Source organism: Chiloscyllium plagiosum, unplaced genomic scaffold (genome assembly GCF_037043375.1).
Source record: "Chiloscyllium plagiosum isolate Xiang-an unplaced genomic scaffold, Cpla_swu_hap1 HiC_scaffold_39, whole genome shotgun sequence".
Lineage (NCBI taxonomy): Eukaryota > Metazoa > Chordata > Chondrichthyes > Orectolobiformes > Hemiscylliidae > Chiloscyllium > Chiloscyllium plagiosum.
This window is the reverse complement of record NW_028270177.1, coordinates 68,747,354-68,816,360: the sequence shown is the minus strand read 5'-3', so window position 1 is coordinate 68,816,360 and position 69,007 is coordinate 68,747,354.

Below are 69,007 nucleotides of genomic sequence, written 5' to 3'. Positions count from 1 at the left end.
CCCCCCCTCTCTCTCAACCCTCCTCTCTCACCCTAGCACTCTCACCTCCCTCATCCTCCTCTCTCTCTCTCACCCGCGCTCTCTCGCCCTCTCAAACCCCCTCTCTCTCTCAACCCCTCTCTCACCCTCTCTCTCTCACCCCCCTCATCCTCCTCCCTCTCTCTCTCACCCGCTCTCTCTTGCTCTCTCAAACCCCTTCTGTCTCACCCTCTCTCTCTCACCCCCTCATCCTCCTCCCTCTCTCACCAGCTCTCTCTCGTTCTCTCAAAGCTCCTCTCTCTCTCAACCCCTCTCTCTCACCCTCTCTCTCTCACTCCCCTCATCCTCCCCTCTCTCTCTCACCCGTGCTCTCTCGCTCTCTCAAACCCCCTCTCTCTCAACCCCTCTCTCTCACCCTCTCTCTCTGTCACCCCCCTCATCCGCCTCTCTCTCTCTCACCCGCTCTCTCTCGCTCTCTCAAACCCCTCTCTCTCTAAACCCCTCTCTCTCACCCTTTCTCTCTCAACCCCCTCATCCTCCTCTCTCTCTCACCCGCTCTCTCTCGCTCTCTCAACCCCCTCTCTCCCTATACCCCCTCTCTCTCACCCTCTCTCTCTCACCCCCTCATCCTCCTCTCTCTCTCTCACCCTCTCACTCTCAATCCCCTCATCCTCTTCTCTCTCTCACCGGCGCTCTCTCGCTCTCTCAAACCCCCCTCTCTCTAAAACCCCTCTCTCACCCTCTCTCTCTCACCCCCCTCATCCTCCTCCCTCTCTCTCACCAGCTCTCTCTTGCTCTCTCAAACCCCTTCTGTCTCACCCTCTCTCTCACCCCCCTCATCCTCGTCTCTCTCTCAGGCTCTCTCTCTCTCAATCCCCCCCTCTCTCTCAACCCCTCTCTCTCACCCTCTCTCTCACCCCCCTCATCCTCCTCCCTCTCTCACCCGCTCTCTCTTGCTCTCTCAAACCCCTTCTCTCTCTAAACCCCCTCTCTCTCACCCTCTCTCTCTCACCCCCCTCATCCTCCTCTCTCTCTCTCACCCGCGCTCTCTCGCCCTCTCAAACCCCCTCTCTCTCTCAACCCCTCTCTCACCCTCTCTCTCTCACCCCCCTCATCCTCCTCCCTCTCTCTCTCACCCGCTCTCTCTTGCTCTCTCAAACCCCTTCTGTCTCACCCTCTCTCTCTCACCCCCTCATCCTCCTCCCTCTCTCACCAGCTCTCTCTCGTTCTCTCAAAGCTCCTCTCTCTCTCAACCCCTCTCTCTCACCCTCTCTCTCTCACTCCCCTCATCCTCCCCTCTCTCTCTCACCCGTGCTCTTTCGCTCTCTCAAACCCCCTCTCTCTCAACCCCTCTCTCTCACCCTCTCTCTCTGTCACCCCCCTCATCCGCCTCTCTCTCTCACCCGCTCTCTCTCGCTCTCTCAACCCCCTCTCTCCCTATACCCCCTCTCTCTCACCCTCTCTCTCTCACCCCCTCATCCTCCTCTCTCTCTCTCACCCTCTCACTCTCACCCCCCTCATCCTCTTCTCTCTCTCACCGGCGCTCTCTCGCTCTCTCAAACCCCCCTCTCTCTAAAACCCCTCTCTCACCCTCTCTCTCTCACCCCCCTCATCCTCCTCCCTCTCTCTCACCAGCTCTCTCTTGCTCTCTCAAACCCCTTCTGTCTCACCCTCTCTCTCACCCCCCTCATCCTCCTCTCTCTCTCAGGCTCTCTCTCTCTCAATCCCCCTCTCTCTCTCAACCCCTCTCTCTCACCCTCTCTCTCTCACCCCCCTAATCCTCCTCCCTCTCTCACCCGCTCTCTCTTGCTCTCTCAAACCCCTTCTCTCTCTGAACCCCCTCTCTCTCACCCTCTCTCTCTCACCCCCTCATCCTCCTCTCTCTCTCTCACCCGCGCTCTCTCGCTCTCTCAAACGCCCTCTCCCTCTCAATCCCTCTCTCTCACCCTCTCTCCTCATCCTCCTCTCTCTCTCACCTGCTCTCTCTCGCTGTCTAAAACCCCCGCTCTCACTAAAACCCCTCTCTCTCACCCTCTCTCTCTCACCGCTCTCATCCTCCTCTCTCTCTCTCACCCGCGCTCTCTCAAAACACTTCTCTCTCTCAACCACTCTCTCTCACCCTCTCTCTCATTCACCCCCTCATCCTCCTCCTTCTCTCTCACCCGCTCTCTCTCGCTCTCTTCAACCCCCTCTCTCTCTCAACCCCTCTCTCTCACCCTCTCTCTCTCACCCCCCTCATCCTCCTCTCTCTCTCACCCGCTCTCTCTCGCTCTCTCAAACCCCCTCTCTCTCTCAACCCTCTCTCTCACCCTCTCTCTCTCTCACCCCCCTCATCCTCCTCTCTCTCTCACCCGCTCTCTCTCGCTCTCTCAAACCCCCTCTCTCTCTCAACCCTCTCTCTCACCCTCTCTCTCTCACCCCACTCATCCTCCTCTCTCTCTCTCACCCGCTCTCTCAAACCCCCTCTTTCTCAAACCCCCTCTCTCTCAACCCCTCTCTCTCACCCTCTCTCCCTCTCACTTCCCTCATCCTCCTCTCTCTCTCTCTCTCACCCGCTCTCTCGCTCTGTCAAAACCCCTCTCTCTCTAAAACCCCTCTCTGTCAACTTCTCTCTCTCACCCCCTCATCCTCCTCTCTCTCTCACCCGCTCTCTCGCTCTCTCAAACGTCCCTCTCTCTAAAACACCTCTCTCTCACCCTCTCTCTCTCAACCCCTCATCCTCCTCTCTCTCTCTCACCCGCTCTCTCTCGCTTTCTCTAACCCCCTCTCTCTCTAAACCCCCTCTCTCTCACCCCCCTCATCCTCCTCACTCTCTCTCACCCGCTCTCTCTCGTTCTGTCAAACCCCATCTCTCTCTCTCAACCCCTCTCTCACCCTCTCTCTCTCACCCCCCTCATCCTCCTCCCTCTCTCTCTCACTCGCTCTCTCTTGCTCTCTCAAACCCCCTCTCTCTCACCCTCTCTCTCTCACCCCCTCATCCTCCTCTCTCTCTCTCACCCGCGCTCTCTCGCCCTCTCAAACCCCCTCTCTCTCTCAACCCCTCTCTCACCCTCTCTCTCTCACCCCCCTCATCCTCCTCCCTCTCTCTCTCACCCGCTCTCTCTTGCTCTCTCAAACCCCTTCTGTCTCACCCTCTCTCTCTCACCCCCTCATCCTCCTCCCTCTCTCACCAGCTCTCTCTCGTTCTCTCAAAGCTCCTCTCTCTCTCAACCCCTCTCTCTCACCCTCTCTCTCTCACTCCCCTCATCCTCCTCACTCTCTCTCACCCGCTCTCTCTCGTTCTGTCAAACCCCATCTCTCTCTCTCAACCCCTCTCTCACCCTCTCTCTCTCACCCCCCTCATCCTCCTCCCTCTCTCTCTCACCCGCTCTCTCTTGCTCTCTCAAACCCCTTCTGTCTCACCCTCTCTCTCTCACCCCCTCATCCTCCTCCCTCTCTCACCAGCTCTCTCTCGTTCTCTCAAACCCCCTCTCTCTCTCAACCCTCTCTCTCACCCTCTCTCTCTCACCCCACTCATCCTCCTCTCTCTCTCTCACCCGCTCTCTCAAACCCCCTCTTTCTCAAACCCCCTCTCTCTCAACCCCTCTCTCTCACCCTCTCTCCCTCTCACTTCCCTCATCCTCCTCTCTCTCTCTCTCTCACCCGCTCTCTCGCTCTGTCAAAACCCCTCTCTCTCTAAAACCCCTCTCTGTCAACTTCTCTCTCTCACCCCCTCATCCTCCTCTCTCTCTCACCCGCTCTCTCGCTCTCTCAAACGTCCCTCTCTCTAAAACACCTCTCTCTCACCCTCTCTCTCTCAACCCCTCATCCTCCTCTCTCTCTCACCCGCTCTCTCTCGCTTTCTCAAACCCCCTCTCTCTCTAAACCCCCTCTCTCTCACCCCCCTCATCCTCCTCACTCTCTCTCACCCGCTCTCTCTCGTTCTGTCAAACCCCATCTCTCTCTCTCAACCCCTCTCTCACCCTCTCTCTCTAACCCCCCTCATCCTCCTCCCTCTCTCTCTCACCCGCTCTCTCTTGCTCTCTCAAACCCCCTCTCTCTCACCCTCTCTCTCTCACCCCCCTCATCCTCCTCTCTCTCTCTCACCCGCGCTCTCTCGCCCTCTCAAACCCCCTCTCTCTCTCAACCCCTCTCTCACCCTCTCTCTCTCACCCCCCTCATCCTCCTCCCTCTCTCTCTCACCCGCTCTCTCTTGCTCTCTCAAACCCCTTCTGTCTCACCCTCTCTCTCTCACCCCCTCATCCTCCTCCCTCTCTCACCAGCTCACTCTCGTTCCCTCAAAGCTCCTCTCTCTCTCAACCCCTCTCTCTCACCCTCTCTCTCTCACTCCCCTCATCCTCCTCACTCTCTCTCACCCGCTCTCTCTCGTTCTGTCAAACCCCATCTCTCTCTCTCAACCCCTCTCTCACCCTCTCTCTCTCACCCCCCTCATCCTCCTCCCTCTCTCTCTCACCCGCTCTCTCTTGCTCTCTCAAACCCCTTCTGTCTCACCCTCTCTCTCTCACCCCCTCATCCTCCTCCCTCTCTCACCAGCTCTCTCTCGTTCTCTCAAAGCTCCTCTCTCTCTCAACCCCTCTCTCTCACCCTCTCTCTCTCACTCCCCTCATCCTCCCCTCTCTCTCTCACCCGTGCTCTCTCGCTCTCTCAAACCCCCCTCTCTCTAAAACCCCTCTCTCACCCTCTCTCTCTCACCCCCCTCATCCTCCTCCCTCTCTCTCACCAGCTCTCTCTTGCTCTCTCAAACCCCTTCTGTCTCACCCTCTCTCTCACCCCCCTCATCCTCCTCTCTCTCTCAGGCTCTCTCTCTCTCAAACCCCCTCTCTCTCTCAACCCTCTCTCTCACCCTCTCTCTCTCACCCCCCTCATCCTCCTCTCTCTCTCACCCGCTCTCTCTCGCTCTCTCAAACCCCCTCTCTCTCTCAACCCTCTCTGTCACCCTCTCTCTCTCACCCCACTCATCCTCCTCTCTCTCTCTCACCCGCTCTCTCAAACCCCCTCTTTCTCAAACCCCCTCTCTCTCAACCCCTCTCTCTCACCCTCTCTCCCTCTCACTTCCCTCATCCTCCTCTCTCTCTCTCTCACCCGCTCTCTCGCTCTGTCAAAACCCCTCTCTCTCTAAAACCCCTCTCTGTCAACTTCTCTCTCTCACCCCCTCATCCTCCTCTCTCTCTCACCCGCTCTCTCGCTCTCTCAAACGTCCCTCTCTCTAAAACACCTCTCTCTCACCCTCTCTCTCTCAACCCCTCATCCTCCTCTCTCTCTCTCACCCGCTCTCTCTCGCTTTCTCAAACCCCCTCTCTCTCTAAACCCCCTCTCTCTCACCCCCCTCATCCTCCTCACTCTCTCTCACCCGCTCTCTCTCGTTCTGTCAAACCCCATCTCTCTCTCTCAACCCCTCTCTCACCCTCTCTCTCTCACCCCCCTCATCCTCCTCCCTCTCTCTCTCACCCGCTCTCTCTTGCTCTCTCAAACCCCTTCTGTCTCACCCTCTCTCTCTCACCCCCTCATCCTCCTCCCTCTCTCACCAGCTCTCTCTCGTTCTCTCAAAGCTCCTCTCTCTCTCAACCCCTCTCTCTCACCCTCTCTCTCTCACTCCCCTCATCCTCCCCTCTCTCTCTCACCCGTGCTCTCTCGCTCTCTCAAACCCCCTCTCTCTCAACCCCTCTCTCTCACCCTCTCTCTCTGTCACCCCCCTCATCCGCCTCTCTCTCTCTCACCCGCTCTCTCTCGCTCTCTCAAACCCCTCTCTCTCTAAACCCCTCTCTCTCACCCTTTCTCTCTCAACCCCCTCATCCTCCTCTCTCTCTCACCCGCTCTCTCTCGCTCTCTCAACCCCCTCTCTCCCTATACCCCCTCTCTCTCACCCTCTCTCTCTCACCCCCTCATCCTCCTCTCTCTCTCTCACCCTCTCACTCTCACCCCCCTCATCCTCTTCTCTCTCTCACCGGCGCTCTCTCGCTCTCTCAAACCCCCCTCTCTCTAAAACCCCTCTCTCACCCTCTCTCTCTCACCCCCCTCATCCTCCTCCCTCTCTCTCACCAGCTCTCTCTTGCTCTCTCAAACCCCTTCTGTCTCACCCTCTCTCTCACCCCCCTCATCCTCCTCTCTCTCTCAGGCTCTCTCTCTCTCAATCCCCCTCTCTCTCTCAACACCTCTCTCTCACCCTCTCTCTCTCACCCCCCTCATCCTCCTCCCTCTCTCACCCGCTCTCTCTTGCTCTCTCAAACCCCTTCTCTCTCTAAACCCCCTCTCTCTCACCCTCTCTCTCTCACCCCCTCATCCTCCTCTCTCTCTCTCTCACCCGCGCTCTCTCGCTCTCTCAAACGCCCTCTCCCTCTCAATCCCTCTCTCTCACCCTCTCTCCTCATCCTCCTCTCTCTCTCACCTGCTCTCTCTCGCTGTCTCAAACCCCCGCTCTTACTAAAACCCCTCTCTCTCACCCTCTCTCTCTCACCGCTCTCATCCTCCTCTCGCTCTCTCACCCGCGCTCTCTCAAAACACTTCTCTCTCTCAACCACTCTCTCTCACCCTCTCTCTCATTCACCCCCTCATCCTCCTCCTTCTCTCTCACCCGCTCTCTCTCGCTCTCTTAAACCCCCTCTCTCTCTCAACCCCTCTCTCTCACCCTCTCTCTCTCACCCCCCTCATCCTCCTCTCTCTCTCACCCGCTCTCTCTCGCTCTCTCAAACCCCCTCTCTCTCTCAACCCTCTCTCTCACCCTCTCTCTCTCACCCCCCTCATCCTCCTCTCTCTCTCACCCGCTCTCTCTCGCTCTCTCAAACCCCCTCTCTCTCTCAACCCTCTCTCTCACCCTCTCTCTCTCACCCCACTCATCCTCCTCTCTCTCTCTCACCCGCTCTCTCAAACCCCCTCTTTCTCAAACCCCCTCTCTCTCAACCCCTCTCTCTCACCCTCTCTCCCTCTCACTTCCCTCATCCTCCTCTCTCTCTCTCTCTCACCCGCTCTCTCGCTCTGTCAAAACCCCTCTCTCTCTAAAACCCCTCTCTGTCAACTTCTCTCTCTCACCCCCTCATCCTCCTCTCTCTCTCACCCGCTCTCTCGCTCTCTCAAACGTCCCTCTCTCTAAAACACCTCTCTCTCACCCTCTCTCTCTCAACCCCTCATCCTCCTCTCTCTCTCTCACCCGCTCTCTCTCGCTTTCTCAAACCCCCTCTCTCTCTAAACCCCCTCTCTCTCACCCCCCTCATCCTCCTCACTCTCTCTCACCCGCTCTCTCTCGTTCTGTCAAACCCCATCTCTCTCTCTCAACCCCTCTCTCTCACCCTCTCACTCTCACCTCCCTCATCCTCCTCTCTCTCTCTCACCCACTCTCTCTCGCTCTCTCAAACCCCCACTCTCTCTCAACCCTCCTCTCTCACCCTCTCACTCTCACCTCCCTCATCCTCCTCTCTCTCTCTCTCACCCGCGCTCTCTCGCCCTCTCAAACCCCCTCTCTCTCTCAACCCCTCTCTCACCCTCTCTCTCTCACACCCCTCATCCTCCTCCCTCTCTCTCACCAGCTCTCTCTTGCTCTCTCAAACCCCTTCTGTCTCACCCTCTCTCTCTCACCCCCCTCATCCTCCTCTCTCTCTCAGGCTCTCTCTCTCTCAATCCCCCTCTCTCTCTCAACCCCTCTCTCTCACCCTCTCTCTCACCCCCCTCATCCTCCTCCCTCTCTTACCCGCTCTCTCTTGCTCTCTCAAACCCCTTCTCTCTCTAAACCCCCTCTCTCTCACCCTCTCTCTCTCATCCCCCTCATCCTCCTCTCACTCTCTCACCCGCTCTCTCTCGCTCTCTCAAACCCCATTTCTCTCAACCCCTCTCTCACCCTCGCTCTGTCACCCCCTCATCCTCCTCTCTCTCTCACCCGCTCTCTCTCGCTCTCTCACACCCTCCTTATCCTCAATCCCTCTCTCTCACCCTCTCTCTCTCACCCCCCTCATCCTCCTCCCTCTCTCTCACCCGCTCTCACAAACCCCTCTCTCTCTAAAACTCCTCTCTCTCACCCTCTCTCTCTCACCCTCTCATTCTCCTCTTTCTCTCTCTCTCTCACCTGCTCTCTCTCACTCTCTCTCACCCTTCTCTCTCTCAACCCTTCTCTCTCACCCTCTCTCTCTCACCACCCTCATCCTCCTCTCTCCCTCACCCGCTCTCTCACTCTCTCAAACCGCCCCTCTCTTTGTCAGCCCCTCGCTTTCTCACCCCCGCTCTCTCAACCCCTTTCTCTCTTACCTCCTCACCCGTGCTCTTTCTCACCCCTCCTTCTCTCAAATCTCCTCTCTCATACCCTTCTCTCTTACTCACCTCTCTTGCACCCCTCCCGCTCTCTCACACACTTCTCTCTCTCTCTCACCCCATCTCACCCCTCCCACCCTCTCTCTCTCTCAACCCCCCTCTCTCATTCCCCATCTCTCACCAACCTCTCTCTCACCCTCCCCTCTCTCTCTCGCCCACCTCTCTCTCTCAGCCCCCCTCACCCTCTCTCACACACCTCTCTCTCTCCCACCCCCCTCACACCCCGTCTATCTTCCCCCCCATCTCCCTCAACCCCCTCCAAACCCCTTTCCCACCCCCATCCCCCATACACCCCCTCACCCACCTACCCTTCTCACCCCCCTCTCTCATCCCCCTCTTACACCCCCTCTCTCTCTCAAACCCCTCTCTGTCACCCCTCTCTTTCTCTCACCACTCTAACTCTCTTACCTTCTCTCCTCCCCTCTCCCCTCTCTCTCCCCGTCTCTCACTACTCTCTCTCACCCTCTCTCTCACCTCTCTCTCTCTCTCACACACTCCTCTCTCTCACGTCCTCCCTCTCTCATCCCATCCCTCTCTCACACCCTTCCACTCTCACACCCTCCCTCTCTCCCCACTTTCTCTCCCCTCTCTCACACCCCTCTCTCTCACACCCCTCTCTATCACCCTCCCTCTCTCATCCCGTCCCTCTTTCCCCCTCCCACTCACATCCCTCCTCTCTCACACTCTCCCTATCTCACCCCTCTCTCTCACCCCATCTCTCTCTCAGCCCATCTCTCTCTCAGCCCTTCCCTCTCTCAGCCCCTCTCTCTCTCAGCCCCTCCCGCTCTCACCCACCCTCTCTTGCACCCCCTGTCTCCCTCAGCCGTTCTCTCTCACTGCCCCCCTCTCTCTCACCCCCTCTCTCATTCCACTCTCTCTCCCCCTTTCTATTACACCCTCTCTCTCACACCCTACTAACTCTCTCACCCTTTCACCCCCCTCTTCACCACCTCTCCCCCTCTCTCTCCCCCTCTCTCACCCCTCTCTCTCTCACGCCCTCTCTCTTATCCACTCTCTTTCTCACGGCCTCTCTCTCTCACCACTCACTCTCTCTCTCGCCCCTCTCTCTCACTGCCTTTCTCTCAACACCCTCTCTCAGCATCTCTCTCTCACAGCCCCTTTCTCTCTCACCTTGTTATCTCTCTCCCCCTCGCTCTATCTTATCCCCTCTCTCTCCACCCTGCTCTGTCACTCTCACCCCTTTCTCTCTGTCACCCCTCACCCTCTCTCCCCTTTATACCCTCTCTCACTCCCTCTCTCGCTCACCCCTTCACTCTATCTCCCCCGCCCACACCCCCTGTCTCTTACTCACCTCTCTGTGTCTCTCTCTCACACACCCCTCTCTCTCGCACCCCTCTCTCTCGCACCCCGTCTCTCTCCCGCCCTCTCTCTCGCTCTATTGCCTTCTGTCTCTTGCTCCCTTTTTCTCTCTCTCATTCCCCTTCCCTCCCGTGCTCTATCTCACACCCCCGCTCTCTCTCTCTCTGTATACCCCCTCTCTCGCGCCCTCTTTCTCTCATTCACTCCATTTCTCTCTCTCTTTTGACCCCTTTCTTCCTCCCTCATCCTTGCTCTCATTCTGTCAATCTCTAGCGCCCACTCTCTCACCCCATCTCCCTCACACCACTCTAACTCTCTCATCCATTCACTCGTTCTCTCTCTGTCTCTGTCTCTCTCTCTCTCTCTCTCAACCCATCATTCACTGTCTATCTCACCCCCTCTCTCACCCCTTTCGCTCTCTGTCTCACATCCCATCTCTCTCTCAACCCTCTTTCGCTCGCTGCCCCCCTTTCTCTCTCACCCCTTCCCTATCTCTCCCCTTTCTCTCAATCCCTCTCTCTCACCCCCTCTCTTTCCCACTCTCTCTCCCACGTCCTCTCTCTCACCCCCTCCCATACATTCACTCTTTCTCTGACCCCCTCTCTTTCTCTCCCCTCTCTCTCATTCTCAGCCCCCTCTCTCTCCCCTCTCTCTTTCTCCACTCTCTCCCTTTCTCAGCCCTCTCTCCCTTTCTCACCCCACTCTCTCTCACCCCTTTCTCTCTCACACCCTCTCTCTCAACCCCTCTCTCACACCCTCTCTCTCTCTCATCCCCTCATCCTCCTCTCTCTCTCTCACCCGCTCTCTCTCGCTCTCTCAAACCCCGCCCTCTCTAAATCCCCTCTCTCACCCCTTGCTCTCTCTCTCTCTTACCCTTCTCTCTCTCACATCCCACTCTCTCACCCCTTCTCTCTCACCCCCTCACCTGCTCTCACTCCTCTTTCTTTCCCAAACTCTCTCTCTCTTACATCCTCACCCATACTCTCTCTCACACCCCCTCTCTCTCTTACCCCTCTTTCTCTTTCACCGCCTCCCTCTCTCCAACCCCCTCCCTCTCTCCCACCCTCTCTCTGTCTCTTTCTCATACCCTCTCTCTCCTTCTCACTCCCTCTCTCTCTCACCCCATCTCACTCTCACTCCATTTCTCTCAAACCCTCTCTCTCTCATGCCCTTTCTCCCAGCCCCTCTCTGTCTCACCTCCAGTCTTTCTCTGACCCACTGTCACTCCCCCTTTGTCTCTCCCCCTTTCTCTCTCACCCCCTCACATCGCCCTCTCTCACTCACCCCACTCCCTCACTCACCTCCCTCTCTCTCTCCCACTCCTCTCTCTCTCTCCCTCTCTCTCTAACCCCCTCTCTCATCCTCTCTCCCTCTCTCAACCCCTCTCTCTACCCCTTCTCTCTCACACTCCCCCATTCTCTCTCACCCCCTTCTCTCCCTCAACCCTCTCTCTCAACCCTTCTCTCTCTACCCACTCCCCCTCTCTCTCACCCTTCTCTCCCCCTCTCTCACCCCACTCTGTCTTACCACCCCCTCTCTCAACCCAGCTCACTCTCTCATCCCCTCAATCTCTCCAACCCTTACTCTCTCATCCCTCTCTCAACCCCTCTATCTCACCCCTCTCGCTCACCCCCTCTCTCTCGCCCATTCTCTCTCACACCCTCTCCTTCTCACTCCACTCTCTTTCTTATCCCCTCCCCACTTTCTTTCTCTCAATCACCCCTTCTCTCTCACACCCCTTACCCCCACCCCCTCTCTCTCACCCCCCTCTCTCACCCGCGCTCTCTTTCTCACTCACTCTCTCTTTCTCATTTACACTCTCTCTCTCTCTTTTACTCACACTCTCTCTTTCTCAACCCCTCTCTCACCCTCGCTCTCAAACCCTCTCTCTCTCTTCCCCCTCTTTCTCCCCTTCTCTCTCCCACTCTCTGCCCATTTTTTTCCTCCCCTCTCCCCCCTCTCTCCCCCTCTCTCTCTCCCCTCTCTCTCTCCACTCTCTCTCGAGCCGCTCGCTAGCCTCCCAATCTCTCCCCCCTCTCTCCCCCTGTCTCTCACATCCCCTCTCTCTCACTCCCATCTCACTCTCTCACCCCACTCTCACTCTCTCACCCCACACTCTCTCTCACCCCACATTTCACTCCTTCCCACCCCTTCTCTTTCACACCCCTTCTCTCTCACACCCCTCTCTCTCACCCCCTCTCTCACAACACCTTTTCTCACCCCCTCTCTTCCCTTCTCTCTCATCCCCTCTCTTCCTCTCCTCCACTCCTTCCCCCTCACTCCCCTCCCCATCTCTCTCCCCCTCTCTCTCCTCTTCTCTCTGACCCTTCTCTCCCCCTCTCTCTGCCCCCTCTCTCACCCCCTCTCCTCCGCTCTCTCCTCCTCACAACCCCCTCTCCCATCTCTCTCCCCCCTCTCTCCCCTTCTCTCTCACACATCTCTCCCCCTCCCTCTCCCCCTCTCTCTCCTCCTCTCTCCCCTCCTCTCTCGCCTCTCTCCCTCTCCGCCCTCTCTCTCTCTCGCATCCTCTCTCTCTCACTCTTCCAATCGCCTTCTTCCCCTTGCTCTCTCTCACCCTCTTCTCACACTCTCTCTTCTCCCTGGCTATTTCCCTCTCTCTTGCCTCCCTCTCTCTCTCATCTCACGGTCTCTCTCGCTCGCTCGCTCTCGCTCCCTCTCTCTCAGCCCACCCTACTTCTCTCACTCTTGCTCTATCGTTCTCTCTGTCTGTTGCTCTCTCTCTCCGTCTCTCTCTCTCTCAGTCCTCCCCCTCACCTCTTCTCTCTCGCAACCCATCTTTCTCAAACCCTCTCTCTCCCCCCTCTCTCTCTCAACCTCTCTCTCCCCCTCTCTCTCTCAACTCCTCTCTCTCTCAACCACTCTCTCACTCATCTCTCTCACCCCCCTCTCTCACTCCCCTCTCTCTCTCACTCCCTTCTCTCTCTCACCCCATCTCTCTCTCAACCCCTCATTCTCATATCCTCTCTCTCTCACCCCTCCTCCCTCTCGCACCTCCTCACCCCTCTCCCTCTCTCACACCCTTTCTCTCTTACGCCGAGCTCTCTCTCTCACCACCCACCCTCTCTCTCTCAACCCCTCTCTCTCACCCCTCGCTCTCTTACTCCTCTCTCTCACACACTCCCTCTCTCTCACTCCCCCCTCTCTCATTCCCATCTCACTCTCTCACCCCTCTCTCTCACCACAATCTTTCTCTCTCTGTCCCACCCCTCTGTATCTCATACCTTCTCTCTCATCTCCCTCTCACCCCACCCCTCTCTCTCACCCCTTCTCTCTGACCCCCCTCTCACCCCTACCCCCTCTCTCTCACCCCCTCTCTCTCACCCGCGCGCTCTTTTTCACTCACTCTCTCTCTTTCTCACCCCCTCTCTCTCACCCCTTCTCTCTCAACTTCTCTCTCCCCCGCCCCCTCTCTCTCTCTTCCCTCTCTCCCCCTCTCTCTCCCCTCTCTTGCCCCCCACTCTCTACCCCCTCTCTCTCACTCCCATCTCACTCTCTCACCCCACTCTCACTCTCTCCCCCACTCTCTCTCTCTTAGCCCACGTCTCACTCTCTCCCCCCACGTCTCTCTCTCTCTCACTCACATCTCACTCTCTCACCCCACTCTCACTCTCTCCCCCATGTCTCTCTTTCGCCCACCCTCTCTATCTCCTACCCTTTCTCTCTCACACCCCTTCTCTCTCTCACAGCCCTGTTTCTCACCCCTTCTCTCTCAATTCCTCTCTCTCACCCCCTCTCTCTCAACACCTCTCTCACCCCCCTCTCTTCTCCTCTCTCTCACCCCCTCTCTCCCCCTTCTCCTGTCTGTCACTCTCACTCTCTGTCTCCCTCTCTCTCAGTCCACCTTATCTCTCTCACCTCTTCTCTCTCACTCTTGCTCTATCGTTCTCTCTGTTCTGTTGCTCTCTCTCTCTCCGTCTCTCTCTCAGTCCTCCTCCTCACCTCCTCCCTCTCTCAACCCATCTTTCTCAACCCCTCTCTCTCCCCTCTCTCTCTAACCCTCTCTCTCTCACCCTCTCTTCCCCCGTCTCTCTCTCAACCCCCTCTCTGTCAACCCCTCTCTCTCACTCTCTCTCTCCCCCTCTCTCTCAACCGCGCTCTCTCACCCCCTTTCTCCCATTCCCCTTTCTCTCACGACCCTTCGTTCTCTCACCACCTTCTCTCTCTCTCACCCCCCTCTCTCACCCCCTCCCTCTCTCCCACCCTCTCTTTATCTCTTTCTCATCCCCTCTCTCTCCTCTCACTCCTTCACTCTCACCCTCTCTCTCTCTTCCCCTCTCTCTCTCACCCTCTCTCTCTCACTCCCATCTCTCTCTTTCTCAACCCCACTCTCTCTCATTCCCCATCTCTCACCAACCTCTCTCTCACACCCACTCTCTCTCTCACCCACCTCTCTTTCTCAACCCCCCTCACTCCCTCTCACCCAGCTCTCTCTCATACACCTCTCTCTCCCCCACCCTCCTCACACCCCCTCTATTTCCCTCCCACCTCCCTCACCCACCACCCCCATCCCCCCCACACTCCCTCACCTACCTACCCCTCTCACCCCCCTCTCTCACCCCCCTTACACCTCCTCTCTCTCTCAAGCCCCTCTCTCTGTCACCCCTCTCTTTCTCTCACCACTCTAACTCTCTTACCTTCCCTCCCTCGCTCTCTAACCCTCTCTCCCCCTCTCTCACTCCTCTCTCCCCCTCTCTCACACTCCTCTTTCTCCCACCCTCCCTCTCTCATCCCGTCCCTCTCTCACCCCCTTCCACTCTCACACCCTCCCTCTCTCCCCCTGTTTCTCCCCTCTCTCTCACCCCTCTATCTCTCACACCCCTCTCTATCACCCTCCCTCTCTCATCCCTCCTCTCTTACACACTCCCCATCTCACCCATCTCTCTCAGCCCATCTCTCTCTCAGCCCCTCTCACTCTCAACCCTCCTACTCTCACCCACCCTCTCTTGCACCCCATGTCTCTCTCAGCCCCTCTCTCTCACTGCACCCCTCTCTTACCCCCTCTCTTATTCCACTCTCTCTCACCCCTCGCAACCCCTCTCTCTCACCCCCAGTCGTTTTCTCAGCCCCTTCTCTCTCTCAACCCCTCTCTATCTCAACCTCGCTCTCTCACTCCTCTCTCACACCCCTCACCAACCCCTCTCTCAACACCCCCTCACTCTCTCATCCACTCACTCTCTCACCCCCTCACTCACCCCTCTCTCTCTTCCCCCCTCTCTCTCACTCCCCTCTCTTTCTCTCTCAACCCGTCTCTCTCACCACTCTCTGTCACATGCTCTCTCTCACCCCTTTCTTTCTCTGTCAAGCCCTCTCTCTGACCCCTCTCTCTCACCCCTCTCTGTCTCACACCCTCCTCTCTCACCGCCCCCTCTCTCACCACCCCCTCTCTCAACACCCTTCAATCTCCTATCCCCTCACTCTCTCACCCCCTCAGTCTCTCACCCCCCTCTCTCTCAATCCCTCTCTCTCACACCTCTCTCTCGCCCCCTCTCACCCCGTCCCTCTCTCACCCCCTCTCACACTCTTTCTTTCTTACCCCGCGCTCTCACTGTAACCTCTCCCCCTCTCGCTCAACCCCTCTCTCTCTCACTCACTCTCTCAATCACACCCTCTCCTTCTCACTCCACTCTCTCTCTCTTACCACCTCTCCACTTTCTCTCTCTCAATCGCCACTTGTCTCTCTCATCCTCTCTCTCACCCCTCTTTCTCATTCCCTGTGTCTCTCCCCCCCACCAACCCCTCTCTCAACCCTCCTCACTCTCTCATCCCCTTTCACTCTTATCCTGCGCTCTCTCTAACCCCTCCCCCTCTCACCCCTCTCGCTCACTCACTCTCTCTTCCCCTCTCTCTCTCACCCCTCTCTCTCTCGCACCACTCTCTTTCTCTCTCAACCCCTCTCTCTCACCACTCTCTCTCACACTCTCTCTCTCACCACTCTCTCTCTCACCCCTCGCTTTCTCTATCAACCCCTCTCTCACCCCCCTCTCTCACCACTCCCTCTCTCTCTCACACCCATCTCCCTCTCACACCCCTCTCTCTCCATCACCCCTCTCTCTCCCAGCCCAATCTCTTTCACATCCGCCCCTCTCTCTCACACACACTCTCACACACCCTCCCTCTCTCACCACCTCCCTCTCTCCCACCATATCTCTGCCTCTTTCTCATCCCCTCTCTCTCCTTCTCACTGCCTTTCTCTCACCCCCTCTCTCTCACCCCCTCTCTCTCACCCCCTCTCTCTCTCACCCCCCTCTCTCCCATCCACTCTCTGTCACTCACTCCCACCTCTCCCTCTCACCGCCCTCTCACCCAGCTCTCTCTCTCTCACCCCCTATCTCTCACCCCCTCTCTCTCACCCCCTCTCTCTCTCACCCCCCTCTCTCCCATCCACTCTCTGTCACTCACTCCCACCTCTCCCTCTCACCGCCCTCTCACCCAGCTCTCTCTCTCTCACCCCCTCTCTCTCACTCCCTCTCTCTCACCCCCTCTCTCTCTCACCCACCCTCTCTCTCACCCCCTCTCTCTCACCCCCTCTCTCTCACCCCCTCTCTCTCACCCCTCGCTCTCTCACCCCTCGCTCTCTCACCCCTCTCTCTCTCACCCCTCTCTCTTACCCACACTCTCTCTTACACCTTCTCCTTCTCACTCCACTCTCTCTCTTACCTCCTTCCCACTTTCTCTCTCTCAATCACCCCTTGTCTCTCACCCCCTCTCTTGCACACCTCTCTCTCACTCCCTGTGTCTCTCACCACCCCTCTCTCACTATCCCCTCTCTCAACCCCCTCACTCTTTCACCCCTCTCTCTCTCACCACAGTCTCTCTCTGTCCCATCAACTCTCTCTCTCACCCCTTCTCGCTCAACCTATTCTCACCCACCCCCTCTATCTCACCCCTCGCTCTCTCACCTGGTCTCTCTTTCTCACTCACTCTTTCTCTTTCTAACTTACACTCTCTCTCTTTTTCACTCACTCTCTTTCTCTTTCTCACACCCTCTCTCTCACGCCCTCTCTCTCAACTCCTCTCTCTCTCCCTCAACTCCTCTCTCTCCTTCTCTCTCTCACTTCTCTCTACACCCTCTCTTGCCCCCCACACTCTACCCCCCTCTCTGCCCCTGTCTCTCACACCCCCTCTCTCTCACTCCCATCTCACTCTCTCACCCCACACTGACTCTCTCACCCCACACTCACTCTCTCACCCCACTCTCTCTCTCTAAGCCCGCGTCTCTCTCTCTCTCACCCCTTATTTCCCCTATCTCTCTCAACCCCTCTCTCTCAACCCGTCTCTTTCAACCCCTTCTCTCAACCGCGCTCTCTCAACTTCTCTGTCTCTCAACCCCTCTCTCTCTCCCCTCTCTCTCCCCCTCTCTCTTGCCCCACCCTCTACCCCCTCTTTCCCGCGTCTCTCACATCCCCTCTCTCTCACTCCCATCTCACTCTCTCACCCCACTCTCACTCTCTCCCCCCATGTCTCTCTCTCTCCCGCCCCCTCTGTCTCCCACCCTTTCTCTCTCACACCCGTTCTCTCTCTCACACCCCTGTTTCTCACCTCCCCTCTCAATTCCTCTCTTTCACCCCCTCTCTCTCAACACCTCACTCTCTCACCCTCTCTCTCCCCCTCTCTCCCCCCTCTCCTCCACTATCTCCCCCTCTATCCGCCCATCTCTCTGCCCCCTCTCTCTCCCCTCTCCCCTCTCCCTACCCCTCCCCCGCCCCCTCTCTCTCCTCCTGTCTCCTCTCCTCTTTCGCCCCTCTCTCTCACACCCCTCTCTTACGTCTCTCTCTCTCACACTTCAGCTCGCTCTCTTCCCCTTGCGGTCTCTCTCACTCTCTCATCCTCTTCTCACACTATCTCTCCCTCCCTGCCTCTCTCCCTCTCTCTTGCCTCCCTCTCTTATCTCACGGTCTCTCTCATTCGCTCTCTCTTGCTCGTGCTCTCTCTCTGTCGCTCATGCTCTCTCTGTCTGGCACTCTCACTCTCTCTCTACCTCTCTCTCAGTCCACCCTACCTCCCTCACCTCTTCTCTCTCACTCTTGCTTTATCTCTCTCTCTCTGTCTGTTGCTCTCTCTCTCCATCTCTCTCTCAGTATCCCCCCTCACCTCCTCTCTCTCAACCCATCTTTCTCAACCCCTCACTCCCCCCTCTCTCTCACCCCACTTCTCTCTCACCCCCTTCTCTCTCTCAACCCCACTCTCTTTCAATCCCGCTCTTTCTCACCCCTTTCTCACCCCACCATCACTACCACCTCGCTCAAATCCCCTCACTCTCTGATCCCCTCACTCTCCCACCCCCTCACTCACCCCTCTCTCCTTTCCACTCTCTCTCTCAACCCTGTCTTTCTGTGTCAACCCCTCGCTCTCACCCCTCTCCCATTCCCTCTCTCACTCACCCCCCTTTCTCTTCACCCCCCTCAACCCCCTCAATCACTTATCCCCTCACTCTCTCACCCCATCAGTCTCTCACCCCCTCTCTCTCAACCATCTCTCTTTCTCACATCCATCTCTCTCTCACACCCCCTCTCTCTCCCCTCTCTCTCCGTCACCCCTCTCTCTCCCACCCCAATCTCTTTTACATTCCCCCCTCTCTCTCACACACTCTCACACACCCTTTCTCTCGCACCCCCTCTCTCTCTCGCCCCCTCTCTCCCACACCTTCTCTGTCACTCACTTAAACCTCTCCCTCTCACCGCCCTCTCACCCCTCTCTCTCACACCCCCCTCTGTCTCAACCCTCTCTTTCTCCCACCTTCCTCTCTCTCAACCCCTCTCTCTCTCTCAAACACTCTCTCTCACACCCTCTCTCTCACCCCTCTCTCTCACCCCCTCTCTCAACACCCCCTCTCTCAACACCCCTCAAACTCTCATCTCCTCATTCTCTAACCCCCTCAGTCTCTCACCCCCCTCTCTCTCAACCCCTCTCTCACACATCCATCTCTCTCTCACCACCCTCTCTCTACCCTCTCTCCCTGTCACCCCTTTCTCTCCCACCCCAATCTCTTTCACATCCCCATCTCTCTGCCTCTTTCTCCTCCTCTCTCTCTCCTTCTCGCTCCCTCTCTCTCACCCCCATTCTCTCTCACCACTCTCTCTCCCACTCCCTCTGTGTCACTCACTCCCACCTCTCCCTCTCACTGCCCTCTCACCCCATTCTCTCTCTCTTACACACTCCCCACTTTCTCACTCTCAAACACCCCTTGTCTCTCACCCCTCTCTCTCACACCTCTCTCTCACTCCCTGTGTCTCTCACCACCCCTCTCTCACCACCCCCTCTCTCAAGCCCCCTCACTCTCTCATCCCCTCTCTCTCACCCCTCTCTCTGTCACCCCCTCTCACCCCTCCTCTATCTCTCACCCCCTCACCCCTCTCCCTTTCTCTCTTACCCTGCGCTCTCTCTCTCTCTAACCCCTCCCCCTCTCACCCCTCTCGGTCACCCCCTCTCTCTAACCCTCTCTCTCACCCCTCTCTTTCTCTCTCAACCCCTCTCTCTCTCACCACTTTCTCTCACACCCCCTCTCTCTCACCCCTCTCTCTCTCACACCTCTCTTTCTCTGTCAACCCCTCTCTCTCACCGGTCTCTCTCTCTCACTCCCTCTCTCGCTCACTGCCCCCCTCTCACCACACCCTCTCTCAACAACCCTCACTCTCTCACCCCCTCTCTCTCAACCCCTCTCTCTCACATCCATCTCTCTCTCACCCCTCTTTCTCTCCTCTCTCTCCGTTATCCTTTTCTCTCCCACCCCAATCTCTTTCACATCCCCCCCCTCTCACACACACTCTCACACACACTCGCTCTCACTCCCCGCCCTCTCTCTCGCCATCTCTCTGCCTTTTTCTCATCCCCTCTCTCTCTTTCTCACTCCCTCTCTCTCACCCCCTCTCTCTCTTAATGCCTCTCTCTCCCACCCCCTCTCTGTCACTCACTCCCAAATCCTCCTCTCACCCAGCTCTCTCTCTCTCTCACCCCCTCTCTCTCCCACCCCCCTCTCTCACCCCTCGCTCTCTCACCCCTCTCTCTCACCCCTCTCTAACTCTCACCCTCTCCTTCTAACTCCACTCTCTCTCTTACCCCTTCCCCACTTTCTCTCTCAATCACCCCTTTTCTCTCACCCCCCTCTCTCTCCCACCTCCCTCTCTCACACCCCCTCTCACTCCCATCTCACTCTCTCACCCCTCTCTCTCTCACCACAATCTCTATCTGTCCCATCGCCTCTGTCTCTCACCCCTTCTCTCTCAACCCCTTCTCACCCCACCCCCTCTCTTCACCCCTCGCACTCTCACCCCCTCTCTCTTTCTCACTTACACTCTCTCTCTTTTACACTCACTCTCTCTTTCTCACCCCTCTCTCTCAACTCCTCTCTCTCCCCCGTCTCTCTCCCCTCTCACTACCCCCTCTCTTGGCCCCCACTCTCTACACCCTCTCTCCCCTGTCTCTCACACCCCCTCTCTCTCACTCCCATCTCACTCTCTCACCCCACTCACTCCCTCACCCCACGCTCTCTCTCTCACCCCACTCTCTCTCTCTCTTAGCCCACGTCTCTCTCTTTCTCACCCCTTATTTCCCCCATCTCTCTCAACCCCTCTCTCACCCCCTCTCTCTCTCAACCCCCTCTCTCAACCGCGCTCTCTTACCCCTCTCTCTCACTCCCCTCTCTCTCACTCCACTCTGTCTCTCACTCCCCTTCTCTCTCTCACCCCCTTCTCTCTCTCAACCCCTCTCTATCTCAACCCCGCTCTCTCACTCCTCTCTCTCTGACCATCCTCTCGCCCAGCTCTCTCTCTCAACCCCCTCTCTCTCGCACACCCCTCTCTCTCACCCCCCTCTCTCTCATTCCCCTCTCTCTCACTCCACTCTGTCTCTCGCTCCCCTTCTCTCTCTCTCTTATCCCCTTCTCTCTCTCAACCCCTCTCTATCTCAACCCCGCGCTCTCTCTTACCGTCTCCCCACTTTCTCTCTCACCCCTCGCTCTCTCACCCCTCGCTCTCTCACCCCCTCTCTCTTTCACACTCACGCTCTCTCTTTCTCACTTACACTCTCTCTTTTTCACTCACTGTCTCTCTTTCTCACCCCCTCTCTCTCTCACGCCCTCTCTCTCAACTTCTCTCTCTCTCCCCCCTCTCTCCCTTCTCTCTACTCCCTGTCTTGCCCCTACTCTCTACCCCCTCTCTCCCCTGTCTCTCACACCCCTCTCTCTCACTCCCATCTCACTCTCTCACCCCACTCTCTTTCTCTTAGCCCACGTCTCTCTCTCACTCACCCCTTTTCCCCCATCTCTTTCAACCCCTGTCTCTCACCCCCTCTCTCTTTCAACTCCCTCTCTCAACCTCTCTCTCTCAACACCTCTCTCTCACCCCCCTTTCTCTCCCACCCCCTCTCTCTCCCACCCCCCTTCTCTCTCACCCCCCCTCTCTCTCACCCCCTCTCTCTCCCCCTCGCTCTCTCACCCGTCTCTCTCACCCACTCTCTCTCTCACACCCTCTCCTTCTCACTCCACTCTCTCTCCTACCCCCTCCCCACTTTCTCTCTCTCAATCACTCCTTGTCTCTCACCCCCTCTCTCTCCCACCTCCCTCTCTCTCAACCCTCTCTCTCTCTCACCCCTCTCTCTCAACCCCCCCTCTCAACCCCCCTCTCTCTCAACCCTTCTCCCTAACCCCTCGCTCTCTCACCCCTCTCTCTCACATTCCCTCGCTCTCTCTCACCATCCCCTCTCTCAAACCCCCTCACTCTCTCATCCCCTCACTCTCTCACGTCCTCACTCTCTCACCCCCTCCCTCTCACACCCCTCTCTCTCACACCCTCTCTCTCCCACCCCCCTCTCTCTCACCACCGCCTCTCTCAACCCCCCTCACTCTCTCATCCCCTCACTCTCTCACACACTCAATCTCTCACGCCCTCTCTCTTTCTAAAACCCTTTCTCTCGCCCCACTCTCTCTCTCATCCCCTCTCTCTCACCCCTCTCTCTCACTCCCTCTCACACCCTTTCTCTCTTATCACGCGCTCTCTCTAACCCCTCACCTTCTCACCCCTCTCGCTCATCCCTCTCTCTCACCCACTCTCTCAATCACACCCTCTCCTTCTCACTCCACTCTCTCTCTTACCCCCCCACACATTCTCTCCCTCAATCACCCCCTCACTCTCACCCCCTCACCCCCTCTCTCTCACCCCGTCTCTCTCACCCGCTCTCTTTCTCACTCACGCTCTCTTTCTCACTTACACTCTCTCTTTTTCACTCACTCTCTCCTTCTCACCCCTCTCGCTCTCACCCCCACTCTCTTTCAACTCCTTTCTCTCCCCCTCTCTCTCCCCTCTCTCTCCCCTCTCTCCCCCTCTCTTGCCCCCTACTCTCTACCCCCTCTCCCCCTGTCTCTCACACCCCCTCTCTCACTCCCATCTCACTCTTTCTCACCCCTCGCTCTCTCTCCCCTCTCTCTCACCCACTCTCTCACACACCCTCTCCTTCTCACGCCATTCTCTCTCTTACCCACTCCCGACTTTCTCTCTCTCAAACACCCCTTGTCTCTCACCCCTCTCTCTCACACCTCTCTCTCACTCCCTGCGTCTCTCACCACCCCTCTCTCACCATCCCCTCTCTCAACCCCCCTCACTCTTTCATCCCCTCTCTCTCACCCCTCTCTCTGTCACCCCCTCTCACCCTCCTCCCTCTCTCACCCCCTCACCCCTTTCCCTTTCTCTCTTACCCCGCGCTCTCTCTCGAACCCCTCTCCCTCTCACCCCTCTTGCTCACCCCCTCTCTCTCTTCCTCTCTCTCTCTCACCCCTCTCTTTCTCTCTCACCCTCTCTCTCTCACCACTCTCTCTCACACACTCTCTTTCTCTGTCAACCTCTCTCTCTCACCACTCTCTCACTCTCTCTCTCTCTAAACGCTCCCATCTCACCACCCCCTCTCTCAACACCCCTCAATCTCTCATCCCCTCACTCTCTCACACCCTCAGTCTCTCACCCCCGTCTCTCTCAACCCCTTTCTCTCTCACATCCACCTCTCTCTCACCCCCCTCTCTCTTCAAACCCTCTCTCACCCCCCTCAATCTCTCATCCCCTTACTCTCTCACCTCATCAGTCTCTCACGCATCCCTCTCTCTCACACCCTCTCTCTCACCCCCCTCTCTCACCACCCCTCAATCTCTCATCCCCTCACTCTCTCACACCCTCAGTCTCTCACCCCCCTCTCTCTCAACCCCTCTCTCTCTCTCACATCAACCTCTCTCTCTCACCCCCTCTCTCTTCAAGCGCAGCAGGTCAGGCAGCATCTAGGGAACAGGAGAATCGACGTTTCGGGCATTGGGTTGAGAGTGAGGGGTTGAGAGAGAGGTGTTGAGAGGGAGAGGAGGTGGGGTGTGTAAGAGAGAGGGGATGGGGGTTGTAAGACAGAGGGTTGAGAGAGAGGGAGGTGGGAGAGAGAGAGGGAGGTGGGAGAGAGAGAGGTGTGAGAGAGAGAGAGGGGTGAGAGAGCGGGAGCGAGAAGGAGAGAGGGGGATGAGAACGAGGCAGAAAGATGGTGGGAGAGAGGAAGGGGTGAGAGAGCAAGGGTGTGTGAGAGTGTGTGCAAGAGAGGGGGATGTGAATGAGATTGGGGTGGGAGAGAGAGGGGTGACGGAGAGAGAGGGGTGAGAGAGAGGGGAGTGAGAGAGAGATGGATGTGAGAGAGAGAGGGAAACGTCGATTCTCCTGTTCCCTAGATGCTGCCTGACCTGCTGCGCTTCTCCAGCAACACATTTCCATCTCTGATCTCCAGCATCTGCAGACCTCATTTTCCTCTCTCTCTTCAACCCCTCTCTCACCCCACTCAATCTCTCATCCTCTCACTCTCTCACACCCTCAGTCTCTCACCCCCCTCTCTCTCAACCCCCCTCTCTCTCACATCCACCTCTCTCTCACCCCCCTCTCTCACCACCCCTCAAACATCTCCCTCTCTCCCCCTTCTCCCCCTCTCTCTGTCACCCCTTTCTCTCCCACCCCAATCTCTTTCACATCCCCCCTCTCTCACACACACTCTCAAACACTCTCCCTCTCTCCCACCATCTCTCTGCCTCTTTCTCTCCCCTTTCTCTCCTTCTTGCTTCCTCTCTCTCACCCCCTCTCTCTCACCCCCTCTCTCTCACACCCTCTCTCTCCCATCCCCTCTCTGTCACTCACTCCCACCTCTCGCTCAGCACCCTCTCACCCAGCTCTCTCTCTCTCACCCCTCTCTCTCTCCCACACCCCCTCTCTTCCTCCCTCTCACTCTTTCACCCTCTCTCTCTCATACCCCACCCCTCTCTCTCATCCCCCTCAGTCTCAGCCCCCACCCCTCTCACTCTCAACCCCCCTCTCTCTCTCACCCCCTCTCTCTGAACCCCCTCTTTCTCACTCCCTGTGTCTCTCACCACCCCTCTCTCACCACCCCACTCTCATCCCCTCTCTCTCACCCCTCTCTCTGTCACCCCTTCTCATCCTTCCTCCCTCTCTCACCCCCTGACCCCTCTCCCTTTCTCTCTTACCCCGCGCTCTCTCTCTCTAACCCCTTCCCCTCTCACCCCTCTCGGTCACCCCCTCTCTCTCTTACCCTCTCTCTCTCACCCCTCTCTTTCTTTCTCAACCCCTCTCTCTCACACACACTCTCTCTCACTCCTCTCTCTCTGAACTCGCTTTCTCTGTCAACCCCTCTCTCTCACTCCCTCTCTCGCTCACCGTCCCCCTCTCACCGCCCCCTCTCTCACAACCCCCTCTCTCAACACCCCTCAGTCTCTCACCCCTCTCTCTCTCAACCCCCCTCTCTCTCTCACATCCATCTCTCTCTCACTCCCCTCTCTCTCACCCCTCTCTCTCCGTCACCCCTCTCTCTCCCACCCCAATCTCATTCACATCCCCCTCTCTTGCACACACTCTCACACACCCTTGCTCTTTCACCCCTTCCTCTATCCCACCATCTCTCTGCCTCTTTCTCATCCCCTCTCTCTCCTTCTCGCTCCCTCTCTCTCACCCCTCTCTCTCTCTCACCTCTCTCTCCCACCTCCCTCTCTCTCCCACCTCCCTCTCTCTCAACCCTCTGTCTTACAACCCCCACCCCCTCTCTCTTACACACCCCACCTCCTCTCCCTCTCAACCCCTCTCTCTCAACCCCTCACTCTCAACCCTTGCTCTCACCCCTCTCCCACACTCCCTCTCTCTCACTCCCTCTCTCTCTCACCACCCCCTCTCTCAAAACCCCTCACTCTCTCATCCCCTCACTCTCTCACCCCCTCTCTCTCACCCCCATCTCTCTCTCACCCCCTCTCTCTCTCACATCTCTCTCACTTCCTCTCTCTTTCACCCCCTTGTCTCTCACCACCCCCTCTCTCAACCCCCTTCACTCTCTCATCCCCTCACTCTCTCACACCCCCAATCTCTCATGCCCTCTCTCTTTCTCAAACCCTCTCTCTCTCACCCCCCTCTCTCTCTCATTCCCTCTCTCGCCCCTCTTTCTCACCCACTCTCTCTTACCCCGCGCTCTCTCTAACCCCTCCCCCACTCTCTAAACCCTCTCTCTCACCCACTCTCTCAATCACACCCTCTCCTTCTCACTCCACTCTCTCACTTACCCCCTCCCCACTTTCTCTCTCTCAATCACCCATTGTCTCTCACCCCCTCTCTCACCCCTCTCTCTCACTCCTTGTGTCTCTCACCCCACTCTCACCACCCCCTCTCTCAACCCCCCTCACTCTCTCATCCCCTCTCTCTCACCTCTCTCTCTTTCACCCCCTCTCACCTCTCCTCCCTCTCTCACCCCCTCACCCCCTCCCTCTCTCACACCCTTTCTCTCTTACCCCGCCCTCTCTCTCTCTAATCCCTCCCCCTCTCACCCCTCTCGCTCACCCCCTATCTCACCCACTCTCTCTCACCCCTCGCTCTCTCACCCCTCTCTCTCACCCACTCTCTCTCTCTCACCCTCTCCTTCTCACTCCACTCTCTCTTACCCCCCACTTTTTCTCTCTCAATCAACCCTTCTCTCTCAACCCCTTCTCACCCCCAGCCCCCTCTCTCTCCACCTCTTTCTGCCCCCTTTCTCTCCCCTCTCTCTCCCCCTCTATTTCCCTCTGTCTCTCACACCCCCTCTTTCTCCATCCCATCTCACCCTCTCACCCCACTTTCTCGCTCTCACCCCACGTCTCTCTCTCTCACAACTTCCTATTCCTTACACCCCTTCTCTCTCACACTCCTTCTCTCTCTCACACCCCTTCTCTCTCACACCTCTTCTCACTCTCACACCCCTTCTCTCTCACTCCATCTCTCTCTTACCACCCCTTTCTCAACCCCCCTCACTCTCTCATCCCCTCACTCTCTCACACCCTCAATCTCTCACGCCCTCTCTCTTTCTCAACCCCTCTCTCTCACCCCTCTCTCTCTCTCATCCCCTCTCTCACCCCTCTCTCTTACTCCCTCTCACATCCTTTCTCTCTTACCCCACGCGCTCTCTCTAACCCCTCCCCCTCTCACCCCTCTCGCTCACCACTCTCTCTCACCCACTCTCTCAATCACACTCTCTCCTTCTAACTCCACTCTCTCTTACCCTCTCCCCACTTTCTATCTCTCAATCAGCCCTTGTCTCTCAACCTCTCACTCTCGCACCCTCTCTTTCACCAACTCTTTCTTTCTCACTCAAGCTCTCTCTTTCCCACTTATACACTCTCTTTTTCACTCACTCTCGCTCTTTCTCATCCCCTCTATCTCACCCCCTCTCTCTCACCCCCTGGTCTCTCACCCTCTCTCTCTCTCCCCCCTCTCTCTTCCCTCTCTCTCCCCTTCTCTCTACCCCCTCTCTTGCCTGCCACTCTCTACCCTTTCTCTCCCCCTGTCTCTCACAACCCCTCTCTCTCACTCCCATCTCACTCTCTCACCCCACTCTCTCTCTCTTAGCCCACGTCACTCTCTCTTTCCCACCCCCTCTGCCTCACACACCTTCTCTCTCACATCCCTTCTCTCTCACACCCCTTCTCTCTCACACCCCTTCTCTCTCACACCCGTTTCTCACCCCCCTCTCTCACTTCCTCTCTCTCATCCCCTCTCTCTCATCACCTCTCTCTCTCAGCCCCCTCTCTCCCCCTCTCTCTCCACCCCTCTCTCTCCCCCTCTCTCTCCCCCACTCTCTTTCCCCCCTCTCTCTCCCCCCTCCCCCTCTCTCTCCTCCTCTCTCTCTCCTCCTCTCTCTCACCCCCCTCTCTCAACCACTCTCTCTCACACCCTCTTTCTCACTCCACTCTCTCTCTTACGCCCTCCCCACTTTCTCTCTCTCAATCACCCTTTGTCTCTCACACCCTCTCTTTCACACCACCTCTCACTCCCTCTGTGTCTAACCGCCCCCTCTCACCACCCCCACTCTCAACCCCCCTCACGCTCTCATCCCCTTTCGCTTATCCCTCTCTCTGTCTCCCCTCTCACCCCTCCTCCCTCTCACCCCCTCACCCCCTCCCTCTCTCACCCACTTTGTCTCTTACCCCGCGCTCTCTCTCTAACCCCTCCCCCTCACCCCTCTCGCTCACCCCCTCTCTCTCACCCACTCTCTCTCTCATACCCTCTCCTTCTCACTCCACTCTCTCTCTTACCCCCCACTTTTTCTCTCTCAATCAACCCTTCTCTCTAAACCGCTTCTCACCCCCACCCCCCTCTCTCTCCACCTCACTCTGCCCCCCCTCTCTCCCCTCCATCTCCCTCTGTCTCTCCCACCCCCACTCTCTCCATCCCATCTCACTCTCTCACCCCACTCTCTGTTCCCCTCTCTCTCTGTACCCCCTCTCTCTGTACCCTCTCTCTCTGTCCCCCCTCTCTCTGTTCCCCCTCTCTCTGTCCCCCTCTCTCTGTCCCGCCTCTCTCTGCCCCCCCTCTGTCGCCTTCTCTCTGCCCCCACTCGGTCACCATCTGTCTGTCCCCTCTCCCTCTGTCACCTCTCGCTCTGTCCCTTCCTTTGTCCCCCCTCCCTCTCTCCCCCTCTCTCTCTGTCCGGCCCTGACTGTCCCCTCTCTTTGTCGCCCTCTCTCTGCCTCCTCTCTGTCCCCTCTCTCTCTCTCAGTCCCCCCTCTTTCTGCCCCCTCTCTCTGTTGCCCCTCACTCTGTCCCACCTCTCTCTGGCCCCCTCTCTCTGTTCCCCCCTCAGTCCCCCCGTCCCTCCCTCTGTCCCCTCTCTCTTGTCACCCTCTCTCTCTGGGCCCCCTCTCTCAGTCCCCCTCTCTCTGTTCCCCCCTCTGTTCCCCCCCACGGTGTCCCCCCCTCTGTCCGCTCTCTCTGTCCCCCTCTCTCTGTCACCCTCTCTCTGTCCCACTCTCTCAGTCCCCCTCTCTCTGTTCCCCCCTCTGTTCCCCTCCTCTGTGTCCCCCCTCTGTTCCCCTCTCTCTGTCCCCCTCTCTCTCTGTCCCCCTCTCTCTCTGTCCCTCTCTCTCTCTGCCCCTCTCTCTGCCCCACTCTGTACCCTCCATCTGTCCCGCTCCCTCTGTCCCCCTCCCTCTGTCCCCCTTCCTCTGTTCTCCCTCTCTCTGTACCCCCTCTCTGTCCCCCCTCTCTGTCCCCTTCTCTCTGCCCCCCCCCCCCACTCTGGTCCCCACCCCCCCCCCCCCCCCCGTCCTCGCTCTCTCTGTCCCCTCTCTCTCTGTCCCTCTCTCTCTATCAGTCTCTCTCTCTGCCCCCCCTCTCTGCCCCCTTGCTCTGTTCCCCACTCTCTGTCCCCCCATCTCTATCACCCTCTCTCTGCCCCTCTCTCTCCCCCACTCTGTACCCTCCATCTGTCTCCCTCCCTCTGTCCCCCTCCCTCTGTCCCCCTCCCTCTGTCCCCCTCCCTCTGTTCTCCCTCTCTCTGTCCCCCTCTCTCTGCCCCCACTCTGGTCCCCCCTGTCCCCTCTCTCTGTCCCCTCTCTCTCTGTCCCCCTCTCTCTCTATCCCTCTCTCTCTCTGCCCCCCTCTCTCTGCCCCCTCGCTCTCTTCCCTCTCTCTCTGCTCCCACTTTCTTTGTCTCCCTCATTCTGACCCCCTCTCTCTGCCCCACCCCTGAAACCCTCTCTCTCTGTCCCTCTCTCTCACTGCCCCCTCTCTCTGCCCCCTCGCTTTGTTCCCCGCTCTCTGTCCCCCCATCTCTATCGCCCTCTCTCTACCCCCTCTCTGTCACTGTCTCTCTGCCCCCTCTCTCAGTCCACCCTCTCTCTGTCCCAAACCTCTGTCCTCCCCCTCTCTGTAGCCCTCTCTCTGCCCCCTGTCAGTCACCATCTCTCTGTTCCCGCCCCCGTCCACCACTCTCTGTCACCCGCTCTCTGCCCCCTCTCCGTCACAATCTCTCTGTACTCACTCGGTCTTTCCCCCTCCCTCTGTCCCCCTCTCTCTGTCCCCCTCTCTCTGTCCCCCTCTCTCTGTCCCCCTCACTCTGTCCCCCTCTCTCTGACCCCCTCTCTCTGTCCCCCTCCGTCTGTCCCCCTCTCTCTGTCCCTCCCTCTCTGTCCCCCCCTCGCTCTGTAGCCCCTCTCTCTGTTAACCCTCTCTCTGTCTCCCACTCTCTCTGTTCCCCCCTCTCTCTGACCCCCTCTCTCTCTGTCCCCCTTTCTCTGTCCCCCTCTCTCTGCCGCCATATCTGTCACCGTCTCTCTGTCGCGCTCTCTCTGTCCACCTCTCTCTCTGTTCCCATCTCTCTCTGTCCCCCCCTCTCTGTCCTCCCTCTCTGTCCCATCTCTCTGTCCCCCCCTCTCTGTCCCCCCCTCTCTGTCCCCCCTCTCTGTCCCGCCCTCTCTCTGTCCCCCTCTCTCTGTCTGCCCTCTCTGTCCCCGGGCACTCTGTCCCCCTCTCTCTGTCCCCCCTCCCTCTGTCCCCCTCTTTCTGTTCCCCCTCTCTCTGTCGACCTCTTTCTGACCCCCTCTCTCTCTGTCCCCCTCTCGCTGTCCCCCTTCTCTCTGTCCCCCTCTCTCTGCCCCCTCTCTCTGTCCCCCTCTCTGTCCCCTCTCTCTGTCCACCTCTCCCTGTCAACCCCTCTCTCTGTAGCCCCTCTATCTGCCCCCCTCTCTCTGTCCCTCTCTCTCTGTCCACCCCTCTCTCTGTCCCCCCCTCTCTGCCCCCCTCTGTCCCCCTCTCTCTCTGTCCCCCCTCTCTGTCCCACTCTCTCTGCCCCCTCTCTGTCACCGTCTCTCTGTCCCCGCTCAGTCTGTCCCCTTCTCTCTGTCCCCGCGTCCCGCTGTCCCCCTCTTTCTGTCCCTCTCTCTCTGTCCCCCTCTCTCTGTCCCCCTTCTCTCTGTCCCCCTCTCTCTGCCCGCTCTCTCTGTCCCCCTCTCTGTCCCCTCTCTCTGTCCCCCTCTCCCTGTCAACCCCTCTCTCTGTAGCCCCTCTATCTGCCCCCCTCTCTCTGTCCCTCTCTCTCTGTCCACCCCTCTCTCTGTCCCCCCCTCTCTGCCCCCCTCTGTCCCCCTCTCTCTCTGTCCCCCCTCTCTGTCCCACTCTCTCTGCCCTCTCTCTGTCACCGTCTCTCTGTCCCCGCTCAGTCTGTCCCCTTCTCTCTGTCCCCGCGTCCCGCTGTCCCCCTCTTTCTGTCCCACTCTCTCTGTCGCCCTCTTTCTGTCCCACTCTCTCTGTCCCCCTCTCTCTGTCCCCCTCTCTCTGTCCCTCTCTCTCTCTCCCCCACACTGTAGCCCCTCTCTGTCCCCCAATCTCTGTCGCCCCTCCCTCTGACCCCCTGTATCTCCCCCTCTCTCTGTCCTGCTCTCTCTGTCCCCGTCTACCTCCCCCTCTTTCCCCTCTATCTGACCCCATCTATCACCCACACTCTCTGTGCCCCTCTCTCTCTGTACCTTCTCTCTGCCCCCTCTCTCTCTGTCCCCGCACTCTGTCCCCTCTCTCTCTGTCCCCTCTCTCTGTCCCCCCTCTCTCTGTCCCCCCTCTCTCTGTCCCCCCCTCTCTCTGCCCCCTCTCTCTGTCCCTCTCTCTCTGCCCACTCTCTCTCCCCCACTCTCTGTCCCCCTCTCTCTGACCCCCATTCTCTGTCTACCACTCTCTGTCCCCCTCTCTCTAACCCCCAATTTCTGTCCCCCACTCTCTGTCCCCTCCTCTCACTGACCCCCTCTAACTCCCTCACTCTCTGTGACCCTCTCTCTGTCGCTCACTCTCTGCCCCCTCTCTCTCTGTCCCTGCGTCCCTCTGTCCCCCTCTTTCTGTCCCACTCTCTCTGTCCCCCCCTCTCTGTCCCCCCCCGTCCCCTCCTCTCTGTCCCCCCTTTCTGTCCCCCTCTCTCCGTCCCCCTCTCTCTGTCCCCATCTCTCTCTGTCCCCCTCTTTCTGTCCCCCTCGCTCTCTGCCCACTCTCTCTGTCCCCCTCTCTCTGCCCCCCTCTATGTCCCCCCTCTCTGTCCCCCTCTCTCTCTGTCCCTCTCTCTCTCTCTGTCCCTCTCTCTCTGTCCCCCTCTCTCTCTGTCCCCGTCTCTCTGTCCCTCCTTCTCGCTGTCCCCATCTCTCTATCCCACTCTCTCTGTTCACTCTCTCTCTCTGTCCCTGTGCTCTCTCTGTCCGCATCTCTTTCTGTCCCCCCTCTCTATCCCTCCTCTCTCTGTCCACTCCCTCTCCGTCCACCCCTCCCCCCCGTTCCCCACTCAGTCCATCCCCCTCTCTCTGTCCCCCAGTCTCTGTCCCCGGCTCACTGTTCCCCTCTCTCTGACGGACTCTCTCTCCCCAACTCTGTACCCCTCTCTCAGTCCCCCACTCTCTGTCCCGCTCTCTCTGTTCCCCCTCTCTCTGCCCCATCTCTCTCTGTCCCCCCTCTCTGTCCCACTCTCTCTGCCCCCTCTCTGTCACCGTCTCTCTGTCCCCGCTCACTCTGTCCCCCTCTTTCTGTCCCCCTCTTTCTGTCCCACTCTCTCTGTCCCCCTCTCTTTCGGTCCCCCTCTCTCTGTCCCCGCTCACTCTGTCCCCTTCTCTCTGTCCCCGCGTCCCTCTGTCCCCCTCTTTCTGCCCCTCTCTTTGTCCCCCTCTCTCTGTCCCCCTCTCTCTGTCCCCCTCTCTCTCTGCCCCCCTCTCTCTATCCCCCTCTCTCTGTCCCCTCTCTCTGTCCCACTCTCTCTGTAGCCCTCTCTCTCCCCCTCCGTCTCCCCCACTCTGTCACCCAGTCTCTGTGCCCCCACTCTCTTTCCCCCCTCCCTATGACCCCCTCTGTCTCCCGCTCTCTCGGTCCCCCCCTCCCTCTGTCCCCCTCTTTCTGCCCCCTTTCTGCCCCCCCTTCCCCATGCTCTCTCTGTCCCCATGCTCTCTCTGTTCCCATCTCTTACTGTCCCCCCTCTCCCTCCACTCTCTGTCCTCTCCCCCTCTGTACCGCACGACCCCATCTGTCCCGCTCTCTCCATCCCCCTCTCTCTGTCCCCCGCTCTCTGTCCCCCCTCTCTCTGTCCCCCTTCTCTCTGTCCCCCTGTCTCTTTCACCCTCTCTCTTTCACCCTATCTCTGTCCACCCCTCTCTGTCCCCCTCTCTCTGTCGCCCTCTCTGTCACCGTCTCTCTGTCCTCCCTCGGTCTGTCCCCCTCCCTGTGTCCCCCTCTCTCTGTCCCCCTCTCTCTGCCCCCACTCTCTGTCCCCCTCTCTCTGCCCCCTCCCAGTCACCATCTCTCTGTCCCCCCTCCCTCTGTCCCCCTCGCTCTGTCCCCCTCTCTCTGTCCCGCTCCGTCTGTCCCCTCTCTCTGAACCTCCCTCTCTGTCCCCCCCTCTCTCTGTCCCCCCTCTCTCTGTCCCCCTCTCTCTGTCCCCCCTCGCTCTGTCCCCCACTCTCTCTGTTCCCCCCTCTCTCTGACCCCCTCTCTCTGTCCCCCTCTCTCTGACCCCTCTATCTGTCCCATCTCTCTGTCCCCCTCTCTCTGTCGCCATATCTGTCACCGTCTCTCTGTCGCGCTCTCACTGTCCACCTCTCTCTCTCTGTTCCCATCTCTCTCTGTCCCCCCTCTCTGTCCCCCCCTCTCTGTCCCCCCCCTCTGTTCCCCCCCTCTCTGACCCCCTCTCTCTCTCTGTCCCCCTCTCTCTGTCCCCCTCTCTCTGTCGCCATATCTGTCACCGTCTCTCTGTCGCTCTCTCTCTGTCCACCCCTCTCTCTGTTCCCATCTGTCTCTGTTCCTCCCTCTCTGTCCCCCCCTCTCTGCCCCCCCTCTCTGTCCCTCTCTCTCTTTCCCTCTCTCCCTGTCCCCCCCCTCTGTCCCCACCTCTCTGCCCCCCTCTCTCCGCCCCCCCTCTCTCTCCCCCATCTCTCTCTGTTCCCCCTCTCTGTCCCACTCTCTCTGCCCCCTCTCTATCACCGTCTCTCTGTCCCCACTCACTCTGTCCCCTTCTCTCTGTCCCTGCGTCCCGCAGACTCCCCCCCCTTTCTGTCCCACTCTCTCTGTCGCCCTCTTTCTGTCCCACTCTCTCGGTCCCCCTCTCTCTGTCCCCCTCTCTCTGCCCCTCTCTCTCTCCCACACTGTACCCCCCACTCTGTCCCCTCTCTCTGTCCCCCTCTCTCTGCCCCCTCTCTCTCCCACACTGTTACCCTCTCTGTCCTCCAATCTCTGTCGCCCCTCCCTCTGACCACCTCTATCTCCCCCTCTCTCTGTCCTGCTCTCTCTGTCCCCCTCTACCTCCCCCTCTTTCCGTCCCCTCTATCTGACCCCATCTATCACCCACACTCTCTGTGCCCCTTTCTCTCTGTACCTTCTCTCTGCCCCCTCTCTCTCTGTCCCCGCACTCTGTCCCCTCTCTCTGTCTCCTCTCTCTGTCCCCCCTCTCTCTGTCCCCCCCTCCCTTTGTCAACCTCTCTCTGCCCCCTCTCTCTCTGTCCATCTCTCTCTGCCCCCTCTCTCTCCCCCACTCTCTGTCCCACTCTCCCTGTTGACCTCTCTCTGCCCACTCTGTCCCCCTCTCTTTGACCCCCACTCTCTGTCCACCACTCTCTATCTCCCACTCTCTGTCCCCCTCTCTCTAACCCCCAATTTCTGTCCTCCACCCTCTGTCCCCTCCCCTCTTTGACCCCCTCTAACTCCCTCACTCTCTGTGACCCTCTCTCTGTCGCCCACTCTCTGCCCCCTCTCTCTCTGTCCCCGCGTCCCTCTGTCCCCCTCTTTCTGTCCGACTCTCTCTGTCCCCCCCTCTCTGTCCCCCTCTCTCTGTCCCCCTCTCTCTCTGTCCCCCTCTCTCTGACCTCACTCTCTCTGTCCCCCTCTCTCTCTGACCACCCTCTCTCTGTCCCCCCCTCTCTGTCCCCCTCTCTCTGTCCCCCTCTCTCTCTGTCCCCCCCTCTCTCTGTCCCCATCTCTCTCTGTCCCCCTCTCTCTGTCCCCCTCTCTCTGTCCACCCCTCTCTGTCCCCTCTCTCTGTCCCCCTCTCTCTCTGTCCCCATCTCTCTCTGTCCCCCCTTCTCGCTGTCCCCCTCTCTCTGTCCCTCTCTCTCTGTTCACTCTCTCTCTCTGTCCCTGTGCTCTCTCTGTCCGCATTTCTTTCTGTCCCACCTCTCTATCCCTCCTCTCTCTGTCCACTCCCTCTCCGTCCACCCCTCCCCCCCCGTTCCTCACTCAGTCCATCCCCCTCTCTCTGTCCCCCAGTCTCTGTCCCCGGCTCACTGTCCCCCTCTCTCTGACGGACTCTCTCTCCCCAACTCTGTACCCCTCTCTCAGTCCCCCACTCTCTGTCCCCCTTCCCTCTGTCCCGCTCTCTCTGTCCCCCTCTCTCTCTGTCCCCCTCTCTCTGTCCGCCTCTCTCTGTCCCCCTCTCTCTGCCACCTCTCTGTCACCGTCTCTCTGTCCCCCGCTCTCTGTCCCCCTCCCTCTGCCCCCCTCTCTCTGTCCCCCCTCTCTCTCTGTCCCCCTCTCTCTGTCCGCCTCTCTCTGTCCCCCTCTCTCTGTCACCGTCTCTCTGTCCTCCCTCTGTCTGTCCCCCTCTCTCTGCCCCCCTTTCTCTGACACCCTCTCTTTCCCCCACTCTGTAACCCTCTATCTGTCCCCACTCCCTCTGACCCCCTCTATCTTCCCCACTCTCTGTGCCCCTCTCTCTGTCCCCCTCTTTCTGTCCCCTCTCTCTGTCCCGCTCTCTCTGTCCCTCCTCTCTCAGCCCCCACTCTGTCACCATCTCTCTGTCCCCTCTCCCTCTGTTCCCTCTCGCTCTGTCCCCCTCTCTCGGCGCCCCCACTCTGGTCCCCCCCGTCCCCCCTCTGTCCTCTCTCTCTCTGTCCCCCTCTCTCTGTCCCCCTCTCTCTCTAACCCTCTCTCTCTCTGATCCCCTCTCTCTGCCCCCTCACTCTGTTCCCTGCTCTCTGTTCACCCATCTACATCGCCCTCTCTCTGCCCCCTCTCTGTCTCCGTCTCTCTGCCCTCTCTCAGTCACCGTCTCTCTGTTCGCCCCGCCGTCCACCCCTCTCTGTCGCCCGCTCTCTGCTCCCTCTCTGTCAGAGTTTCTCTGTCCCCCTCTCTCTGTCCCGCTTGTCTCACCCTCTCTCTGTACCCCCCTCACTGTTCCCTCTCTGTCTCCCCTCTCTCTGTGCCCCCCTCACTGTCCCCTCTTAGTCACCGTCTCTCTGTTCGCCCCACCGTCCCCCCTCTCTCTGTCCCCCCCTCACTGTCCCCTCTCTTTGTTGGCCTCTCTCTGACCCTCTCTGTCACCGTCTCTCTGCCCCTTCTCTCTCTGCCCCCCTCTCTCTCTGTCCCCTCTCTCTCTCTGTCCCCACTCTTTCTGCCCCCTCTCTCTATCCCCATCTCTCTGTTCCCTCTCTGGTCCCCCCCTCTGCCTCCCATCTCTGTTCACCTCTCTCTCTGTACCCCCTCTCTCTCTGACCCCCTCTCTCTCTGACCCCCTCTCTCTCTGTCCCCCCTCTCTCTGTCCCCCTCTCTCTCTGACCCCCTCTCTCTCTTACCCCCTTGCTCTGTTCCCCTCTCTCTGTTTCCCCCATCTCGACCACCCTCTCTCTGCCCCCTCTCTGACACTGTCTCTCTGTCCTCCCTCTCTCTGTCCCCGTCTCTCTGCCCCCCCCCTCAGTCCATCCTCTCTGTCCCAAACCTCTGTCCCCCCTCTCTGTAGCCCTCTCTCTGCCCCGTCTCAGTCACCATCTCGTGTTCCCCCCCGTCCACGCCTCTCTGTCGCCCGCTCTCTGCCCCCTCTCTGTCACAGTTTCTCTGACCCCTCTCTCTGTCCCCCTCTCTCTGTCTCTCCTCTCTGTCTCCCCCTCGCTGTCCCTCCCTCTCTGTAGCCCTCTCTCTGCCCCCTCTCACTCACCATCTCTTTGTTCACCCGTCCACCCTTCTCTGCCCCCCTCTCTCTGTCGCCCTCTCAGTCACCATCTCTCTGTCCCCCCTCCCTCTGTCCCCCTCCTTCTGTCCCCCTCTCTCTGTCACCCTCTTTCTGACCCCATTCTCTGTCCCCCTCTCTCTGTCCCCTCTCTCTCTGTCGCCCTCTTTCTGATCCCCTCTCTCTCTCTCTGTCCCCCCCTCTCTGTCCCCCTCTCTATGCCCCCTCCCAGTCACCATCTGTCTGTCACCCCTCCCTCTGTCCCCCTCCCTCTGTCCCCCTCCCTCTGTCCCCCCCCTCTGCTCCCCCCTCTGTCCCCCTCTCTCTGTCCTCCTCTCTCTGTCCCCCCCTCACTGTCCCCTCTCTTTTTTGGCCTCTCTCTGACCCTCTCTGTCACCGTCTCTCTGCCCCTTCTCTCTCTACCCCTCTCTCTCTCTCTGTCCCCACTCTTTCTGCCCCCTCTCTCTATCCCCATCTCTCTGTTCCCTCTCTGGTCCCCCCCCCTGCCTCTCTCTCTGTACCCCCTCTCTCTCTGACCCCCTCTCTCTCTGACCCCCTCTCTCTCTGTCCCCCTCTCTCTCTGTCCCCCTCTCTCTCTGACCCCCTCTCTCTCGTACCCCCTTGCTCTGTTCCCCTCTCTCTGTTTCCCCCATCTCGACCACCCTCTCTCTGCCCCCTCTCTGACACTGTCTCTCTGTCCTCCCTCTCTCTGTCCCCGTCTCTCTGCCCCCCCCCTCAGTCCATCCTTTCTGTCCCAAACCTCTGTCCCCCCTCTCTGTAGCCCTCTCTCTGCCCCTTCTCAGTCACCATCTCGCTGTTCCCCCCCGTCCACGCCTCTCTGTCGCCCGCTCTCTGCCCCCTCTCTGTCACAGTTTCTCTGACCCCTCTCTCTGTCCCCCTCTCTCTGTCTCTCCTCTCTGTCTCCCCCTCGCTGTCCCTCCCTCTCTGTAGCCCTCTCTCTCCCCCCTCTCACTCACCATCTCTTTGTTCTCCCCGTCCACCCTTCTCTGCCCCCCTATCTCTGTCGCCCTCTCAGTCACCATCTCTCTGTCCCCCCTCCCTCTGTCCCCCTCCTTCTGTCCCCCTCTCTCTGTCACCCTCTTTCTGACCCCCATTCTCTGTCCCCCTCTCTCTGTCCCCTCTCTCTCTGTCGCCCTCTTTTTGATCCCCTCTCTCTCTCTCTGTCCCCCCCTCTCTGTCCCCCTCTCTATGCCCCCTCCCAGTCACCATCTCTCTGTCACCCCTCCCTCTGTCCCCCTCCCTCTGTCCCCCTCCCTCTGTCCCCCCCCCCTCTGCTCCCCCCTCTGTCCCCCTCTCTCTGTCCTCCTCTCTCTGTCCCCCTCTCTCTGTTGCCATATCTCTCACCGTCTCTCTGTCCCCCACTCTCTGTCTCCCTTCTCTCTGACCCCCTCTATCTCCCTCACTCTCGGTGGCCCTCTCTCTGTCGCCAACTCTCTGCCCCCCTCTCCCTCCCCGCCTCTCTCTGTCCCCCTCTCTGTCCCCCTCTCTCTCTGTCCCCATCTCTCTCTGTCCCCCTCTCTCTCTGTCCCACCCACTCTGTCCCCCTCTCTCTGTTGCCATATCTGTCACCGTCTCTCTGTCCCCCACTCTCTGTCCCCGTTCTCTCTGACCCCCTCTATCTCCCTCACTCTCTGTGGCCCTCTCTCTGTCGCCAACTCTCTGCCCCCCTCTCCCTCCCCGCCTCTCTCTGTCCCCCTCTCTGTCCCCCTCTCTCTCTGTCCCCATCTCTCTCTGTGCCCCTCTCTCTCTGTCCCACCCACTCTGTCCCCCTCTCTCTCTCTCCCCCCTCTCCGTCCCCCTCTCTCTCTGTCCCTCTCTCTCTGTCCCCCTCTCTGTCCCTCTCTCTCTGTCCCCCTCTCTGTCCCCCATTTCTCTGCCCCCTCTCTCTCCCAACTGCCTCTCTCTGTCCCCCTCTCTCTGTCCCTCCTCTCTCTGCCCCCACTCTGTCACCATCTCTCTGTCCCCTTTCCCTCTGTTCTCTCTCGCTCTGTCCCCCTCTCTCGGCGCCCCCACTCTGGTCCCCCCCGTCCCCTCTCTGTCCTCTCTCTCTCTGTCCCCCTCTCTCTGTCCCCCTCTCTCTCTAACCCTCTCTCTCTCTGATCCCCTCTCTCTGCCCCCTCACTCTGTTCCCTGCTCTCTGTTCACCCATCTAAATCGCCCTCTCTCTGCCCCCTCTCTGTCTCCGTCTCTCTGCCCTCTCTCAGTCACCGTCTCTCTGTTCGCCCCGCCGTCCACCCCTCTCTGTCGCCCGCTCTCTGCCCCCTCTCTGTCAGAGTTTCTCTGTCCCCCCTCTCTCTGTCCCGCTTGTCTCACCCTCTCTCTGTCCCCCCCTCACTGTTCCCTCTCTGTCCCCCCTCTCTCTGTCCCCCCCTCACTGTCCCCTCTCTTTGTTGGCCTCTCTCTGACCCTCTCTGTCACCGTCTCTCTGCCCCTTCTCTCTCTGCCCCCCTCTCTCTCTGTCCCCTCTCTCTCTCTGTCCCCACTCTTTCTGCCCCCTCTCTCTATCCCCATCTCTCTGTTCCCTCTCTGGTCCCCCCCTCTGCCTCCCATCTCTGTTCACCGCTCTCTCTGTACCCCCTCTCTCTCTGACCCCCTCTCTCTCTGACCCCCTCTCTCTCTGTCCCCCTCTCTCTCTTACCCCCTCTCTCTCTTACCCCCTTGCTCTGTTCCCCTCTCTCTGTTTCCCCCATCTCGACCACCCTCTCTCTGCCCCCTCTCTGACACTGTCTCTCTGTCCTCCCTCTCTCTGTCCCCGTCTCTCTGCCCCCCACTCAGTCCATCCTCTCTGTCCCAAACCTCTGTCCCCCCTCTCTGTAGCCCTCTCTCTGGAGGAGAAAGTGAGGTCTGCAGATGCTGGAGATCAAAGTTGAAACTTTATTGCTGGAACAGCACAGCAGGTCAGGCAGCATCCAGGGAACAGGAGATTCGACGTTTCGGGCACAGGCCCTTCTTCAGGAATGAGCAGAGAGTGTTCAGCAGGAGAAGATAAAAGGTAGGGAGGAGGGACTTGGAGGAGGGGAGTTGGAAATGTGATAGGTGGAAAGAGGTCAAGGTGAGGGTGATAGGTCGGAGTAGGGTGGAGGCGGAGAGGTCAAGAAGAAGACTGCAGGTCAGGAAGGCGGTGCCGGGCTGGAAGGATCCGGCTGAGACAAGGTGGGGGGAGGGGGGATGAAGAAACTGGTGAAGTCCAAGTTCATCCCCTGCGGTTGGAGGGTTCCCAGTCGGAAGATAAGACGCTCCTCCTCCGACCGTCGGGTTGTTGTGGTTTGGCGGTGGATGAGTCCAATGACCTGCATATCCTCGGTGGAGTGGGAGGGGGAGTTGAAATGCTGTGCCACAGGTTGGTTGGGTTGGTTCGTCCGGGTGGCCCAGAGGTGCTCCCTGAATCGCTCCGCAAGTAGGCGGCCTGTCTCCCCAATATAGAGGAGGCCACACCGGCTGCAGCGGATGCAGTAGATGATGTGGGTGGAGGTGCAGGTGAATCTGTGGCGGATATGGAAGTTTCCCTTGGGGCCTTGGAGAGAAGTGAGGGGGGAGGTGTGGGCGCAAGTGTTGCACCTCCTGCGGTTGCAAGGGAAGGTGCCGGGAGTGGTGGTTGGGTCGGTGGGGGGTGTGGATCTGACAAGGGAGTCGCGGAGGGAGTGGTCTCTACGGAAAGCTGATAGGGGAGGGGAGGGAAATATATCCTTGGTGCTGGGGTCTGTTTGGAGGTGGCGGAAGTGACGGCGGATGATGCGCTGTACATGGAGATTGGTGGGGTGGTAGGTGAGGACCAGTGGGGTTCTGTCCTGGTGGCGGTAGCCCTCTCTCTGCCTCTTCTCAGTCACCATCTCGCTGTTCCCCCCCGTCCACGCCTCTCTGTCGCCCGCTCTCTGCCCCCTCTCTGTCACAGTTTCTCTGACCCCTCTCTCTGTCCCCCTCGCTCTGTCACCCTCTTTCTGACCCCCATTCTCTGTCCCCCTCTCTCTGTCCCCTCTCTCTCTGTCGCCCTTTTTCTGATCCCCTCTCTCTCTCTCTGTCCCCCCTCTCTGTCCCCCTCTCTATGCCCCCTCCCAGTCACCATCTTTCTGTCACCCCTCCCTCTGTCCCCCTCCCTCTGTCCCCCTCTCTCTGTCCTCCTCTCTCTGACCCCCTCTCTCTGTTGCCATATCTCTCACCGTCTCTCTGTCCCCCACTCTCTGTCTCCCTTCTCTCTGACCCCCTCTATCTCCCTCACTCTCGGTGGCCCTCTCTCTGTCGCCAACTCTCTGCCCCCCTCTCCCTCCCCGCCTCTCTCTGTCCCCCTCTCTGTCCCCCTCTCTCTCTGTCCCCATCTCTCTCTGTCCCCCTCTCTCTCTGTCCCACCCACTCTGTCCCCCTCTCTCTGTTGCCATATCTGTCACCGTCTCTCTGTCCCCCACTCTCTGTCCCCGTTCTCTCTGACCCCCTCTATCTCCCTCACTCTCTGTGGCCCTCTCTCTGTCGCCAACTCTCTGCCCCCCTCTCCCTCCCCGCCTCTCTCTGTCCCCCTCTCTGTCCCCCTCTCTCTCTGTCCCCATCTCTCTCTGTGCCCCTCTCTCTCTGTCCCACCCACTCTGTCCCCCTCTCTCTCTCTCCCCCCTCTCCGTCCCCCTCTCTCTCTGTCCCTCTCTCTCTGTCCCCCTCTCTGTCCCCCATTTCTCTGCCCCCTCTCTCTCCCACCTGCCTCTCTCTGTCCTCTTCTCTCTGCCCCCCTTTCTCTGACACCCTCTCTTTCCCCTACTCTTTAACCCTCTCTCTGTCCCCACTCCCTCTGACCCCTTCTCTCTTCCCCACTCTCTGTCCTGCGCTCTCTGTCCCTTGCTCTCTGTCCCCAACTCTCTGTCCCCCTCTCTCTGTCCCGCGCTCTCTGTCCCTCGCTCTCTGTCCCCCACTCTCTGTCCCCCTCTCTCTGTCCCCCTCGCTCTCTGAATCCCCCTCTCTGTCCCCCTCTCTCACTCTGTCCCCCCTCTCTCTGTCCACCCCTCTCTGTCCCCCTCTCTCTGTGTCCCCCTCTCTCTCTGTCCCCCTCTCTCTCTGTCCTCTCTATCTCTCCCTGTCTCTCTGCCCTCTCTCTGTCCCCCACTCTCTCCATCCCCCCACTCTCTGTACCCCTCTCTCTGTTCCCACTCTCAGACCCCCTTTATCTCCCCAACTCCCTGACACCCTGTCTCTGCCCCACTCTCTTTCCCCTCTCTCTGCCCGCGCTCTCTCTGTCCTCCTCTCTCTGTCCCTCTCTCTCTGCCCCCTCACTCTGTCCCCCTCTGTCTGCCCCCTCTGTCTACCCCCATCGCTCTCTGCCCCTCTCTCTCTATCCTCCCCACTCTCTGTCCCCCCCTCTCTCTGCCCCTCTCTCTCCGCCCCCCTGTCTCTGGCCTCCTCTCTCTTTGGCCCCCTCTCTCTCTGCCCCCCTCTCTCTGTCGCCTCTTTCTGCCCCCTCTCTCTCTGTCCCCCCTCTCTCTGACCCCCTCTCTCTTTATCCCCCTCTCTCTCTGTCCCCCTCTCTCTGCCCCCTCTCTCTGTCCCCCTCTCTCTGTCTCCTCTATCTCTCCCTCTCTCGCTCTGCCCCCTCTCTGTCCTCCTCGCTCTCTCTGTCCCCCACTCTCTCCATCCACCCACTCTCTGTCCCCCTCTCTCTGACACCCCGTCTCTGACCCCCCCGTCTCCCTCACTCTGTACCCCTCTCTCTGTTCTGACTCTCTGACCAACTCTATCTCCCCAACTCTCTGTCACCCTCTCTCTGCCCCTCGCTCTTTCCCCTCTCTCTCTGTCCCTCTCTCCCTGCCCCCCTCACTCTGTCCCCCTCTGTCTGCCCCTATCCCTCTCTGCCCCCCTCTCTCTGTCCCCCTCTCTCTGTCCCCCTCTCTCTCTGTCCCCCTCTCTCTCTGTCCCCCTCTCTCTCTGTCCCCCTCTCTCTCTGTCCCCTCTATCTCTCCCTGTCTCTCTTCCCTCTCTCTGTCCCCCACTCTCTCCATCCCCCCACTCTCTGTACCCCTCTCTCTGTTCCCACTCTCAGGCCCCCACTATCTCCCCAACTCCCTGACACCCTCTCTCTGCCCCACTCTCTTTCCCCTCTCTCTCTGCCCCCTCTCTCTGTCCTGCTCTCTCTGTCCCTCTCTCTCTGCCCCCTCACTCTGTCCCCCTCTGTCTGCCCCTCTGTCTACCCCCTTCGCTCTCTGCCCCTCTCTCTCTATCTCCCCCACTCTCTGTCGCCCCCCCCCCCCCTCTCTCTGCCCCTCTCTCTCTGCCGCCCTGTCTCTGGCCTCCTCTCTCTTTGGCCCCCTCTCTCTCTGGCCCCCTCTTTCTGTCGCCTCTTTCTGCCCCCTCTCTCTCTGCCCCCCTCTCTCTGACCCCCTCTCTCTATCCCCCTCTCTCTCTGTCCCCCTCTCTCTGCCCCCTCTCTCTGTCCCCCTCTCTCTGTCTCTTCTATCTCTCCCTCTCTCGCTCTGTTCCCCTCGCTCTCTCTGTCCCCCACTCTCTCCATCCACCCACTCTCTGTCCCCCTCTCTCTGACACCCCGTCTCTGACCCCCTCTGTCTCCCTCACTCAGTACCCCTCTCTCTGTTCTGACTCTCTGACCAACTCTATCTCCCCAACTCTCTGTCACCCTCTCTCTGCCCCTCTCTCTTTCTCCTCTCTCTCTGTCCCTCTCTCCCTGCCCCCCTCACTCTGTCCCCCTCTGTCTGCCCCTATCCCTCCCTGCCCCTCTCTCTCTGTCCACCTTTCTCTGTCCCCCTCTCTCTCTGTCCCTCTCTCTCTCTGTACCCCTCTCTCTGCCCCTCTATCTCTGTCCCCCTCTCTCTGTCCCCCTCTCTCTCTGTCCCCCTCTCTCTCTGTCCCCCTCTCTCTCTGTCTCTCTCTCTCTCTGTACCCCTCTCTCTGCCCCCCTCTTCTGTCCCCCTACCTCTGTCCCCCTCTCTCTGTCGCCCCTCTCTCTCTCCCCCTCTCTCTGCCCCCTTCTCTCTCTGTCCCCCTCTCTCTCACTTACCCCCTCTCTCTCTGACCCCCTCTATCTCCCCCACTCTCTGTCCCCCTCTCTCTGTCGCCGTCTCTCTGTCCCCCTCTCTCTCTGTCCCCTCTCTCTCTGTCCCCCTCTATCTGTCCCCTCTCTCTCCCACCCTCTCTGACCCCCTCTCTCCCCCGCTCTCTGACCCCTTCTCTGTTGCCCTCTCTCTGCCCCGCTCTCTCTGCCCCCCCGACCCCTCTCTCTGTCCCCCTCTCTCTGTTCCCCTCTCTCTGTTCCCCTCTCTCTGTTCCCCTCTCTCTGTCCCCCTCTCTCTTTTCCCCTCACTCCTGTCCCCCTCACTCTGTCCCCTCTCTCTCCCCCACTCTTTGACCCCCTCTCTGTCGCCCTCTCTCTCTGCCCCTCTCTCTCTGCCCCCCTCTCTCTGCCCCCCTCTCTCTGTCCCCCTCTCTCTATCCCCCCTCACTGCCCCCTCTCTCTCTCCCGCTCTCTGACCCACTCTCTGTCACCCTTTCTCTCTGCCCCCACTCTCTCTGCCCCCTCGCTGTCCCCCCCACTCTCTGTCCCCCTCTCTCTGACCCCCTCTCTCTCCCCCACTCTGTACCCCTCTCTCTGTCTCCCACTCTCTGCCCCCCTCTCTGTCACCGTCTTTCTATCCCCCTTCTCTCTGTTCCCCCTCTCTCTGTCCCCCTCTCTCTGCCCCCCACACTCTCTGTCCCCCCTCTCTCTGCCCCCCTCTCTCTGTCCCCCCTCTCTCTGTCCCCCCGCTCTCTCTGACCCCCTCTATCTCCCTCACTCTCTGACCCCTACTCTCTGTCGCCCTCTCTCTCTGACCCCCTCTCTCTCTGACCCCCTCTATCTCCCCCGCTCTCTGTCCCCCCTCTCTCTGTCGCCCTCTCTCTGACCCTTCTCTCACACCCGCCTCTCCCTGTAACACCTCACTGTCCCCCCCTCTCTCTGTTCCCCCTCTCTCTGTCCCCCCTCTCTTTGCCCCTCCTCTCTGTCCCCCCCTCTCTGTCCCCCTCTCTCTGTGTACTCTCTCTCCCCCCGCTCTCTGACCCCCCTCTCTGTCGCCCGCTCTCTCTGTCGCCCCTCTCTCTGTTGCCGTCTCTCTGTCCCCCTCTCTGCCCCCTCTCTCTCAGCCCCCTCTCACTCTGCCCCCTCTCTCTCTGCCCCCCATCTCTCTGCCCCCTCTCTCTCTGTCACCCTCTCTCTGTCCCCATCTCTCTGTCCCCTCTCTCTCCCCCGCTCTCTGACCCCCTCTCTGTCGCCCTCTCTCTGCCCCCTCTCTCTCTGCCCCCCTCTCTGTCCCCCTCTATCTCTGTCCCCCTCTCTCTCTCTATCCCCCACTCTCTCCATCCGCCCACTCTCTGTCCCCCTCTCTCTGACCCCCCTCTCTCCCCCACACTGCACCCCTCTCTCTCTCTCCCTCTGCCCCCCTCTCTGTCACCGTCTCTCTATTCCCCCTTCTCTCTGTCCCACCTCTCTCTTACCCCCCTCTCTCTGTCCCCCCCCTCTCTCTGACCCCTACTCTCTCTGTCCTCCTCTCTCTCTGTCCCCCTCTCTCTGTCTCGTCTTTCTGCCCCCTTCTCTCTCTGTCCCCCTCTCTCTCACTGACCCCCTCTCTCTCTGACCCCCTCTATCTCCCCCAGTCTCTGTCCCCCTCTCTCTGTCGCCGTCTCTCTGTCCCCCCTCTCTCTGTCCCCTCTCTCTCTGTCCCCCTCTATCTGTCCCCTCTCTCTCCCACGCTCTCTGACCCCCTCTCGCCCCCGCTCTCTGACCCCCTCTCTGTTGCCCGCTCTCTCTGTCGCCCCTCTCTCTGTTGCCGTCTCTCTGTCCCCCACTCTCTGCCCCCTCTCTCTCTGCCCCCTCTCTCTCTGCCCCCGCTCTCTCTGCCCCCATCTCTCTGCCCCCTCTCTCTCTGTCGCGCTCTCTCTGTCCCCATCTCTCTGTCCCCTCTCTCTCCCCCGCTCTCTGACCCCCTCTCTGTCGCGCTCTCTCTGCCCTCTCTCTGCCCCCTCTCTCTCTGCCCCCCTCTCTGTCCCTCTCTCTCTCTGTCCCCCTCTCTCTCTCTCTATCCCCCACTCTCTCCATCCGCCCACTCTCTGTCCCCCTCTCTCTGACCCCCCTCTCTCCCCCACACTGTACCCCTCTCTCACTCTCCCTCTGCCCCCTCTCTCTGTCACCGTCTCTCTATTCTCCCTTCTCTCTGTCCCACCTTTCTCTGTTCCCCCTCTCTTTACCACCCCTCTCTCTGTCCCCCCTCTCTCTGTCCCCCCCCCTCTTCCTGACCCCTTCTCTCTCTGTCCTCCTCTCTCTCTGTCCCCCTCTCTCTGTCTCCTCTTTCTGCCCCCTTCTCTCTCACTGACCCTCTCTCTCTCTGACCCCCTCTATCTCCCCCACTCTCTGTCCACCTCTCTCTGTCGCCGTCTCTCTGTCCCCCCTCTCTCTGTCTCCTCTCTCTCTGTCCCCCTCTATCTGTCCCCTCTCTTTCCCACGCTCTCTGACCCCCTCTCACCCGCGCTCTCTGACCCCCTCTCTGTTGCCTTCTCTCTGCCCCCCTCTCTCTGCCCCGCCGACCCCTCTCTCTGTCCCCTCTCTCTCTGTCCCCCTCTATCTGTCCCCTCTCTCTCCCACGCTCTCTGACCCCCTCTCGCCCCCGCTCTCTGACCCCCTCTCTGTTGCCCGCTCTCTCTGTCGCCCCTCTCTCTGTTGCCGTCTCTCTGTCCCCCTCTCTCTGCCCCCTCTCTCTCTACCCCCTCTCTCTCTGCCCCCGCTCTCTCTGCCCCCATCTCTCTGCCCCCTCTCTCTCTGTCGCGCTCTCTCTGTCCCCATCTCTCTGTCCCCTCTCTCTCCCCCGCTCTCTGACCCCCTCTCTGTCGCGCTCTCTCTGCCCTCTCTCTGCCCCCTCTCTCTCTGCCCCCTCTCTGTCCCTCTCTCTCTCTGTCCCCCTCTCTCTCTCTATCCCCCACTCTCTCCATCCGCCCACTCTCTGTCCCCCTCTCTCTGACCCCCCTCTCTCCCCCACACTGTACCCCTCTCTCACTCTCCCTCTGCCCCCTCTCTCTGTCACCGTCTCTCTATTCTCCCTTCTCTCTGTCCCACCTTTCTCTGTTCCCCCTCTCTTTACCACCCCTCTCTCTGTCCCCCTCTCTCTGTCCCCCCCTCTTCCTGACCCCTTCTCTCTCTGTCCTCCTCTCTCTCTGTCCCCCTCTCTCTGTCTCCTCTTTCTGCCCCCTTCTCTCTCACTGACCCACTCTCTCTCTGACCCCCTCTATCTCCCCCACTCTCTGTCCACCTCTCTCTGTCGCCGTCTCTCTGTCCCCCCTCTCTCTGTCTCCTCTCTCTCTGTCCCCCTCTATCTGTCCCCTCTCTTTCCCACGCTCTCTGACCCCCTCTCTCCCCCGCTCTCTGACCCCCTCTCTGTTGCCCTCTCTCTGCCCCCCTCTCTCTGCCCCGCCGACCCCTCTCTCTGTCCCCCTCTCTCTGTTTCCCTCTCTCTGTTTCCCTCTCTCTGTTCTCCTCTCTCTGTCCTCCTCTCTCTGTCCCCCTCACTCCTGTCCCCCTCTCTGCCCCCCCTGTCCCCCTTTCTCTGTACTCCTCTCTCTGTCCCCCTCTCTATGCCCCCTCCCAGTCACCATCTCTCTGTCCCCCTCCCTCTGTCCCCCAACCTCTGTCCCCCTCTCTCTGTCCCCCTCTCTCTGCACCCCATCTCTGCCCCCCTCTCTGTCTCGCCTCTCTCTGTCCCCCTCTCTCTGCCCCCCTCTCTCTGTCCTCCTCTCTCTGTCCCCCTCTCTCTGTCCCACTCTCTCTGTCCCCCCCCTCTGCTCCCCCCTCTGTCCCCCTCTCTCTGTCCTCCTCTCTCTGTCCCCCTCTGTCTGTTGCCATATCTGTCACCGTCTCTCTGTCCCCCACTCTCTGTCCCCCTTCTCTCTGACCCCATCTATCTCCCTCACTCTCTGTGGCCCTCTCTCTGTCGCCAACTCTCTGCCCCCCTCTCCCTCCCTGCCTCTCTCTGTCCCCCTCTCTGTCCCCCTCTCTCTCTGTCCCCATCTCTCTCTGTCCCCATCTCTCTCTGTCCCAGCAACTCTGTCCCCCTCTCTCTGTCCCCCTTCTCTGTCCCCCTCTCTCTCTGTCCCTCTCTCTCTCTGGCCCAATCTCTCTGTCCCCCTCTCTGTCCCTCTCTCTCTGTCCCCCTCTCTGTCCCCCATTTCTCTGTCCCCCTCTCTCTCCCACCTGCCTCTCTCTGTCCTCCTCTCTCTGCCCCCCTTTCTCTGACACCCTCTCTTTCCCCCACTCTGTAACCCTCTCTCTGTCCCCACTCTCTCTGACCCCCCTCTATTTTCCCCACTCTCTGTCCCCCACTCTCTGTCCCCCTCTCTCTGTCCACCAGCTCTCTGTCTCCCCCGCTCTCTGTCCCCTCTCTCTCTCTCTCTCTTTCCCGCGCTCTCTCTGACCCCCCACTCTTTCCCCCCCTCTCTCTGTCCCGCTCTCTCTCTGTCCCCCTCTCTCTGTTCCCCTCGCTCTCTGTCCCCCCTCTCTGTCCCCCCTCTCTCTGTCCCCCTCTCTCTATCCCCTCTCTCTCTGCCCCCCTCTCTATTTCCCCCCTCTCTCTGCCCCCCAGCTGTCTGTCTCCCCCGCTCTCTGTCCCCTCTCTCTCTCTCTTTCCCGCCCTCTCTCTGTCCCCCCTCTCTTTCCCCCTCTCTCTCTGCCCCGCTCTCTCTGTCCCCCTCTCTCTGTCCCCCTCGCTCCCTGTCCCCCCTCTCTGTTCCCCTCTCTCTCTGTCCCCCTCTCTCTCTGTCCCCTTCTCTCTGCCCCATCTCTCTGCCCCGGTCTCTGTCCCCCTCTCTCTGTTGCCCTCTCTCTGCGCACTCTCTGTCCCCCTCTCTCTGCCCCCCTCACTCTCTCCCACTCTGTTCCCCTCTCTCTGTCCCCCAATCTCTGTCCCCCTCTTTCTGCACCCTCTCTCTCTGTCCCCCTCTCTCTGTCCCCCCTCTGTCCCCCTCTCTCTCTGCCCCCCTCTCTCTGTCCCCCTCTCGCTCTGTCCCCCTCTCTCTGTTCCCCTCTCACTCTGTCCCCCTCTCTCTGCCCCTCTCTCTGTCCCTCCTCTCTCTGTCCCTCTCTCTCTGTCCCCCTCTCTCTGTCCCCCTCACTCTCTGTCCCCCTCTCTCTGTCCCCCCCTCTCTCTGTCCCCCTCTCTATGTCCCCCTCTCTCAGTCCCTCCTCTCTCTGTCCCCCTCTCTCTGTCCCCCTATCTCTGCCCCTCTCTCTATCCCCGTCTCTCTCTGTCCCCCTCTCTCTCTGTCCCCCTCTCTCTCTGTCCCCCTCTCTCTCTGTCCCCCTCTCTCTGTCCCTTCTCTCTGGCCCCTCTCTCTCTGTCCCCTCTCTCTCTGCCCCCCCTCTCTCTGTCCCCCTCTCTCAGTCCCTCTCTCTCTGTCCCCCTCTCTCTGTTCCCCCTCTCTCTGACCCCCCTCTCTCTGTCCCCCTCTCTCTGTCCCCCTCTCTCTCTGTCCCCTCTCTCTGACCCCCTCTCTCTGTCCCCCTCTCTCTCTGCCCCTCTCTCTGTCCCTCCTCTCTCAGTCCCTCCTCTCTCTGTCCCCCTCTCTCTGTCCCCCTCTCTCTCTGTCCCCCTCTCTCTCTGTCCCCCTCTCTCTGTCCCTTCTCTCTGTCCCCTCTCTCTCTGTCCCCTCTCTCTCTGTCCCCCCTCTCTCTGTCCCCCTCTCTCAGTCCCTCTCTCTCTGTCCCCCTCTCTCTGTTCCCCCTCTCTCTGACCCCCCTCTCTCTGTCCCCCTCTCTCTGTCCCCCTCTCTCTCTGTCCCCTCTCTCTGACCCCCTCTCTCTGTCCCCCTCTCTCTGTCCGCCTCTCTCTCTGTCGCCCTCTCTCTGTCCCTCCTCCCTCGGTCCCCCTCTCTCTCTGTTCTCCCTCTCTCTGTCCCTCCTCTCTCTGTCCCCTCTCTCTGTCCCCCTCTCTCTGTCCCCCTCTCTCTGTCCCCCTCTCTCTCTGTTCTCCCTCTCGCTCTGTCCCCCTCTCTCTCTACACCCCCACTCTGGTCTCCCCCCCCTCCCCCCTGTGTCCTCTCTCTCTCTGTCCCCTCTCTCTCTGCCCCCTTCTCTCTATATCCCTCTCTCTCTCTGACCCCCTCTCTCTGCCCCCTCGCTCTGTTCCCCGCTCTCTGTTCCCCCTTCTCTATCGCCCTCTCTCTGTCCCCCCCTTCTGTCACCGTCTCTCTGCCCCTTCTCTCTCTTGCCCCCCTCTCTCTGTTCCCTCTCTGGTCCCCCCCTCTGCCCCCCTCTCTGTTCCCCTCTCTCTCTGTACCCCCTCTCTCTCTGACCCCTCTCTCTCTGACCCCCTCTCTCTCTGACCCCCTCTCTCTCTGACCCCCTCTCTCTCTGTACCCCCTCTCTCTGACCCCCTCTCTCTCTGTCCCCGCCTGTCCCCCCCCTCTCTGTGCCCCCTCTCTGTCTCCCTCTCTCTGCCCCCTCTCTCTGTCCCCCCCTCTCTGTTCTCCCCCTCTGCCCCCCTCTCTCTGTCCCCCTCTCTCTGTGTCCTCACTCTCTCCCCGCTCTCTGACCTCCTCTCTGTCGCCCGTGCTCTCTGTCCCCCCTCTCTCTCTGTCCCCCACTCTCTCCATCTCCCCACTCTCTGTCCCCCTCTGTCCCCTCTCTCTCCCACCCGCATCTCTCTATCCCTCCTCTTTGTCCCCCTCTCTCTCTGTCCCCCACACTCTCAGTCCCGCTCTCTCTGTCCCCCCTCTCTCTGTCCCCCCTCTCTCTGCCCTCCCCTCTCTGTCCCCCTCTCTCTCTATCCCTCTCTCTCTCTGTGTCCCTCTCTATCTGTCCCCCTCTCTCTGTCCCCCCTATCTCTCCCTTTTTCTCTGCCCTCTCTCTGTCCCCAACTCTCTCCATCCCCCCACTCTCTGTACCCCTCTCTCTGTTCCCACTCTCTGACCCCCTCTATCTCCCCAACTCCCTGTCACCCTCTCTCTGCCCCCTCTCTTTCCCCTCTCTCTCTGCCCACTCTCTCTTTCCCCTCTCTCTCTGCCCCCTCTCTCTGTCCTCCTCTCTCTGTCCCTCTCTCTCTGCCCCCCTCACTCTGTCCCCCTCTGTCTTCCCCCCTCTGTCCTCCCCCATCGCTCTCTGCCCCTCTCTCTATCTCCCCCACTCTCTGTTCCCCCTCTCTCACTGCACCTCTCTCGCTGCCCCCTGTCTCTGGCCTCCTCTCTCTTTGGCCCACTCTCTCTGTCGCCTCTTTCTGGCCCCTCTCTCTATGTCCCCCCTCTCTCTGGCCCCCTCTCTCTCTATCCCCCTCTCTCTCTGTCCCCCTCTCTCTGCCCCCTCTCTCTGTCCCCCTCTCTCTGTCTCCTCTATCTCTCCCTCTCTCGCTCTGCCCCCTCTCTGTCCCCCTCTCTCTCTGTCCCCCACTCTCTCCATCCATCCACTCTCTGTCCCCCTCTCTCTGACACCCCCGCTCTGACCCCCCCCCCCGTCTCCCTCACTGTGTACCCCTCTCTCTGTTCTCACTCTCTGACCAACTCTATCTCCCCAACTCTCTGTCACCCTCTCACTGCCCCACTCTCTTTCCCCTCTCTCTCTGTCCCCCTCTCTCTCTGTACCCCTCTCTCTGCCCCCCTCTCTCTGCCCCCCTCTCTCTGTCCGCCCCTCTCTCTGTCCCCCCTCTCTCTGTCCCCCTCTCTCTGTCCCCCTCTCTCTCTGTCCCCCTCTCTCTCTGTCCCCCTCTCTCTGTCCCCCTCTATCTCTGTCCCCCTCTCTCTGTCCCCCCCTCTCTCTGTCCCTCCTCCCTCTGCCCCCACTCTGTCACCATCTCTCTATCCCCTCTCCCTCTGTTCCCTCTCGCTCTGTCCCCCTCTCTCTGCCCCACCCCCACTCTGGTCACCCCCACCCCCCTCTGTCCTCTCTCTCTCTGTCCCCTCTCTCTCTGTCACCCTCTCTCTCTATCCGTCTCTCTCTCTGACCGCCTCTCTCTGCCCCCTCGCTCTGTTCCCCGCTCTCTGTGCCCCCATCTCTATCGCCCTCTCTCTGCCCCCTCTCAGTCACCGTCTCTCTGTCCCCCTCTCTCTGTCGCCTGCTCTCTGCCCCCTCTCTGTCACAGTTTCTCTGTCCCCCCTCTCTCTGTCCTCCTCGTCCTCCCCTCTCTCTGTCCCCCCCTCACTGTCACTGTCTCTCTGTCCCCCCTCTCTCTGTCCCCGTCTCTCTGCCCCCTCTCTCAGTCCACACTCTCTCTGTCCCAAACCTCTGTCCCCCCCTCTCTGTAGCCCGCTCTCTGCCCCCTCTCTGTCACAGTCTCTCTGTCCCCCCTCTCTCTGTCCCCCTTCTCTGTCTCCCTCTCTCTGTCCCCCCCTCTCTGTCCCCCCTCTCTGTCCCCCTCTCTCTGTCGCCCCTCTCTGTCTCCCTCTCTCTCTGTCCCCCCCTCTCTGTCTCCCTCTCTCTGTCCCCCCCTCTCTGTCCCCCTCTCTCTGTCCCCCCTCTCTGTCTCCCTCTCTCTGTCCCCCCCTCTCTGTAGCCCTCTCTCTGCCCCCTCTCAGTCACCATCTCTTTGTTCCCCCGCGTCCACCCCTCTCTGTCCTCCCTCGGACTGTCCCCCTCCCTCTGTCCCCTTCTCTCTGTCCCCGTCTCTCTGTCCCCCTCTCTCTCTCCCCACTCTCTGTCTCCCTCTCTCTGCCCCCTCCCAGTCACCATGTCTCTGTCCCCCCCTCTGTCCCCCCCTCTCTGTGCCCCCCTCTCTGTTCCCCCCTCTCTCTGTCCCCCTCTCTCTGTCCCCATCTCTCTCTGCCCCTCTCTCTCTATCTCCACCACTCTCTGTTCCCCCTCTATCTCTGCCCCCCCTGTCTCTGGCCTCCTCTCTCTCTGGCCCCCACTCTCTGCCCCCCCTCTCTTTGTCCTCCTATCTGCCCCCCTCTCTCTGTCGCCTCTTTCTGGCCCCTCTCTCTATGTCCCCCCTCTCTCTGGCCCCCTCTCTCTCTCTATCCCCCTCTCTCTCTGCCCCCTCTCTCTGTCCCCCTCTCTCTGTCCCTCTTTCCCTGCTCCACTCACTCTGTCCCCCTCTGTCTGCCCCTATCCCTCTCTGCCCCTCTCTCTCTGTCCCCCTCTCTCTGTCCCCCTCACTCTGTCCCCCTCTCTCTCTGTCCCCCTCTCTCTCTGTCCCCCTCTCTCTGTCCCCGTCTCTCTCTGTACCCCTCTCTCTGCCCCCCTCTCTCTGCCCCCTCTCTCAGTCCACCCTCTCTCTGTCCCAAACCTCTGTCCCCCCCCCACTCTCTGTAGCCCGATCTCTGCCCCCTCTCTGTCACAGTCTGTCTGTCCCCCCTCTCTCTGTCCCCCTCTCTCTGTCCCCCCTCTCTGTCTCCCTCTCTCTGTCCCCCCCTCTCTGTCCCCCTCTCTCTGTTCCCCCCTCTCTGTCTCCCTCTCTCTGTCCCCCCCTCTCTGTAGCACTCTCTCTGCCCCCTCTCAGTCACCATCTCTTTGTTTCCCCCCGTCCACCCCTCTCTGTCCTCCTTCGGTCTGTCCCCCTCCCTCTGTCCCCCTCTCTCTGTCCCCCTCTCTCTGTCCCCCTCTCTCTCTCCCCACTCTCTGTCTCCCTCTCTCTGCCCCCTCCCAGTCCCCATCTCTCTTTCTGCCTCTCTGTCCCCTGCTCTCTGTGCCCCCCTCTCTGTTCCCCCCTCTCTCTGTAGCCCCTCTCTCTGTCCCCCCTCTCTCTGTCCCCATCTCTCTCTGCCCCTCTCTCTCTATCTCCCCCACTCTCTGTTCCCCCTCTCTCTCTGCCCCCCCTGTCTCTGGCCTCCTCTCTCTCTGGCCCCCACTCTCTGCCCTCCTCTCTCTGTCCTCCTATCTGCCCCCTCTCTCTGTCGACTCGTTCTGCCCCCTTCTCTCTCTGTCCCCCTCTGTCTCTGACCCCCTCTCTCTCCCCCACTCTCTGTCCCCCTCTCTCTGTCGCCCTCTCTCTGACCCCCACTCTCTCACACCCGCCTCTCCCTGTACCACGTCACTGCCCCCCCTCTCTCTGTCGCCCCTCTCTCTGTCGCCGTCTCTCTGTCCCCCTCTCTCTGCCCCCTCTCTCTCTGTCCCCCTCTCTCTGTACCCATCTCTCTGTCCCCTCTCTCTCCCCCCGCTCTCTGACCCCCTCTCTGTCGCCCTCTCTCTGCCCTCTCTCTCTCTGCCCCCCTCTCTGTCCCCCTCTCTCTCTGTCTCCCTCTCTCTCTCTATCCCCCACTCTATCCATCCGCCCACTCTCTGTCCCCCTCTCTCTGACCCCCCTCTCTCCCCCACACGGTACCCCTCTCTCTCTCCCTCTGCCCCCTCTCTCTGTCACCGTCTCTCTATCCCCCCTTCTCTCTGTCCCACCTTTCTCGGTTCCCCCTCTCTTTTCATCCCCTCTCTCTGTCCCCCCTCTCTCTGTCCCCCCCTCTCTCTGACCCCTTCTCTCTCTGTCCTCCTCTCTCTATGTCCCCCTCTCTCTGTCTCCTCTTTCTGCCCCCTTCTCTCTCTGTCCCCGTCTCTCTCTCTGTCCCCGTCTCTCTCTGTACCCCTCTCTCTGCCCCCACTCTCTGCCCCCTCTCTCAGTCCACCCTCTCTCTGTTCCAAACCTCTGCCCACCCCCTCTGTAGCCCGCTCTCTGCCCCCTCTCTGTCACAGTCTGTCTGTCACCCCACTTTCTGTCCCCCTCTCTCTGTCCCCCCTCTCTGTCTCCATCTCTCTGTCCCCCCCCCCCTATCTGTAGCCCTCTCTCTGCCCCCTCTCAGTCACCATCTCTTTGTTCCGCCCCGTCCACCCCTCTCTGTCCTCACTCGGTCTGTCCCCCTCCCTCTGTCCCCCTCTCTCTGTCCCCCTCTCTCTGTCCCCCTCTCTCTCTCCCCACTCTCTGTCTCCCTCTCTCTGCCCCCTCCCAGTCACCATCTCTCTGTCCCCCCCTCTGTCCCCCGCTCCCTGTGCCCCCCTCTCTGTTCCCCCCTCTCTCTGTAGCCCCTCTCTCTGTCCCCCCTCTCTCTATCCCCCCCTCTCTCTCTCTGACCCCTTCTCTCTCTGTTCTCCTCTCTCTCTGTCCCCCTCTCTCTGTCTCCTCTTTCTGCCCCCTTCTCTCTCTGTCCCCGTCTCTCTCACTGACCCCCTCTCTCTCTGACCCCTTCTATCTCCCCCACTCTCTGTCCCCCTCTCTCTGTCGCCGTCTCTCTGTCCCCCTCTCTCTCTGTCCCCTCTCTCTCTGTCCCCCTCTATCTGTTCCCTCTCTCTCCCACCCTCTCTGACCCCCTCTCTCCCCCGCTCTCTGACCCCCTCTCTGTTGCCCTCTCTCTGCCCCCGCGCTCTCTGCTCCGCCGACCCCTCTCTCTGTCCCCTTCTCTCTGTTTCCCTCTCTCTGTTCCCCTCTCTCTGTTCCCCTCTCTCTGTCCCCCTCTCTCTTTTCCCCTCACTCCTGTCCCCCTCACTCTGTCCCCTCTCTCTCCCCCGCTCTTTGACCCCCTCTCTGTCCCCCTCTATCTCTGCCCCCTCTCTCTGCACCCCTCTCTCTGTCCCCCTCTCTCTATCCCTCTCTCACTGCCCCCTCTCTCTCTCTCCCGCTCTCTGGCCCCCTCTCTGTCACCCTTTCTCTCTGCCCCCTCTCTCTCTGCCCCCACTCTCTCTGCCCCCCTCTCTGTTCCCCCCACTCTCTGTCCCCCTCTCTCTGACCCCCTCTCTCTCCCCCACTCTGTACCCCTCTCTATATCTCCCTCTCTCTGTCACCGTCTTTCTATCCGCCCTTCTCTCTGTTCCCCCTTTCTCTGTTCCCCCTCTCTCTGTCCCCCTCTCTCTGTCCCCCCTCTCTCTGTCCCCCTCTCTCTGTCCGCCCTCTCTCTGACCCCCTCTCTCTCCCCCACTCTGTACCCCTCTCTATATCTCCCTCTCTCTGTCACCGTCTTTCTATCCGCCCTTCTCTCTGTTCCCCCTTTCTCTGTTCCCCCTCTCTCTGTCCCCCTCTCTCTGTCCCCCCTCTCTCTGTCCCCCTCTCTCTGTCCGCCCTCTCTCTGACCCCCTCTCTCTCCCCCACTCTGTACCCCTCTCTATATCTCCCTCTCTCTGTCACCGTCTTTCTATCCGCCCTTCTCTCTGTTCCCCCTTTCTCTGTTCCCCCTCTCTCTGTCCCCCTCTCTCTGTCACCCCTCTCTCTGTCCCCCTCTCTCTGTCCGCCCTCTCTCTGACCCCCTCTCTCTCCCCCACTCTGTACCCCTCTCTATATCTCCCTCTCTCTGTCACCGTCTTTCTATCCCCCCTTCTCTCTGTTCCCCCTTTCTCTGTTCCCCCTCTCTCTGTCCCCCTCTCTCTGTCCCCCCTCTCTCTGTCCCCCTCTCTCTGTCCGCCCTCTCTCTGTCCCGCCTCTCTCTCTGACCCCCTCTATCTCTGACCCCCTCTATCTCCCCCGCTCCCTGTCCCTCCTCTCTCTGTTGCCCTCTCTCGCTGTCGCCCTCTCTCTGTCGCCCTCTCTCTGACCCCCACTCTCTCTGTCCCCCTCTCTCTCTCTGACCCCCTCTCTCTCTGACCCCCTCTATCTCCCCCGCTCCCTGTCCTTCCTCTCTCTGTTACGCTCTCTCGCTGTCGCCTTCTCTCTGTCGCCCTCTCTCTGACCCCCTCTCTCACACCCGCCTCTCCCTGTACCACCTCACTGTCCCCCTCTCTCGCTGTCGCCCCTCTCTCTGTCCCACTCTCTCTGTCCCACTCTCTCTGCCCCCCCCCCGACCCGTCTCTCTGTCCCTTCTCTCTCTCTCTGTTCCCCTCTCTCTATCCCCCTCTGTCTGTCCCCTCTCTCTCTCTCCCGCTCTTTGACCCCCTCTCTGTCACCCTCTCTCCCTGGCCCCTCTCTCTCTGTTCCCCTCTCTCTATCCCCATCTCACTGCCCCCTCTCTCTATCTCCCGCTCTCTAACCCCTTCTCTGTCATCGTCTCTTTCTGCCCACTCTCTTTGCCCCCTCTCTCTCTGCCCACTCTCTCTCTGCCCCCCTCTATCTGAACCCCGTCCCCGTCTCTGTCCCCCTCTCTCTCTGTCCCCCCTCTCTGTTCCCCCCTCTCTGTTCCCCTCTCTCTGTTCCCCTCTCTCTCTCCCCCTCACTCTGTCCCCCCTCACTCTGTCACCATCTCTCTGTCCCCTTCTCTCTGTCTCCCTCTCTCTATCCCCCTCTCTCTGTCCCCTCTTTTTCTCCCCCGCTCTTTGACCCCCTCTCTGTCGCCCTCTCTCTCTGACCCTCTCTCACTGCCCCCTCTCTCTGTCCCCCTCTCACAGTCCCCTCTCTCTCCCGCTCTCTGACCACCTCTCTGTCACCCCCTCTCTCTGCCCCCTCTCTCTCTGCCACCCTCTCTCTGTCCCCCTCTCTCTGTCCCCTCTCTCTCTGCCCCGCTCTCTGACCCCTTCTCTGTTGCCCTCTTTCTGCCCCCTATCTCTCTGCCACCCTCTCTGTCCCCCTCTCTCTGTCCCCCTCTCTCTCTCTGTCCCCCTCTCTCTATCCCCTTCTCACTGTCCCCTCTCTCTCCCGCTCTCTGTCCCCCTCTCTCTGTCGTCCTCTCCTGTACCCCCTCTCTCTGTCCCCCCTCTCTCTGTCCCCCCCTCTCTCTGTCCCCCCTCTCTCTGTTCCCCCTCTCTCTGTCCCCCTCTCTCTGTCCACCCTCTCTCTGTCCCCCTCTCTCTCTGTCCCCTCTCTCTCTCCCCCGCTCTCTGACCCCCTCTCTGTTGCCCTCTCTCTGCCCCTACTCTCTCTGCCCCCCGACCCCTCTCTCTGTCCCCCTCTCTCTCTCTGCCTCCCTCTCTGTCACCGTCTCTCTATTCCCCCTTCTCTCTGTTCCCCCTTTCTCTGTTCCCCCTCTCTCTGTCCCCGTCTCTCTGTCCCCCACTCTCTCTGTTCCCCCCTCTGCCCCCCCTCTCTCTCTGCCCCTCTCTCTCTGTCCCCCTCTCTCTCTGCCCCTCTCTCTCTGACCCCCTCTGTCTCTGACCCCCTCTCTCTCTGCCCCTCTCTCTCGGTACCCTCTCTTTCTGTCCCCCCCCCTCTCTCTGTACCCTCTCTCTGTCCCCCTCTCTCTCTGTACCCTCTCTTTCTGTCCCCCTCTCTCTCTGTACCCTCTCTCTCTGTCCCCCTATCTCTTTGTCCTGCTCTCTCTGTTCCACCCCTCTCTGTCCCACTCTCTCTTTCCCCCTCTCTCTCTCTGTCCCCCCTCTCTCTGTCCCCTCTCTCTCTCTGTTCCCCTCTCTCTGTCCTCCTCTCTCTGTACCCCCTCTCTCTGTCTCCCCGCTCTCTGTCCCCCCTCTCTCTGTTCCCCCGTCTCTCTGTTCCCCCTCTCTCTGTCCCCCCACTCTCTGCCCCTCTCTCTGTTCCCCCTCTCTCTGTTCCCCCTCTGTTTGCCCCTCCTCTCTGTCCCCCCTCTCTCTGTCCCCCCTCTCTCTCTGTCCCCCTCTCTCTGTGTACCCTCTCTCCCCGCTCTCTGACCCCCTCTCTGTCGCCCGCTCTCTCTGTCGCCCCTCTCTCTGTTGCCGTCTCTCTGTCCCCCTCTCTCTGCCCCCTCTCTCTCTGCCCCCTCTCTCTCTGCCCCCTCTCTCTCTGCCCCACATCTCTCTGCCCCCCTCTCTCTATCGCCCTCTCTCTGTCCCCATCTCTCTGTCCCCTCTCTCTCCCCCGCTCTCTGACCCCCTCTCTGTCGCCCTCTCTCTGCCCCCTCTCTCTCTGCCCCCTCTCTGTCCCCCTCTCTCTCTGTCCCCCTCTCTCTATCCCCCACTCCCTCCATCCGCCCACTCTCTGTCCCCCTCTCTCTGACCCCCCTCTCTCCCCCACACTGTACCCCTCTCTCTCTCTCCCTCTGCCCCCTCTCTCTGTCACCGTCTCTCTATCTCCCCTTCTCTCTGTCCCACCTTTCTCTGTTCCCCCTCTCTTTTCCCTCCCCTCTCTCTGTCCCCCCCTCTCTCTGTCCCCCCTCTCTGACCCATTCTCTCTCTGTCCTCCTCTCTCTCTGTCCCCCTCTCACTGTCTCCTCTCACTGAACCCCCCTCTCTCTGACCCCCTCAATCTCCCCACTCTCTGTCCCCCACTCTCTGTCCCCCTCTCTCTGTCGCCGTCTCTCTGTCCCCCCTCTCTCTGTCCCCTCTCTCTCTGTCCCCCTCTATCTGTCCCCTCTCTCTCCCAAGCTCTCAGACCCCCTCTCTTCCCCGCTCTCTGACCCCCTCTCTGTTGCCCTCTCACTGCCCCCGCTCTCTCTGCCCCCCGTCCCCTCTCTCTGTCCCCCTCTCTCTGTTTCCCTCTCTCTGTTCTCCTCTCTCTATCCCCCTCTCTCTGCCCCCTCTCTCTCTCTCCCGCTCTCTGACCCCCTCTCTGTCACCCTTTCTCTCTGCCCCCTCTCTCCCTGCCCCCACTTTCTCTGCCCCCTCTCTGCCCCCCCACTCTCTGTCCCCCTCTCTCTGACCCCCTCTCTCTCCCCCACTCTGTACCCCTCTCTCTGTCTCCCTTTCTCTGCCCCCCTCTCTGTCACCGTCTTTCTATCCCCCCTTCTCACTGTCCCCCCGTCTCTCTGCCCCCCCTCTCTCTGACCCCATCTCTCTGTCCCCCTCTCTCTTTCCCCCTCTCTCTCTGACCCCTCTCTCTCCCCGACTCTCTGTCCCCCGCTCTCTGTTGCCCTCTCTCTGACCCCCACTCTCTCTGTCCCCTCTCTCTCTGTCACCCTCTTTCTCTGACCCCCTCTATCCCCCCGCTCCCTGCCCCCCTCTCTCTGTTACCCTATCTTGCTGTCGCCCTCTCTCTGTCGCCCTCTCTCTGACCCCCTCTCTCACACCCGCCTCTCCCTGTACCACATCACTGTCCCCCCCTCTCTCTGTTCCCCCTCTCTCTGTCCCCCCTCTCTTTGCCCCTCCTCTCTGTCCCCCTCTCTCTCTGTCCCCCTCTCTCTGTCCCCTTTCTCTCTCCCCCGCTCTCTGACCCCTCTCTGTTACCCTCTCTCTGCCCCCACTCTCTCTGTCCCCTCTCTCTCTGTCCCCCTCTTTCTCTGACACCCTCTATCCCCCCACTCTGTACCCCTCTCTGTCCCCCACTCTCTGCCCCCCTCTCTCTGTCCCCTCTATCTCCCCCTCTCTCTGTCCTCCTCTCTCTGTCCCCTCTCTCTCTCCCCCGCTCTCTGACCCCCTCTCTGTTACCCTCTCTCTGCCCCCACTCTCTCTGCCCCCGACCCCTCTCTCTATCCCCCTCTCTCTCTCTGTCCCCCTCTCTCTGTCTCCCTCTCTCTGTCCCCTCTCTCTCTCTCCCCCACTCTCTCTGCCCCCTCTCTCTGTCCCGTCGATCTCTCCCTCGCTCTCTGCCCCCCTCTGTCGCCATCTCCCTGCTCCCTCTCTCTCTGTCCCCTCTCTCTCTCTGTCCCGCTCTCTCTCTGTCCCCCACTCTCTCCATCCCCCACTCTCTGTCTCTCTCTCTCTCTGACCCCCCTCTCTCCCCCCCACTCTGTACCCCTCTCTCTGTCCCCCTCTCTCTCTGTCTCCCTCTATATCCCCCTCTCTCTGTGCCCCTCTCTCTGTCACCCTCTCTCTGCCCCTTCACCCTCCCACCCGCCTCTCTCTTTCCCCCATCTCACTGTCCCCCTCTCTCTCTGTCCCTCTCTATCTTCCCCACACTCAGCCCATCCTCTCTCTCTGCCCTCCTCTGTCTCTGTCCCCTCTCTCTCTGTCACCCTCACTCTGTCGCCATCTCTCTGTCCCTCTCTCTCCCTGACCCCCCTCTATCTCCCCCACTCTCGGTGTCCCTCTCTCTGTCCCCCTCTCTCTGACACCCTCTATCTCCCCCACTCTCTGTGCCCCTCTCTCTGTCGCCCTCTCTATCTCCCCCCTTTCCCTGTCCCCCCTCTCTCTGTCCCCCTCTCTCTGTCCCCCCTCTCTCTGTCCCCCCTCTCTCTGCCCCCTCTCTCTGACACCCTCTATCTCCCCCACTCTCTGTGCCCCTCTCTCTGTCGCCCTCTCTATCTCCCCCCTTTCCCTGTCCCCCCTCTCTGTCCCCCTCTCTCTGTCCCCCCTCTCTCTGTCCCCCTCTCTCTGTCCCCTCTCTCATTATGTCCTCCCCTATTTCTCTCTCTCCCTCCCTCACCTTATCTCTCCCTTTCCTCTCTCTCTCCCTCTGTCTCTCCCTGCTCCTTCGCTCCCTCTCCATCTTCTCCCACTCTCAATCCCCCTCCATCGGTGTCTCTCTCTCTCCCCACCTCCCTCCGTTTCTCTCTGACTCAATCTCTCTCCCTCTATCCTGCCTTTCCTCTCTCTCTGACACACTCTGTCTCCCTAGTCCTTCCCTCTCCCTCTGACCCAGAGATGGGGGGTTGGTGGTGAGGCTGCGTGTGGGGGTGGGGGTGAGATGATTGAGAGATGTGGGAGGTGGGGAAAATGGTGTAGAGACGACATTGCGGGAGGGAGAGAGAGACGGCAGGAGAGAGAGAGAGTGAGGGTGAGGGGGAGAGAGAAGAATGGAGGCAGGTGGAGAAACTCATGTTGGGGGTGTGAGGGGGGAGAGGGAGAGTGAGGCAGAAAGAATAGTGGAGGCAGGTGGAGAATCCGGGGTTGGGGGGGTGTCTAAGAGGGGACCAGAGAGAGTGAAAGGGAGAGGTGGTGAGAGAGACACGGTGTGCAGAAAGAGAGAGAGAGAGGGAGAGAATTGAGGAGGAAGAGTCGGGGAGAGGAAATGGGGAGGCCAGGTTGGAGTGGGGGAGGGGACAGAGGGTGTTAAATCCAGCTCCTGAGCTCAGGGCCCGGTGCCCTCCCCTTCCCTGAGGACCAGGACTTGGGGCTGAGTCTGTCTCTCTCTAACTCAGCTTCTCCAACACAAAGACACACAACAACATCGGTCGCTCTGCTGCTCGGCACGCTTTAATCAACATTTTTATTGGTTACAAATGGAAGTAATGGATACAGTCAGTGGGATGGTGCCTTTTCTCACTGGCCCCTGAGTTGTGAGAAACATTGAAATGTTTCCCTGTAACCCCATTGTGGGATAAGGATGGACAACCCAGCGCTACCCTCAGTCTGTTACCATAGCGACAGGCTGCTCCATCGCTGAAACACTGAACTGAAATGAGAAAATCCCGGATGGATTGATTAATGATGGAATTTGATTGATGGATGGATCTGGGTGAAGGGATATTTCAGCACATTCTTCAGCTGCTGCCTGAACTTAGTCTGGGTCACGGCATAAATCGCGGTGTTTGTGCAGCAACTGAGGAGCTGCAGCATGAAGCCCAATTCCTTCACAAACCAATCGAGATACACAGACTGATACCCAATATCATCCATCCGGTACCATATAGAATACAGCATTAACATTGACCATAACAGGATGAAATTGGCCGAGATCACAAACAGTAAAATGATGGATTTTTTTCGGTTTCTCATTTCTGTGTCAGACTGAGCATCCCCATTGGTGTGAGCACGGAGTCTCCTGCGGGCTCTGCTGGACACTACAATGTGTCTGACGGTGAGAACATTGAGCAGCAGAACCAGGAGAAATGGGACACCCGGGGTTAGAATGTGGTGGAGGAACTCGATTGTGACCCAGACAATGGAGAATCGAACAGCGTCTGTTACCTCACAAAACCAGGGGCGGTTCACCAGCCAATACCGAGCCGTGAACATAAAATACCAGAAAATGGTATTTAAACAGCTGAGCACAGTCACTGCTCCCAGAACCACAGCCGCCGTCTTCTCACTGCAATATTTACTTTTCAGCTTCTGGCAACAAATGGCCACAAACCGATCAAAGGTGAAAGTGACGGTGAACCAGACAGAGCAGTCAGTGGCTGCATAAAGCAGGACGGCGTGGATATTACACACGGGGACGGAGTACAGGAAATAAAACTGTTCCCGATAAACAATGGGAATATGTCTCAGGATCAGGTCGAGGATAATGATCAGGAGATCCGCCGCTGCCATGGCCCCCAGGTAACGTCTGACACATGGAGACAATCCACAATCTTTGTAAAGCAGGACGTAGATGGTCACTAGGTTAACTGTGAGGAAGGAAAACAAACCCATTATCCATCAGCCTGGAGGCAAAGGGACCCGTTTGATCGGGGATCCAGTGAGATTTTCAAATGTGTCCCTGTATTCAGGGATTTATTAAAATAATTGGTGCTGGAATAACAAATGGGAAGGTCGGAATTACTGACAAAAATGTGACATAAACCACAAGAAACCCTCCCTCCCCAAACACACAGAGACACATCCATAAGGACAGATGGTTTCTAGAACATTCCCACACACTCGATCACTCGAGGGCAGACACAGGTCACTCCGTCCCAATTCCTAATACGGAGGGTATCCTGAAGGATTCTCTCCCAGTTTCCTGAAGACAAACGGAGTTTGGGAATTCCTGTATTTTGGTCTAAATTGTGGTCGATCCTGTGTCGGGAAGAAATGTAAACGCTGGGAAAACGTATTCACCCCTTTAACTGCCTGAGGGGCCTTCGGAACAGTGTCTCCTTCTCCCTGGAACGGGATCTCTTCCCTCGGGATCTTATCGTTTGTTCAATTCACTGACGTCCGGCCGTTCACAAACAATGTCAGGGACAGAACGTTCTGGGGAATGTCAGTTATAGAATGTTGGGGACAGAACGTTCCGGGGAATGTCAGTTATAGAATGTCAGGGGCAGAACGTTCCGGGGAATGGCAGTTATAGAATGTCGGGAACAGAACGTTCCGGGGAATGTCAGTTATAGAATGTCAGGGACAGAACGTTCCGGGGAATGTCAGTTATAGAATGTCAGGAACAGAACGTTTCGGGGAATGGCAGTTATAGAATGTCAGGGACAGAACGTTCTGGGGAATGTCAGTTATAGAATGTCAGGGACAGAACGTTCCGGGGAATGTCAGTGAAAGAATGTCAGGAACAGAACGTTCCGGGGAATGTCAGTTATAGAATGTCGGGGACAGAACGTTCCGGGGAACGTCAGTTATAGAATGCCAGGGACAGAACGTTCCGGGGAGTGTCAGTTATAGAATGTCAGGGACAGAACGTTCCAGGGAATGTCAGTTATAGAATGATGGGGACGGAACGTTCCGGGGAATGTCAGTTATAGAATGTCAGGGACAGAACGTTCCGGGGAATGTCAGTTATAGAATGTCGGGGACAGAACGTTCCAGGGAATGTCAGTTATAGAATGTCGGGGACAGAACGTTCCGGGGAATGGCAGTTATAGAATGCCAGGGACAGAACGTTCCGGGAAATGTCAGTTATAGAATGTTGGGGACAGAACATTCCGGGCAATGTCAGTTATAGAATGTCGGGGACAGAACGTTCCGGGGAATGTCAGTTATAGAGTGTCGGGGACAGAACATTCCGGGAAATGTCAGTTATAGAATGTCGGGGACAGAACGTTCCGGGGAATGTCAGTTAAAGAATGTCGGGGACAGAATGTTCCGGGGGAATGTCAGTTATAGAATGTCAGGGACAGAACGTTCCGGGGGAATGTCAGTTACAGAAGGTCAGGGACAGAACGTTCCGGGGTATGGCAGTTACAGAATGTCAGGGACAGAACGTTCCGGGGTATGGCAGTTATAGAATGTCGGGGACAGAACGTTCCGAGGAATGTCAGTTATAGAATGTCAGGGACAGAACGTTCTGTGGAATGTCAGTTATAGAATGTTGGGGACAGAACGTTCCGTGGAATGGCAGTTATAGAATGTCGGGGACATAACGTTCCGGGGAATGGCAGATATAGATTGCCGGGGACAGAACGTTCCAGGGGATGTCAGTTATAGAATGTCAGGGACAGAACGTTCCGGGGAATGTCAGTTATCGAATGTCGGGGACAGAACGTTCCGGGGAATGTCAGTTATAGAATGCCAGGGACAGATCGTTCTTGGGAATGTCAGTTATAGAATGTCGGGTACAGAACGCTCCGGGGAATGTCAGTTATAGAATGATGGGGACGGAACGTTCCGGGGAATGTCAGTTATAGAATGTCAGGGACAGAACGTTCCGGGGAATGGCAGTTATAGAATGTCGGGGACAGAACATTCTGGGGAATGGCAGTTATAGAATATCGGGGACAGAACGTTCCGGGGAATGTCAGTTACAGAATGTCGGGGGCAGAACGTTCCGAGGAATGGCAGTTATAGAATGTCGGTGACAGAACGTTCCGGGGAATGGCAGTTATAGAATGTCGGGGACAGAACGATCCGGGGAATGTCAGTTATAGAATGTCGGGGACAGAACGTTCCGGGGACTGTCAGTTATACAATGTCGGGGACAGAACGTTCCGGGAAATGTCAGTTATAGAATGTCAGGGACAGAACGTTCCGGGGAATGACAGTTATAGAATGTCAGGGACAGAACGTTTCGGGGAATGGCAGTTATAGAATGTCAGGGACAGAAGGTTCTGGGGAATGTCAGTTATAGAATGTCAGGGACAGAACTTTCCGGGGAACGTTAGTTATAGAATGTCAGGATCAGAACGTTCCGGGCAAAGTCAGTTATAGAATGTCGGGGACAGAACGTTCCGGGGAACGTCAGTTATAGAATGTCAGGGACAGAACGTTCCGGGGAGTGTCAGTTATAGAATGTCAGGGACAGAACGTTCTGGGGAATGTCAGTTATAGAATGTCGGGGACAGAACGTTCCGGGGAATGTCAGTTATAGAATGTCGGGGACAGAACGTTCCAGGGAATGTCAGTTATAGAGTGTCGGGGACAGAACTTTCCGGGAAATGTCAGTTATAGAATGTCGGGGACAGAACGTTCCGGGGAATGTCAGTCACAGAATATCAGGGACAGAACGTTCCGGGAAATGGCAGTTATAGAATGTCGGGGACAGAACGTTCCGGGGAATGACAGTTATAGAATGTCAGGGGCAGAACGTTCCGGGGAATGGCAGTTATAGAATGTCGGGGACAGAACGTTCTGGGGAATCTCATTTATAGAATGTTGGGGACAGAACGTTCCGGGGAATGGCAGTTATAGAATATAGGGGACAGAACGTTCCGGGGAATGTCAGTTACAGAATGTCGGGGACAGAACGTTCCGAGGAATGGCAGTTATAGAATGTCAGTGACAGAACGTTCCGGGGAATGGCAGTTATAGAATATCGGGGACAGAACGTTCAGGGGAATGTCAGTTATAGAATGTCGGGGACAGAACGTTCCGGGGAATGTCAGTTATAGAATGTCGGGGACAGAACGTTCCGGGGACTGTCAGTTATACAATGTCGGGGACCGAACGTTCCGGAGAATGTCAGTTATATAATGTCGGGGACAGAACGTTCCGGGGGATGTCAGTTATACAATGTCGGGGATAGAACATTCCGGGGAATGTCAGTAATAGAATGTCAGGGACAGAACGTTCCGGGAAATGTCAGTTATAGAATGTCAGGTACAGAACGTTCCGGGGAATGTCAGTTATAGAATGTCAGGGACAGAACATTCAGGGGAATGTCAGTTATAGAATGTCGGGGACAGGACGTTCCAGGGAATGTCAGTTCTAGAATGTCGGGGACAGAACGTTCCGGGGAATGACAGTTATAGAATGTCGGGGACAGAACGTTCCGGGGAATGTCAGTTATAGAATGTCGGGGTCAGAACGTTCCGGGGAATGTCAGGTATAGAATGTCGGGGCAGAACGTTCCGGGGAATGTCAGTTATAGAATGTCGGGGACAGAACGTTCCGGGGAATGTCAGTTATAGAACATCTGGGACAGAACGTTCCGGGGAATGACAGTTATAGAATGTCGGGGACAGAACGCTCCGGGGAGTGTCGGTTTTCGAATGTCGGGGACAGAACGTTCCGGGGAATGTCAGTTATAGAATGTGGGGGACAGAACGTTCCGGGGAATTACAGTTATAGAATGTCGGGGACAGAACGTTCCGGGGAGTGTCAGTTATAGAATGTCAGGGACAGAACGTTCCGAGGAATGGCAGTTATAGAATGTCAGGGACAGAACTTTCCGGGGAATGTCAGTTATAGAATGTCAGGGACAGAACGTTCCGAGGAATGGCAGTTATAGAATGTCAGGGACAGAACGTTCCGGGGAATGTCAGTTATAGAATGTCGGGGACAGAACGTTCCGGGGAATGTCAGTTATAGAATGCCAGGGACAGAACGTTCCGGGGAATGTCAGTTATAGAATGTCGGGGACAGAACGTTCCGGGGAATGTCAGTTATAGAATGTCAGGATCAGAACGTTCCGGGAATGTCAGTCATAGAATTTCGGGGACAGAACGTTCCGGGGAACGTCAGTTATAGAATGTCAGGGACAGAACGTTCCGGGGAGTGTCAGTTATAGAATGTCAGGGACAGAACGTTCTGGGGAATGTTTGTTATAGAATGTCGGGGACAGAACGTTCCGGGGAATGTCAGTTATAGAATGTCAGGGACAGAAGTTTCCGGGGAATGTCAGTTATAGAATGTAAGGGACAGAACGTTCCGGGAAATGTCAGTTATAGAATGTCGGGGACAGAACGTTCCAGGGAATGACAGTTATAGAATGTCGGGGACAGACCGTTCCGAGGAATGGCAGTTACAGAATGTCAGGGACAGAACCTTCCGTGGAATGTCAGTTATAGAATGTTGGGGATAGAACGTTCCGGGGAATGTCAGTTATAGAATGTCGGGGACAGAACGTTCCGGGGAATGGCAGATATAGAATGCCGGGGACAGAACGTTCCGGGGGATGTCAGTTATAGAATGTCAGGGACAGAACGTTCCGGGGAATGTCAGTTATATAATGTCAGGGTTAGAACGTTCCGGGGGAATGTCAGTTAAGAATGTCAGGGACAGAACGTTCCGGGGAATGGCAGTTATAGAATGTCGGGGACAGAACATTCCGGGGAATGGCAGTTATAGAATGTCGGGGACAGAACGTTCCGGGGAACGTCAGTTATAGAATGTCGGGGACAGAACGTTCCGGGGAATGTCAGTTATAGAATATCTGGGACAGAACGTTCCGGGGAATGACAGTTATAGAATGTCGGGGACAGAACGCTCCGGGGAGTGTCGGTTTTCGAATGTCGGGGACAGAACATTCCGGGGAATGTCAGTTATAGAATGTCGGGGACAGAACGTTCCGGGGAGTGTCAGTTATAGAATGTCAGGGACAGAACGTTCCGAGGAATGGCAGTTATAGAATGTCAGGGACAGAACGTACCGGGGAATGTCAGTTATAGAATGTCAGGGACAGAACTTTCCGGGGAATGTCAGTTATAGAATGTCAGGGACAGAACGTTCCGAGGAATGGCAGTTATAGAATGTCAGGGACAGAACGTTCCGGGGAATGTCAGTTATAGAATGTCGGGGACAGAACGTTCCGGGGAATGACAGTTATAGAATGTCGGGGACAGAACTTTCCGGGGAGTGTCAGTTATAGAATGTCAGGGACAGAACGTTCCGAGGAATGGCAGTTATAGAATGTCAGGGACAGAACGTACCGGGGAATGTCAGTTATAGAATGTCAGGGACAGAACGTTCCGGGGAACGTCAATTATTAGAATGTCAGGGACAGAACGTTCCGGGCAATGTCAGTTATAGAATGTCGGGGACAGAACGTTCCGGGGATTGACAGTTATAGAATGTCGGGGACAGAACGTTCCGGGGAATGTCAGTTATAGAATGTCGGGGTCAGAACGTTCCGGGGAATGTCAGTTAGAGAATGTTGGGGAGAGAACGTTCCGGGGAATGTCAGTTAAAGAATGTCGGGGACAGAATGTTCCGGGGGAATGTCAGTTATAGAATGTCAGGGACAGAACGTTCCGGGGGAATGTCAGTTACAGAATGTCAGGGACAGAACGTTCCGGGGTATGGCAGTTATAGAATGTCGGGGACAGAACGTTCCGAGGAATGTCAGTTATAGAATGTCAGGGACAGAACGTTCTGGGGAATGTCAGTTATAGAATGTTGGGGACAGAACGTTCCGTGGAATGGCAGTTATAGAATGTCGGGGACATAACGTTCCGGGGAATGGCAGATATAGATTGCCGGGGACAGAACGTTCCGGGGGATGTCAGTTATAGAATGTCAGGGACAGAACGTTCCGGGGAATGTCAGCTATCGAATGTCGGGGACAGAACGTTCCGGGGAATGTCAGTTATAGAATGCCAGGGACAGATCGTTCTTGGGAATGTCAGTTATAGAATGTCGGGTACAGAACGCTCCGGGGAATGTCAGTTATAGAATGATGGGGACGGAACGTTCCGGGGAATGTCAGTTATAGAATGTCAGGGACAGAACGTTCCGGGGAATGGCAGTTATAGAATGTCGGGGACAGAACATTCTGGGGAATGGCAGTTATAGAATATCGGGGACAGAACGTTCCGGGGAATGTCAGTTACAGAATGTCGGGGGCAGAACGTTCCGAGGAATGGCAGTTATAGAATGTCGGTGACAGAACGTTCCGGGGAATGGCAGTTATAGAATGTCGGGGACAGAACGATCCGGGGAATGTCAGTTATAGAATGTCGGGGACAGAACGTTCCGGGGACTGTCAGTTATACAATGTCGGGGACAGAACGTTCCGGGAAATGTCAGTTATAGAATGTCAGGGACAGAACGTTCCGGGGAATGACAGTTATAGAATGTCAGGGACAGAACGTTTCGGGGAATGGCAGTTATAGAATGTCAGGGACAGAAGGTTCTGGGGAATGTCAGTTCTAGAATGTCAGGGACAGAACTTTCCGGGGAACGTTAGTGATAGAATGTCAGGATCAGAACGTTCCGGGCAATGTCAGTTATAGAATGTCGGGGACAGAACGTTCCGGGGAACATCAGTTATAGAATGTCAGGGACAGAACGTTCCGGGGAGTGTCAGTTATAGAATGTCAGGGACAGAACGTTCTGGGGAATGTCAGTTATAGAATGTCGGGGACAGAACGTTCCGGGGAATGTCAGTTATAGAATGTCGGGGACAGAACGTTCCAGGGAATGTCAGTTATAGAGTGTCGGGGACAGAACTTTCCGGGAAATGTCAGTTATAGAATGTCAGGGACAGAACGTTCCGGGGAATGTCAGTCACAGAATATCAGGGACAGAACGTTCCGGGGAATGGCAGTTATAGAATGTCGGGGACAGAACGTTCCGGGGAATGACAGTTATAGAATGTCAGGGACAGAACGTTCCGGGGAATGCTAGTTATAGAATGTCGGGGACAGAATGTTCCGAGGAATGGCAGTTATAGAATGTCGGGGACAGAACGTTCCGAGGAATGTCAGTTATAGAATGTCAGAAACAGAACGTTCA